The sequence below is a fragment of the Mirounga angustirostris genome, unplaced genomic scaffold (assembly GCF_029215605.1).
Source record: "Mirounga angustirostris isolate CCGP_5_RB_7025 unplaced genomic scaffold, mMirAng1.0.hap1 SCAF_8, whole genome shotgun sequence".
NCBI lineage: Eukaryota > Metazoa > Chordata > Mammalia > Carnivora > Phocidae > Mirounga > Mirounga angustirostris.
In genome coordinates, this window is record NW_026991716.1 from 13,838,865 (window position 1) to 13,910,953 (window position 72,089).

At 39.7% G+C, this 72,089-nt stretch overlaps 1 protein-coding gene and 1 pseudogene across 1 annotated transcript; one reads left to right on the forward strand and one right to left on the reverse strand.

Annotated features, from left to right (window-relative positions):
- Window positions 1-18,781: 18,781 nt before the first annotated feature.
- On the reverse strand, window positions 18,782-20,267 carry RNF182 (ring finger protein 182). The gene has a single exon (XM_045865950.2). The coding sequence runs from the start codon at window positions 20,107-20,109 to the stop codon at window positions 19,366-19,368; it is 744 nt and encodes a 247-aa protein (XP_045721906.1). The 5' UTR covers window positions 20,110-20,267; the 3' UTR covers window positions 18,782-19,365.
- Window positions 20,268-38,117: 17,850 nt separating this feature from the next.
- LOC123836885 (rRNA-processing protein FCF1 homolog) lies at window positions 38,118-38,700 on the forward strand (annotated as a pseudogene).
- The last annotated feature ends 33,389 nt before the right edge of the window (window positions 38,701-72,089 follow it).

Below are 72,089 nucleotides of genomic sequence, written 5' to 3' on the forward strand. Positions count from 1 at the left end.
AACCGACGAATTTTATTAAGCAAACTAGAGGGCTTGATCAAAGCAATAAACACTGAAATCTTGTGAGAAAAAGCACAAGATCCAGAACGAGACAAACCTGGGGTCCAATCCTGGCTTTGTCATTTATGATCTATGTGACCATAGCAAGTTCTCCCACTTCTCTGCATCTAGAGTTCACATCTGTAAAATGGGCAAACTTATTTATACCTTGCAGTGAGTGTTATTGTGCTAAACACTTATAAATAGCAGGTACTCTATAAATGATAACATCATTATTATTAGAAGAAAAAATTGAAAAATTAGGTTGAAGCCAAAATATGGAAGACTTTGACTGTCAGGCTAAAGGAAGCCCTTTACTGATAATAGGAAATCCTTGAAGGTTTACATTTTGCAGATTTTATATATACATAAATATACAAAAACATATATTTATTTTTTAAAAGATTTTATTTATTTATTTGACAGAGCGAGACACGGCGAGAGAGGGAACACAAGCACGGGGAGTGGGAGAGGGAGAAGCAGACTCCCTGTGAGGCAGGGGGCCTGATGTGGGGCTCGATCCCAGGACCCTGGGATCATGACCTGAGCTGAAGGCGGACGCTTAACGGCTGAGCCACCCAAGTGCCCCAAAACATATATTTATTTTAAGTATTAATGCTAGCCAGATTAACATGTCCTCACACTGGAAAGACTATTGACTGCATTTCCTAGTATACAATACAGAATGTCCAGCTGTCAACAGAACTGCCACAATTCACATGCAGAGAAATACAAATGACTCTATATCTATTAAAGAAATTGAATCAATAATGAATAACCTTCCAAAAACAGAAGGCACTGGCTTATATGGTTTTCTGGTTATTCTACCAAACATTTTGAAAAAGAAATTATACCAAATATCCACAATCCCATCCAGAAAATAGAAGCAGAAGGCATACTTCTTCACTCATTCTATGAGGTCAGCACTGTTCTAATATCAAAACCAGATAAAAGGCATTATGAGAAAGAAAAACTACAGACCAATATCTCTCATGAACATAGATGCAAAAATCCTCAACAAAATATTAATAAATCAAATCCAATGATGTGTAAAAATTATATACCACAACCAAGTGGGATTTATTACAAGCATACAAGGTTGGTTCAACAACCTTGAAAAACCAACCAATGTAATCCACCACATCAATGAGCTAAAGAAGAAAAAACATACGATCATATCAACTGATTCTGAAAATGCATTTGACAATATCCAATACCCATTCATGATAAAAACTCAGCAAAGTAGGAAACGGGAGAATTACCTCAAGTTGGTGGGGAGCATCTAAAAACTCTACATAGCATCATACCTAATGTTGAAAGACTGAATACCTTCTCCCAGAAATGGAGAACCATAAATGTAGTCAACTCATCATTGACAAAGGAGCAAAGGCAATTCAATAGAGAAAGTCTTCAACAAATGGGTCTGGAATAAATAGATGTCCACTTACAAAAAAAAAAAAAAAAAAGCCTACCTTAAACCTTTCACAAAAATTAACTTAAAAAGGATCATAGACCTCAATGTAAACCACTGAACTATAACATTTCTTGAAGAAAACAAAGAAGAAAAATCTAGGTGATCTTGGATTTGGTGGTGAGTTTTTAGATACAACACCAAAACCACAATCCGTGAAAGAAACCACTGATAAATTGTGCTTTATTAAAATTAAAAACCTCTGCTCTGAAAAAGACAGTGTTAAGAAAATAAAGAGACAAGCCACAATCTGGGAGAAAATATTTGCAAAACACATGTCTGATAAAGGGCATGTATCCAAAATATACAAAGCAGTTCAAACTTGTGCAGTTCAAAACCATGTTGTTCAAGGGTCAACTGTGATATTGTTGTATTATAAATATCTAAAACAGCCTCTCGGAGGAAGGTGATGGAGGGAAAGATGGTGACATAAGACACTTAGGAAACAAAGCCAGTAAGAATAAAGCAAAAGGGGGCACCTGGGTGGCTCAGTTGGTTAAGCTGCTTTCTCTTGCTTTTGGCTCAGGTCATAATCTCAGGGTCCTGGAATCAAGACCACTGTCAGGCTTCACGCTCAGTAGGAAGTCTGCTTGAGGATTCTCTCTCTCTCTTTCCCTCTGCCCCTCCGCCCCTCATGCTCTCTCTCTCTCTCAAATAAATAAATCTTTAAAAAAAGAAAAGAATAGGGCGCCTGGGTGGCTCAGTTGGTTAAGCGACTGCCTTCGGCTCAGGTCATGATCCTGGAGTCCCTGGATCGAGTCCCGCATCAGGCTCCCTGCTTGGCAGGGAGCCTGCTTCTGCCTCTGACCCTCCCCCCTCTCATGTGCTCTCTCTCTCTCATTCTCTGTCTCAAATAAATAAACAAAATCTTTAAAAAAAAAAAAAAGAAAGAAAAGAATAAAGCAAAAGGAAATGTGCAAAATCAAGGTATGTGGTTAATTGATAAAGTTGTATTCCACGGGGATATGGATTAACAATTCTGATAGTGATATACATGTGTACTGGAACTGACCAATGAAGCCCATAGATGGTGGGTGGTGGTGGCCAGATGTTTCACCTCTGGAATGGGATTTAATTGTTAAGCAAAGGGCGGAGACTAGAATGACCCATGCGGTGATGGATTGACACTGGAGACAATAGTATGAGTTCATGTTTAACTTAATGTATAGATGGTTACATATGAAATATTTATAGATTTGTGTATATACAAAGGTAGCCTAGAAGGGGGCCTAGAAGCTAACGACACCCCAGTCATGATAGCATGGTTCGTGCCTGTAACTCGGTTTCTAGTATCAGTTGCCAGTAAAAAGAACCAGGTTCTCTGGGAAAAGGCTGATGTTAGGACTGGGACAGGAGATATACAAGATGAGCCTGGAACATCCTGTAGGGCCAGGAAGTCAGGAAGTGCTCAAAAGCTAAACCAACCAAAAATCCACAGTGAAGGGGGTATGTCAAAGAGAAACAAGAACCAACTAAAGAATTCCCAATGGCCCCAAATGGAGCAATTTGAGAAACCAAATAAATAAAGTAGCATTGGATTAAAACCCAAATTATAAAATACATATCCACAAGTCCATACTGAAATAAATAAATGATTGAATAAATAAATGAAGAACAGACAAATCTCCCACAAAGAAAAACCTCAAGTAGTTGATGCAGATCCTCCACCCTCAAGGTTCCTGCTCCTGAAGTGTGAGCTGTCCAGAGTAACTTCCTTCCAAACAGGACAATATGGAAAGAAGGAAAAAGAATAACTGTACACCTGAGAAAGCTGACACAGAAATCTCAGCCATGTAATCAAGGTCAGTATCAGCCAGGATAATTCATAGTATGTACCACAATATGATGTGGTGAAATTAGTACTTTCTGTCCATGGTCTTCCACCCAAACGCCCAAAACCCCAAGTCTAATCATGAGGAAAATGTCAGACAATTCAAAATAGCTAAAACTCTGAAAACAGTTGAGGTCTCCTTAACACTACCAATGACCCTCAAACAATGTGGGGGTTAGGAACACCAATCCCCCGTACCAGTAAAAATCTGCATATAGCTTTTGATTCTCCCAAAACTTAAGTTCTAATAGCCTACTGTTGACTAGAAGCCCTATCAAAATATAAACAGCCAGATAACACATATTTTGAAGATTTTATTTACTGATTTATTTGAGAGAGAGAGTGTGTGAGCTGAAGGAGGGTCAGAGGCAGAGGGAGAGAGAGAATCTCAAGCAGACTCTGCATGCTGAGTGCAGAGCCTGACTTGGGGCCCAATCTCACAACCCTGAAATCACGACCTGAGCCAAAATCAAGAGTCAGATACTTAAATGACTGGGCCACCCAGGCACCCCAAAACATATTTTGTATGTTATATGTACTATATACTGTATTCTTACAATAAAGTAAGCTGGAGAAAAGAAAATGTTGTTAAGAAAACCGTAAAGAGGAGGGATGCCTGGCTGGCTCAGAAGGTAGAGCGTGCGACTCTTGATCTCGGGGTCATGAGTTCAAGCTCCACGTTGGGCATGGAGCCTACTTAAAAAAAAAGAAAAGTGGGCGCCTGGGTGGCTCAGTTGGTTAAGCGACTGCCTTCGGCTCAGGTCATGATCCTGGAGTCCCTGGATCGAGTCCCGCATCGGGCTCCCTGCTCGGCAGGGAGTCTGCTTCTCCCTCTGACCCTCCTCCCTCTCATGCTGTCTCTCATTCTCTCTGTCTCAAATAAATAAATAAAATCTTTTAAAAAAAAAGAAAAGAAAAGAAAACCACATGTAAGAGAATATACATTTAGAGTACTGTACCATATGTATCGAAAAACCTCCACTTATAAGTGGACCTGCACAATTCAGACCTGAATGATTTATTCCAGGGTCAACTGTACTTGTCAGTCTCCCTCAAATTGTCAAGGTCATCAAAAACAAAGAAATTCTGAGAAATTGCCACAGCCAGCAGGCACCTCTGGAGACTGACTGCACGAACTTGGATGGGTTCCCGGAAGAGAAAAAGGACATTACGGTAAAACTAAAGAATATTACTGAAGAACTAGGGCAAAAGCAAATAAAGCATGAACTGTAGTTAATAATAATATAGCCATATCGGTTCATTAATTGTAACAAGTATACCATATTAACATTAAATATTAAGAGGGGAAACTGAGCGTAGAGTATTTGGGAATCCTCTCCGTTATCATTTACATTTTTCGGTAATTTTAAAGCTTTTCTAAAATAAAAAAAAAGTTGATTTAAGAAATATTTCATTGGGACGCATGGGTGACTCAGTGGATTAAGCGACTGTCTTCGGCTCAGGTCATTATCTCAGGGTCCTGGGATGGAGTCCTGCATCAGGCTCCTTGCTCAGCAGGGAGTCTGCTTCTTCCTCTGCCTGCCACTCCCCCTGCTTGTGCTCTCTCTCTCTCTCTGACAAATAAATAAAATCTTAAAAAAAAAAAAAGAAAAAATAAATATTTTCTCGGGGCTCCTGGGTGGCTCAGTCAGTTAAGCATTTGCCTTCAGCTCGGGTCATGATCCCCGGGTCTTGGCATCAAGCTCAGAGTCAGGCTCCCTGCTCAGTGGGGAGTCTGCCTCTCCCTCTCCCTCTGCCCCTCCCCACCACCCATGCTCACTCTCTCTCACTCTCTCTCTCTGTCAAATAAATAAATAAAATCTTTAAAAAAAAATTTACTTAATGCTGTTTGGAAGCATGGCAATACACATCTCTCAGAGTCTCCATCCCAAATCAACAAAAAGCTAGGATCTAAGAACGGGAGGTCAGCCAGTCATAGAGAAATAAGGCTAGGAGCTGAAGTGCACTATTTAAGTTATTAACATAATCAACAGAAAAATCACCAAAAGCATAACCAAGAAAACTGGAGAGAGATTAAGTGAAACGTAATATAAGTTAAGTATTTCCCCTCTTAGAGAAGGGAATCAAGTACTGTGTAAGGTAGATACTTTAAAAAAAAAAAATTTTTTTTTAATAGTAAAAAAGGAATACTTCCAGAGAGTAGAGCTGAGTTTAGGGAGAGAAAACTTTTATTTTTCACATGGGAGCGCCTTGCAGTTAGCCGCTAGCTGAAGATAATTGGGACGCTGTGACAACTGGCTGGATTAACGCACCGGAGGCAGTTCGCCCCGACTGTGGCATGTGGTCCGGGCTCCGTAAATCCCAGACAGGCTTGTCTTCGTGGGGCTTCCAGAAATGCATGCTACAGGGGAGGCATCGGGGCTCAGATTCCACAGAGACCTTAATTCACAAGCACAAGGTAACTTAAGAAGCGCAGGAAACAACGTTATTGCTCAGCAGAGTGCATCACTTCACCTTTAGTACCCTGTAACATACAGGGTATTAAAATTCCACAACCAGGTGGGAAGCTGTAATTGGCTGGTGTCAATGTCAATGTCAGATACTTTTAGAGACAACAGACTCCAGTCTCACATTTACCTGCATAATTGAAAACAAATGATGCCTGACAAATGCTTAATCATTTCTGAATTTTATATGAGAACAACGTCGGCATCGTGCAAAATAAGAGTTTGATGAATAACTTGGCCACGGTGAACCTTTGAAAAGAAAAAGACACTTTGCTGATCGGAGATTTTCAGATTATGAGGTCATTAATCATCACAAGTGTTATGTCTCATTTCTGCTAGGGAGTTATTTTATCCCTTTAGGGCCGTAGCATGTTTATTAGACTGAAGTTAAAAAAGAAAATGATTTCTGCTCATAGCGATTCAAATTTTATTAAAAATAATTTCTAAACCAGCAATCATTTTTCCTTCTCTCCATTAAATATAAGAAAGAGGAGGCTTTCAAAAAAACCCAGCCAGGCTGTCCTGCACATTTTCTGCATTCTAATATAGAGAGTAACACCCACTGATGAAGAATCTTCTCTTTGGTGAGATTGCTAGTGAAGATGTGTGTGTCTCCTGTGATTCTGAACTCCAAGTGGATCCACCCAAGCTTCAGGTGGAATCAGCCCATGGCACTACATGTGTTTTTGAAATGTTTGAACCCTCCTTGTGTTGTGTATACATCTCGACCACATTCTAAGAGAAAGTTCTAAAATTTCTAGAACCCGTAAGAGCTCATTTGGAATCACCTCAGCTCACAAATATAGTCAGCATACATTTTACCAAAAGCTGCCCGTAAGCCTGCAGCAGGACCAAGTGGCAGAAGCAGCAAGGAGAAGAAGGAATGTCAAAAAGAAGCAAGTTTGGGGCACCTGGGTGGCTCAGTCGGTTAAGCGCCTGCCTTCGGCTCAGATCATGACCCCGGAGTCCTGGGATTGAGCCCCATATCGGGCTCCTTGCTCAGTGGAGAGTCTGCTTCTCCCTCTCCCTCTGCCTGCAGCTCCCCCTGCTTGTTCTCTCTCTCCGACAATAAATAAAAATCTTTAAAATTAAAAATAAATAAATAATTCAAGAGCATTTCTAGACCAAAGAAATGATTTTCCATGTGGAAAGAGCCTATTGAACACCCAGCACAATGAACGCAAAGAATCTGTGTAACAGTTGTTACACCGTGAAATTTCAGAACAGGACAAAAAGAAGGTCCTAACAGTTTCCACAATGGAAAAAATAAAGATCACATACAAAGACTTGGAGATTAGAATACTATAGAACTTCTCCACAGCAAACTGGGGATTGCAAGGCTCAGAAGGAATGAGGGAGAATGATTTCTTTTTTTTTTCTTTTAATTTAAATTCAAGTTAGTTAACATATAGTGTAGTATTGGTTTCAGGAGTAGAATTCAGTGATTCATCACTTACATACAACACTCAGGGCTCATCCCAACAAGTGCCCGCCTTAATGCCCATCCCCCATCTAGCCCCTCCCCCAACCACCTCCCCTCCCGCAACCCTCAGTTTGTTCTCCTAACTATAGAGTCTCTTGTGGTTTGCCTCCCTCTCTGTTTTTATCTTATTTTATTCTGAGGGAGAATGATTTCTAAACAAGTTGTGAATCAAGCCTACGGCTAGGATTGAGAGATTTTCAAACACACAAGGTCTTAAGATTTTTACCTCTTATGCCTCTTTTTTTTTTTTTTTCCTGCAAGCTGCTCCAACATAAATAAAGCAAGAAAAAGATGGCATGCAATTCAGAAACAGAATTCCCAGGATGAAAGAAAGTCCCTGTAGGCCAGCTGAGCAGAAAACAACTAATCCAGATTGCATGGAGACAATGAAGGGCTCCAGGAGGGCAAACTGGCAGATTAGCTACCATGTTTGATGGGAAGGAAAGGTCTTTCCTGAGTCACAGAGTCTCAGGATGATTCAGTTGTAAGTACAGAGAAATGGAAGTAAATTCTTAAATGAGGCAATTAACTCCAGGGAAAATTAAAATCGGAAAATTAAAATAAGAAAGAACATGGCGGTGGTTGACAGGGGCTGAGGGGTGGGGGAAACAGGGAGTTGGTGTTCAATGGGCACAAAGTTCCAGTTCTAAAGGATGAATAAGTGCTGGAGATCCGCTGTACAACAGGGGGCCTGTAGCTAGCAATTCAGCATCACTAGGAGTAGATCTCATGTCAAGTAAGGAGGTGACCGATATGTTTATTACCTGGAGTGTGGGGATGGTTTCACAGGTATACACACATCTCCAAACTCAGCCAATTGCATTTATTAAATATGTCCAGGGTTTTTTTTTGCATATCAGTTATACTTCAAGAAAAGCTGTTAAAAAAAAAGAAAATGTATTCACAATACACTAGGACCTCAGCTGTGAGCAGTACTACTTAGTCATTCACAATCTAAGCACTGAATATTTATTTTACCAAAACTTGCAATTGAACTATGTTGAGAAGTAAAGAGTGGGAGCGTGTGTGTGTGTGTGTGTGTGTGTGGTGGAGGGCAGATAATAAGAAATGAAATCCTCACTTTCCACAACAGAAAACAATGAGCAAAATCGAAGAAAAAGAAACCAGCAAGGAATTATCATATATGTACAGTTTTCAGGAATATGGAAGTAAAGAGTTAAAAAGATTTTCAAGTAGAAAGTGTTTGCCCTTCAAGGATCAGGAAGGATGGGGCAGGGGCATCTGTTTTTCATTATATGACCTTAGACATTTAGCTTTTGATGCCATGAACATGTTTAACTGATAAAAATAGAAGTTACGGGGCGCCTGGGTGGCTCAGTTGGTTAAGCGACTGCCTTCGGCTCAGGTCATGATCCCGGAGTCCCGGGATCGAGTCCCACATCGGGCTCCCTGCTCGGCAGGGAGTCTGCTTCTCCCTCTAACCCTACCCCCTCTTGCACTCTCTCACTCTCTCTCTCTCAAATAAATTTTAAAAATCTTAAAAAAAAAAATAGAAGTTTCTCAAGTCCCTTTGAGAAAACAGTTTCATTACAGTCACAGTTGTAAAAGCCAAATGTGCGCAATTTGATGTGAGCCAGAGGATGCTGGGCGGGGAGGACATGGGGGATGGGGAGGGAGACGAGAACCAATCATGGGAGTTGAGGTCCAGGCACTGCAGGACCAGCGACTCAGAGGAGCATCTCCCTGGACCGCAGAGTATCCCTACATACCATGCCTCAAAGACCATTGCCACTATCCAGGTAAGGGTGTAAATGAGGGTCGTGCGTATTTACAAAGACTCTCTCCCTGGCCTGTCTTAATCAGGTTCCTCTGAGCCCTCTGCTCAACTCAGCCCCACTTGGGATTTCCTCTCGGGCTTTGTGATGGGGTTTTGGAATATAGGTGAGGTTCAGTGGGGTGGAGTCTAGAGCTGGCGACCAAGAAAGAATTCTTAAGATGTTTTTGGTGCAAAATGGTGGTTTATTAAAGCACGGACACAGGACCCGTGGGCAGAAAGAGCTGCTGTCCCAGGGTTGTGAGGGGTGGCTGATTATATACTATGGGGTTGGGGGAAGTGAGGAAAAGGGAGGTTTCAAAAGGATTTTCATATGTTAAAGACTCACAGGATACTGGAGACCTTGCCGTTGTCAAGTGAAGGTTGTTTTTCCCTCTAGCAAGGCATCAACATGAAGATAGTTGGGAGCTTCCTGGAGGAACATTACATTCTGCCCAATTCAAGTATCTGCCAATGGGCTGCAGGTTATAAGAACATTTAATTGTATCTACATTTCCATCTGGAAGCTATTGATAGAAATGCTTTGTTCTTGTAAATTGCTAAGACTTGTGTAAACTGAGGAAGACTCCTATCTTGCAGGGTTGTGATCTCTATAAGTTAACTCTTTGTTTTTCCTTTCCTTAGCTTTAGGGCAGCCAGGAGTGCCTGAGGAATGTCACATAGATCCCATCTGGAGGGGGGGTTGTGGGGTGTCAGCTTCTGCTTTGTCCTCAGCTTGCCTTCTGTTCCCTCAGCATTTGTAGAATCCATTTTGAACAAGAAAAATCACCTACCCTTGGTGTCTGACCAGCCTTAATATCTTATCACTCTGGCCTGCCTTCAGCAAGAATTATTTTGAGTGGGTCTAACAAGAATCCCCCTTGCCCCTGATGTCTCCTCTTAGTAACTTTCTATCCACTGACCCCCATCCTGCTCCTTGGATAAAAATCCCCACTTGTCCTTGTGGAGCCAGAGTTGAGGTCATTGTCTCTCAGCCACTACAAGACCCCATTCAGTGGGTCCTTCACCCACCTGGTGGCTCCCCACCTCCCCCGCCCCGCTTTATCCATGCTTGAACAAGTGTCATTGAATAATTTTTTCCTTAACAGTTAGAAAAATATTTTTTTCTTTAGGAATATGGAAAGAAAAGATCAATGTGAGAGTCTGCAGATCCTGATGATTTATCACACATGTACTGACCTCTTACCTTAATACCCTCTTCCTTCTCCTAATGATGACAGCTGTCTGCTTGTGTGTGATAAAGCTTAGTGTTGTATGGATAAGTTGGCAGAACTCAATCCACTGCTTTGATCTTTCTTCTCCAGAACAAAGAAGGATGTTGAATAATTCTGATGATCGTCTGCTATCTTCATTACAAATTTTTGCATCTAGACATAACTTCTAAGGAATAAAATAATCTCCATCCCGCTGCATATTTTGTTGTCCATAATTTGATAATGCATATGGAAAAAATAAGTTGACCGATACTGACTATCAGGAAGTGTAGGGTAAAAAGCAAGCTTGGACCTCAAACACATTGCTGGAATGTGGCTCCAGCATTTGTCATGTGACTCCTTCGATCAATTCTCAGGGTGTAAGTCTGTAAAAGAAGGCGGTTGGACTGTGATCTCTAAAATCTTTCCCACCCTAACATTCAAAGATCAAAAACTGAAATCTGGTACATGTTTTTCAAAATTTGGAACATTGGGTTCCATTCCTTGAGAATTAACTGTGGAAGTTTTGTAGGCTCAAAAAATAGCCAGTAGTTCATTATTCTGCTGGGGACCTCCTTCTGCATGTATTTCGATATTTGCCTACATGTAATGTAAAGACATGCTGACGAAGGGCATAGAGCCAGAGTTTCAATGTGTCATTCCATACAGCTCTGATAAGAATATAAATTGCTTAATTTGGAAATAAGCAGTATTATCAACATTTTACTGTCCCCGCTACTGGAAGCCTGTTCCTTTCCTCCTTTGCATTTTGGCGTCCTACTTGGACCCGCTGCCAAATTATGACTTTCTTCTTGACTGTCTTTTTAATTCACACGTTCAGTGATTTACATCTGCAGTCAGATTCCACATGACTGTTTTATCAATTCTCTAGTGAAAGTTTCATACAATGTGCCCCCACAGAACACTAATTCCATGAAATATTAATCGACGTTTGAGAAAAAGTTTGATGGTTTCTTAAGTTTGAGAAAACACTGGATTAAACCATTAAACAGGCTTCTTTCACTGAGTCTTACCCGTGCTTTACTATGCTGATGTTCAGTGAGGATCTTTAAGAGGAAGATGAGACTACACACAGCTCCTGAAACATATACAGCCATGAAGCCCTCTCTTGCTGAGCCATCTACTTGGACATGTTCCACGTCATGCATTTTAGAATTAACTGCTTTAATATGATACTCTTTCCAACGCTGTGATTGTCTTTATATTTTTTCACTAAAGCATGACAAGCATGGACGCTGTCAAAGAGTCAAGGAATATTTGTATTCTATGCATACTAGGTAGTCAAGGATATGGGTTAAATAATGAATCTAAGTGTTTGATCCAAAAATCTGACAAAGTTCCCACTTGGAATATAAAGCTATAGGTAAAGAAGAGGAGTAAGTAATCGGCAGTGTGGTCTTCCTCCCTGACTCCAAGAACAGAAGTTAGTATTCTTAGCCTTCTGGTGTCATTTCACTCTACCTCCCATTCCAACAGCAAGAAAAAGCCCACAAAATTACAGTACATTTTGCTCCCTTTCAACTGGTGGTTAGAGCTCGTCAAATTACAGGCTGGAAATAGTTCTATAATTTTCAAAACTCTAACCAAAGATAGAACTTGTAATAACAACAAATTTAACCATAGAAATACATTGTTCTAGCTAGAACATCTTGAAAAAAAAAAACACCAAACAGAAGCAATGTCAACAACCAGTTCATCATGTAGCTTGGGATAATTTCTGTTGCTTAGTAATGGTGAACACTGTAAAGGAGGAAATAATTATGTCCGAGACAAGCAGCTGAACCCATTATTCTATGAGAAGTCAGAAATATAGTTTGTTAGAGGTCACAAAAATATTTTAAAATAGTCCTTACATAGATAATTACTGATAGCACAAAAGACTAATGTGGTTCTCATTCACAAATCTGTTTCATAAATTGAAGACTTGGGGTGTGTGTGTGTATGTGTGTGTGTCTACACGCACATGCACACATGCAGGAGGTGTGAAGGAGCATGACAGTGAGGAGCACTAGGTTCTTCCATAAGTGGCATTAAAGAAATCAAAGAAAATAAGAAAGAAGGAAGAGTGCAGGAGGTTTTGGCTCAGGACATAACAAAAACAGATGTTCATTTGTTGACTAGAGATGTTATTTAGCATTAAAAATAACATTTCATAGCTAAAGTGTCATTTTAATCCAATTAAAATTCCATGTTAGAAGATAAGCTACTTATCTATAGATATGGAACAACAAAAAGTCTACATTTCTAAACCATCGAGAAAGAATTTGAGATGAAGCCAGCTCTCAGAGTTACCTTGCTGTAGTCCAGTACATATTTATTAGCCAGGGTAACTCATGACTGGCTCAACCAAACTGGAATTGTATTGGCAAGCATTAAGGGGAGATGTTAAGTTTAGAATCATGCAGCACACATTTTACTTAAGAAAAATGCTTATTAAAAGCTTTACAAATATATCTAAAGACTACAGAATTTATTATGTGAGCTGACAGAAGCTCTGCATGTATTCCACTTGCCACTCAAGGGACAGAAAAATCTAAAAATGGGAGGGTGCCTATAGAAAAGTTCCAAAATAATATCATGACTAGGAAAATACAGTGAACTTTATGGAAGAATCCACTGCCTGGAAAGGATTTTAAGAGGGAGAAAATGGTCAGACAATAAACAAGAGGTATTCTGGTCCAACAGGATGACTCTGAATATAAACTGAGGAATGCACTAATTATTAGAAAAACAAGAAAATAAGCTATCTGAAGTGAAGCAGTCAAGAAAATCTGACAAAGACTGAGGCAAAGGAATATGGAGTCTTAAGGGAAATGATAAGTAGTCCCAACACGATTGGAAGATAACCAGAGAGTTGGTTAAGTAACTTAAGCCAGAGAGTCATAATGTGTTTCGGATGAGTAGTTCAATATCCAGGTGGTATTTCGAAGGTTTGAGGCTAGTCAAGCACATTATTTACAATTTTTACAAAATGTTATTTCACAGAAGATTTGGGTTTCTTCCTTCTCTGAGATTACAGAAAGTATCTCAGGAGATAAAAGTTTGTTAGCCCTTTCAGCTTATTCCTTCAATAATTGAGTGATTCTAATGATGCATTCCAACCTTAAGATTCACTGAAGCTTTGGGACGCCTGGGTCGCTCAGTCGGTTAGGCGTCTGCCTTCAGCTCAGGTCATGATCCCAGGGTCCTGGGATCGAGTCCCGCATCAGGCTCCCCGCTCTGCGGGGAGCCTGCTTCTCCCTCTGCCTCTGCCTCTCTATCTCTCATGAATGAATAAATAAAATCTTTAAAAAAAAAAAAAAAAGATTCACTGAAGCTTTAGACAGGTATAGGCTCCTATGAGTCTCCCTCCTCCATAGCACGCCTGCCAACAGGCCACTGGACCAGCCCCTCTTGAAATCCTCCAGTGAACGAGAAGTTACTTCTTACAGAATGACACGTTCCAAATCTTTGGGAAATGAAATAATCGATTCAAGTAAGGAGCATCAAGTAGAAATTGTCAAGGAAGATGATATTTGCATGAGGTCCAATTATCCCCCCACAGATGACTGGGGAAATGAGAGGCCTGGATGTCACCACCTTAATTGACTGATCAGACAGCACTTCGAATAGTGGCGCAGACTTCCAATCATGCCTCCCAATGTGGTGCAGTAACAAGTACAGAGCACCATCTAAGAAAAATTCTTGCCCTAAATCTGAATGCAATCAAAATCCTCTATCTAACTTCCAGTTTACAGGAAATCAAGTGATAAAAGAAGAATTTCTGACCATTTCCTCACCACCATAAGGAAACAGACACCCAGAATGTGAGATATTGTACAAGATAACGGGTCTCGTTTCTTCAAGCAGTCAGCATCACGAGGAAAACAAAGTGGGGTGACTGTTCTGGCATAAAAGAGAGTAAAATACATAATAACCAAATGCAGTGTGCGAATCTTGATTAGTGCCTGGCTTGTGTTTTGTGCTTTGAGCTATAGAAGATATTTTGGGACTAGGAAAATTTAATAAGACTGCATATTAAACAATTAGACAGGTATTTTTGTCTTAGATATCATAATATTTTAGTCAAATTAGAGGAGGTCTCTTATTTTTGGGGGGGGGACCAATATGGCAAAAGGTTAAGTGCCCACTCTAAGAGGTGAGTGTACCAGTGATAATTATGTGATTCTCTGGACTTTTTCTTCATGAGAAAAGCTTGACAAGCCTTTTTTTTCAATAAAGTAATCTTCATCTGCTTCCGTTTGTGTTCATCTAATCATGCTAATTCCACCTCTTAGCTCTTGGCGCCTGTGAGCACACGTCCTCCAATGTCTGCAGCTCTCTTTCCTGGGGCTCAGGCTGCACCAATGCAGTCCCTTTGCCGGTTCCTCTACTCATCATTCAAAGAGCTCAACCTTGACCCTCCGCTCTCTCCCACTCGCTTCCGTTTGCTATTGAAACACGAAAGAGGGGCGCCTGGGTGGCTCAGTCGTTAAGCGTCTGCCTTCGGCTCGGATCATGATCCCAGGGTCCTGGGATCGAGCCCCGCATCGGGCTCCCTGCTCGGCGGGAAGCCTGCTTCTCCCTCTCCCACTCCCTCTGCTTGTGTTCCCTCTCTCGCTGTGTCTCTCTCTGTCAAATAAATAAAATAAAAATCTTAAAAAAAAAAAAAAAAAAAAAAACACGAAAGACTCTCAAACGTAGGCATTCTGGCCAGACCACTGATCTGAGTACAGAGGTAAATGGATCTGAACACTGCCAAAACAAAACAAAACAAAACAAAAACCAAAAAACTTTCTTACCTAAAACACTGAACTTCATAGGAAAACCAAGATCTGAAATGACCTATGAAGTCACAGCACATTCTTCCCTCTTATAAACTTCCCACCATCTCGGTTTAAAGGGAAAATGTTAATATGATGCAAATCTAATAAACTCCTGGCTGATTAAAAATGCTTGTAGAGTGTTCCAGGTAAGTGAATGTCTTCATTAAATCAAGCTTCAACCACTTCTAAAAATACATTACCACACAGTCCAGTATACTCAGTATACACAATGGGCAGGGCATAATTTAACTTCTGATTTTTTTTTAATTCCTAAATTTAAAGCACCTTCAGGTCAAAAACCATAAATATCTGTGTACTGAGCATACTTGAGATTTGGACTATGCCACAAATTTACATGACATAAGCAACTGAGTTGCATCTGCATTGCCTCTAGGACTCACTTGGAATTTATACAAACTTCAACATCCAGTTATCTGCATACATTTAAAAAAAAAAAAATCTTTTACACAAAAGTAAACCTGTCAGGGTAGACCCAATACTAAGCCTCTAGCTCCCCACAGAAGAGTAAAAATTCATAAATTGGTAAGAGGCTGAGAAGTAAACATCTAATGGGCAGAGATGTGGAAAATACACACGACTCAAGTTTCAAGGGCCAATGGTGAAACTTTTTCAGAGATCTTACCTGTACCCAAGCCTTCCATTGGTTTTAAGGAAAGCTCTGGAATAGTAAGTGGTGTTTCTGTGGTGTTTCTAAGGAGTTAAGGCAGGTATTTGCTTTTTGCCAAGAAGAGTGAAAAAAAGAACAAGTCTCAAAAAATGTAGAAACGCAGAGAACTGTGGTTCGCCCTCATTCCATTCAGGTTAAGTCTTTTTCACACCTTCTGTACTCTAGGACTCACAGAGGTGGTCCTTATACTGTGGTATCACTTTCCCTATCAATACAGGATTTCCTTTGGCATCTGCATCTACTGGGATGACATATTAGAACATTTCCTCAAAGTCACGGTGTCTGTTTACAACTAAGCACATGCTCATCACTTGTGTCTCTCTCAGCAGGTAATCATGACTCATCAAAGTTATGACTAGTGCAGGTAATGCCTTTCCTTAACCACATTCCTTGCTCATTTATGCAAAGATTTCAGAAGTGAGTGAAAACCATTACTCTTGATTAACATGTGGTGCCAACTCACTAATTATCATAAACATGTAACCATTACATACTCCCAAGTGATGTCTACTTTGCCTAACAATGGTCATATTTAAAGATCGGGTAATTATAAAAATTTGCCCAGATCACAGAAGGCTAGTGATTCCCCATCTAAAATGGACACCGTTTTTGCTGAATACCTAGGCAGATTCTGGAAAATAAATCAAACAAATTAAAACCAAAAACTTTATTTATAAAGATAAAGACAATGGTTTTGTTTCATCTTCCCAAATTCCCTCCCATTTTGTTTTCGGTTTGGTTTGGTCTTGTTTTTAAGTGTAAGGCCTTTCAGAGGCGGGACCAGTTAGATCAACTTTGTCAGAAAGTTCTGAAATCTTCATGTGTCTGCTAAAGGCACTAGCTTCACCAGAGTTTCTGAAAAGTTCACGTTTGCAATTATCTAACATTAACAGAAATCCAAAGTAATAACTGAATCTCAACCATGAGTCAGAGAAATCAAACTTCTGGTGTCAAAACAATAATTTAATGGACAAACCAAATATTATCACAGTGAATAAAATATTGAAGCAGTGTCCTGTTTTCATTCAACAGCATAAAGAGGGTTTTTTTGCTTTACATTTAAAACTCTTTAAAACCAAATTAATTTACTGGCGACTAAAAAAAAAAAGACTATCACAATATACAAAGAAACACAAATTTAGCACTGCAGACATTATACAAATAAGCAAAATACACAGTACCCACATCCAGAGCTTTCTAGAAATCTCATCATATAACTCACCAATTTATTTGATGTTACATGTCAGACAAAATGAACATTTTTTAAAAACCTTATAAATATATAAATCCAAACCACAAAACACCTCCTAAACATTATGTTTACTCTAAGTACAAACAGATTTTTGGGAACTGCATTCACAATGCTATCTAACCTAGATTTTATGAAATTATAAATGTATTTAGTTATAACTTGGGGCTTCAATCCATTGGACCACACCCCAGTATGGTTTCCCATCGTACTCGCCTTGGGCGTACATATTCTCAAAGTCACGAGTTAGAAGATTAAAATCAAACTACTATTCTAAAAATAAGTGTCAATTCTTCCTGAATAAAGAAATTGGACTGGCCCACTGCAACTGTGTCACACAATAAATGTTTCATCACAAACAGGTCGAAGTCATCTTAGTAATGCCCTTTTCTAATGATAATAAATATTTTAATGTTAATCGTCAGTAATGGGTTTTAAGAACTGAAAAGCTTTTTTTTTTTGGCCCAGTTTCTGTGGACATTCTATTCCCTCAAACCTAAAATCTGCTAAACAATTTCTTCTCCTAAATATATACATTCAACTTCTCCCACGTCATGAAAAGGAGTTCATTAACTCAAGTCACACAGCTTAGGCTTTTATTTGAAATAAATTATGTAAGAACGTGACTCCATGCTAAAATGGACTTTAAAACAAGAGGAAGAGCAACATGTCAAGTTGAGCTCTGTCACCTCCATCTGACTGCCCTGAAGGGTCCTCTCAGCGGCTCTGTGTGTTCCCTGCCCATCGCTTTGGCCAAGTGCAACCCCATTTTGCACAGAAGCCTAAACCATTATGTTCTGGTATAATCCAGCACAGTACAGCGAGAATGCTTGGGTTCTCAGCACTTCAATCTGTGAGCTAGAACATCTCAATAATTATTTCTGGGTTTCCACTGCCACAATTTACCCCAAACTGTTATAGGATTAAGTTAAATAAGTCCCTAGTAGAATTTGAAATACAATGGGGGGGGGGTGGTCGTGGAAATCCTCATATGCCTCTAACAACTAATTGAAGTAGAACCTCATCCAGGATAAGGGGTGGGACTTGTTGAACAAGGTGGTTAATAAAACTCAACTCAACTGTTTGAGGGCAAGACTCAAATGCAGATTTCCATGAACTGTAACTGCTCTATGAGAATTTCAGAGAAGAGGGAGAAGAAAATAAATATGGAGGAAAGGGGCTCAAAGACAAGTAGCCATATTCTGTCATGAAGTTTGCTTTGACGCAAATTCCACAGTATGTTTAATTCTCTTTAGAAATGTGGCAAAACAGGTATTTAATTAAAACCACACAAGGGCTCGAGGCCGAGTTTCCTCTTGGCAAAGGAGCATGTCAGAAGGAAGCAGCACCTCACTGGAGCCCCAGACCACAGACAGTGGCCTTAACTTGCAAGAGAACACCTGAAGAGGATTCAGGGCACAGCCAACAACGGGGTGTGGGAGGGGGTGCGGGAGCAGTGTGGGAAGGGGTGCGGGGAGGGGGGTGCAGAATGGGGGTGTGAGAGGGTGTGGGAGGGGGATGTGGGAGGGGGTGGAGGATGGGGGTGTGAGGGGTGAGGGAGGGGGCTGTGGGAGGGGGGTGGAGGACAGGGGCATGAGGGGGGTCCGGGAGCAGTTGGGAAGGGGTGCAGGGAGGGGGGTGCAGGACGGGGGTGTGAGGGGGTGCTGGAGGGGGTGTGGGAGGTATGTGGAAGGGGGGTGGAGGACCGTGGTGTGGGAAGGGGGTGTGGGAAGGGGGTGCGGGAGGGGGATGCGGGAGGAGGGTGCAGAAGGGGGGCATGAGGGGGTGCAGGAAGGGGGTGCAGAAGGTGTGTGGGAGAGAGATGTGGGAGGGGGATGTGGGAGGGGGAGCAGGGCAGGGACAGGTCACATTTTTCAAGTAGATGTGTCTTGGAACAGCTTTCCTCTTGTGTCCACCCTCCATCATAGATTATCGAGGATTAGAGGAACCAGTTCATCCGTAACCTGCCACAAAGACCCCTACTACAGCCTAACACACCTCTCCCCTGGTGCCTGTCCAGCAGGGTTAAGTGAAATCCCACCCTTTCTGTGGGCAGACTCACAAGAAGAGCTCTGTGAAGGCTTAGCTTACACATTTTTGCATCTTTGCTAACACCTAAGTAGAAAGGAACATTTTTTTATGTCCAGCATACAGGAAAACCAATTGAGTCAAAATTTTGATGAAAAACAGACCACAAACATTTGGCTAATGGCTTTGTTAATGTCATGGACACTAGTCACGGAGAATATAAAATAAATAAATGATAAATTACCTAACTTCAAGGATGGCAATGTGTGTCAAATTTCTTAGTCTGCATATTAATTAAGAAGAAGGTGCCATACAGTCTAGAAATTCGTGACAAACGCACTGGCAAAACCCATACACCATGAGAATAACAAGGCTCGAAGGGACAAGGCTGACAAAGACGACCCCAAGGGTGACTTTCTTAGACACCAGTAAGTAGATCCCTAAGGGTAAGGAGCTGAAGTAGAGCAAACCTAGCAGCCAAACCAACACCCGGATAGATGTCTGGAAGAGTAGAGATGTACAGTTCCACACAGTCCAGTTGTGTGACACGGTGGTAACAGAGTCGAAACTTGCAGGCCTATAAAATTCCACCACGGGAGTGGAGCTCAGAGACGGGGAGCTCTCCCTCTGCACCTCCATGATGGTTATGACCAGGCAGTTGGAGGAAGTGTGAGAAGGACTGACGAGAGACGCCAGCCTCTTGGGGGTCAGCAGCAGCTCGGTAGGGTTTTCGGGCAGGCACTTCTTGCCTTTGCCTCCACAAGTCAAGTTTACCAGGATGTTGTTGTCATCGGGCAGGCTACTAACTTCATCATCTGGCAGGCAGGTCTCAAACCTACAGAAAGGACAGACAATGACGCCTTGCGGGGAGTCCCCAAAGTCGATGATCTTGTAGAGGCATTTGGCACAAACCCTGTGACAACACTCCAGCACTTTGGGTTTCCTCTGCTTCAGATTGTACCGATTGTAACAGATCTTACACTCGAGCTCGTCAGAGACCTGAGCCTCTGCTGTGTTGTCTGGTGGCTGACTGGCCATCTTGAATCAAGTCTACGACCTCCCGCCAGAGGCGACTCACTGAAGAATGACTTCAATTAAGGCGTCCCTCTGAATATCACATCATCCAAATCAGGTGGTGATGCAAAAAGGCAGGACAGGTAGTAACAGAAACCAGAAATCTTCCAGGCATTTTCAGCTTCTACATTCACTCTGTCTCAAACACATATTTTAAAAGGCCACATGAAGGGTCTGCAAAGGAAAAAACAGATTCTAATGTAGTGAACAGTTCACTGAAATGTGCTTCATGGAATTTTCTGAGCTCCAGTCGTTAGAAGCAATAGGTTTAAAGGTTAGAGCCCCGGGACAGGGAAGTGTTGTCTCCATGCTTAGCTTTCTCAATCCACAAACACGATAGTGAAGGAGGAATTAAGATTCCTACTGGTGTAAACACATTCTAGAGCACCATGACTATGACAAAATATAGAGATTTTCTAAGACTAATAACAAATTCTGGCCTCTCTGAAAATGAAATGGGTCACGTATCAGAAACAGATACATTTGCAATCAAATTCCATTCAATATAGACTGATTAATTCAGATTATCAACAGTATAAATACCAGTTATCTAAATGCCCTCAACAGTACTTAGGAATATACAAAAGAAGGAAATCTTAAGGATAAATTCACTTAAGGAAGAATGAAGCAAATGACACCTGACAGCCAAGTCTAACTCTCAAAAAAGAGAACTAAACACACACAACACATGCACAGTCACATCACATCTCCAAGCACAAAGAATCGCGCATGCGTAGCTATCAGGAAGAAGCACTCGATGTTCACCTACTTGCCTACTTCATTTCCTGTAAACTCTCTCTGTAGTGAACAGAAAGCATAATACAGTCAACAGTGCTTACTGTTGGTCCTCAGGTGCTGTCACTGGCTTTGGACCAAAGGCTGAGGGTTGATTCCATGGGCACGGTCAGCCCCCAATTATTAGTACTAATGAAGGGGGCAGCAGTATGGGATATCTCCACATCATCTGTATTTGGCTTTGATGTATGTGACTTTTTGGTAAAAGATTTGTCTTAAATTATGTTTTGCTTGGGAAAATATCAAAATGTATTTGAATTTCTGAGCACACCCCCCAAGCACTGTAGTAGAAGGTTGCCACGGCAGTTCTGAGAAGTAGAGCAAAACTATGCTGGGATCAACTTTGCTGTGGGTCGTCCTGCGTAACAGGGAAGAGGCGGTGGGTGGCTCAACTTGAAATACATGAAATTATGAATAGTTGGCTTGTGAATACATATTACCTTCCTTTTTGTGACTCTGCTAATTTTTTAATTGACTTCATATAATACAAGAATGCATAATGGATAACAGTTGCAAGACATTCCTGGTGGGAAAAGGAAGTTAATCAATAAATAGAATCTCTAGTGCCAACAAAAACATATAAATAGGGTTTACTTTATTTCATTTTTTGAAGTTTTATTTATTTTTTATTTGACAGAGAGAGAGAGAGCAAGCACAAGCAGGGGGAGCAGCAGGGAGAGGGAGAGGGAAAAGCAGACTCCCCGTTGAGCAGGGAGCCCGATGCAGGTGCCCCCAGATAGGGTTTTTTTAAATAGAGTTTACTGGGGCGCCTGGGTGGCTCAGTCATTAAGCGTCTGCCTTCGGTTCAGGTCATGATCCCGGGGTCCTGGGATCGAGCCCCGCATTGGGCTCCCTGCTGAGCAGAGAGTCTGCTTCTCCCTCACCCTCTGCCTGCCGCTCTGCCTACTTGTGCTCTCTGTGTCAAATAAATAAATAAAATCTTAAAAAAATAGAGTTTATTATATATGAATGCATGTATTTCAGAACTGCTATCATAAGGTCAATTTCTGTATATGCACTCTTACACACACACAGAAAGTATACACAGACACAGACATCCACTCTTCTGTGCCTTTTCCTTCCATGTGCCCTGAATGTTTTCTTCATTCCTGATCCTGTTCATGAAACATGCGCCCATATGGTCACAAAATGTGACTGTATCTTGCCCACAATCCTACAAAGCTGGCTCCTTATTCTCCTGTGGGTGAACATCTACCTCCAGGAGGGGAGTCATGGACCAAGAAGGTGTTCTATCCCTGCCACCATTCCCAGTCTTCACTCTCACCGAACGGACCCGGGCCCTGGGCAGGTTACTGCAGATCCACTTCCTGGACAGCTCCCACTCATCAGGCCTCCTGGTCACCACGCGCAGACTGAAGACCCATCCAAACGGAATATTCTGTTCTTTTCTCTCTCTACCCTCCCACTCAGTCTTAATGCCTTCTCAAATCCAGGTATACTGAAACTGATGGTAAGGGCAGAATTCACAGCAGCGATTGCCTCTACTACCATCAAAAGGACTGGTGTATGTGAAGGTGTGTAAAAAAGGAAAAGACAGTATGTAAACATATACATAAAGACATCCGGAAAAGAGACAGTAAAATATTCAGTGAAGATAAATAAGCAAAATTATATCAGAAGCATTGAAAGCTAGAATATGCATCTAGAAACACCAGCAAAAGGCTTATGTGTAGGGGCACCTGGGCGGCTCAGTCGGTTAGGCATCCACTCCTTGTCTTCGGCTCAGGTCGTGACCCTGGGGTTGTGGGATTGAGCCCTAAGTTGAGCTGTATGCTCAGCGGGGAGTCTGCTCGAGATTCCTTCCCTCTGTCCCTCCCCCCATGTGCACACACTCGCATGAATGCTCTCCCTCTCTCTACAATAAATAAATCTTAAAAGAAAAAAAAGACACCTACTTTAATTCTAAGACTAAGCCAGCAAACCCACCCCACCAGCTTGAAATACTTCAAGTCCTGCCTGTGAGAGAGGCACTTCTGGGCAGGACTGGCTGACAGCCTTGAGCTCTGGTGCAGCCCTAGAAATGCAGCCAGCACAAGTGTTTCTTCCTGGAATGCCATGAAACAGCATGGTGATCGTTCCTCTTAGGAAGGCAGGGTACCAACTGCAAGAGTTCTTAAAAAATAAATACTTCATCTGTCTCATTGTGATGCTTAAGGTCCCTCAAAGGATTCAATTAATAACCTAAAATCTGTAACTTCATAGGGTTGCCGTTGAGTCAGAGTTATCAAAAAGCTGTGCGTTCCCACCCTGCCTTCACACCTGACAAAAGCTGTGGACAACAACTGTAATGTGGAGTCAATGAAGCAAGACCCAAAAGAGCACATAGTCAATGATTCCACTTCTGGAAAGCTCAAAAACCAGGCAAATCTAAGCTGTGCAGATGCGAGTTTTGGTGGTGAAACTAAGATGAAAAGCCAGGAAGTTAGTAACATAAATGATTCCACTTCTGGAAAGCTCAAAAACCAGGCAAATCTAAGCTGTGCAGATGCGAGTTTTGGTGGTGAAGCTAAGATGAAAAGCCAGGAAGTTAGTAACATAAAAGTTGGGATCGCTGAGGACTTTGTGGGGGTGGAGCAAGCAGTGTGGGGAGGGCACCAGCTGACAGGCTGACAGCACCCTGCTGCCTGACCTGGACGGTACTCAGGAGGGTTGGGTTTGTGATACACCATTGGGCGATACGTTTTTCTGTGTTATCTACCACAGTAAAACATTTTTTTAAAGTGTTATATATTACAGTAAAAAATAAAAGAAGGGGAGGGAAGAGGAGGGAAAAGAAATCTCTGGCTAAATATTTTAGGTATTTTTTATAGCCCGAATTTTTCTGTCAGTAGATATTTTGGATCAACTTATCATCTTTTCCTCTCTGGTCTATAATTCCTTTTTTTTTTTTTTTTACAAAATAGAAATGTCACTTATTAATCATGTAAATATCCAGGCACTACTGTAAGTCAATATTAAAATGGATGGAATCTCTAATATGAGCGCATCTGGTGCACGCATTCCTTGATGAGAGCAACTCCTAAAAGTCTGTCTCAGCAGGGACAGGGGAAAGAATCTGGCACACTGAAATTGCCTCAAAAATAAATACGTGTGATTACTTGAGATGATGATGGATGTGTTAACTAACGTCATTGTGGCAAACATTTTACAATACATTCAGACAGCAAATCATGTCGTACACCTTAAACTTACACAGTGTTAAGAGTCAATTACATTTCAGTAAAGCTGGGGAAAATACAAAAGGTTTTCTTTTCCTGGAAAAAATACATGTTCAAATATATGAAGTTGATATTCCTTATTCATCACATAACAGGCGTTAATCCTTTTGTGAAACATCTGGGGTAAGACTCTACGCATAAATAATTATCTATTATAAATCTTGGGGATATCGGACAAATGTTTACTTTCCCTGCCCTAAACGTAGGGTACTTACTGCTTGACTCAAATCCACTTCCTCCACTACTTAATTCCTTTCATATTAAAGATGCAAACTTGGCTTATATTTGAAGCAAAGCCCTCCAGTGGACACGTGTTGTTTTTGTCTACCTGGTATCTTTTTCTTCTTTAGACTGAACTGCTCCCCCTTGTGCCACCACGTCTCTGGGGAAGTGTTCCCCACTCACTCAAGCCCTGTGATTGTGCTTGCACTCTCTACCACCCGCTATACCTCCCGTCTCTCCAAAGGTGTGAGTCTGTGACCCAGGCCTGACTCATCACAGGACTCCATCATTCCTGCTCACGGGGACTAGTCAGGGTGGGCAAGTGACTCAGACTGAAGTCAATGCTCTTCCCAAGGACTTTGTTATGTGAAGCCAGGGGAAGGAGGAACATGCCAGGGGCCAAGGGAGGGAGCACAGCCCAGAAAAGCATGTTGGGGCCAAGGGAGGGAGCACAGCCCAGAAAAGCATGTTTCAAGGAACTGTCATGCCATCAAGAGGGAGAATAAGAGAGAATCAAGCCCAAAATAAAAAGAGAAATACAGGAAAGCAGAAAGCAGAGATACAGACAGATACCTGATGATCACTGCCCTGGGCCTGTGTGAAAGGGAATAAATCCCTTTTTTTGCTTATGCTAATTTTTTGGTTGGATTTCTTTTTCTTTCTTTTTTTTTTTTTAAGTTGGATTTCTGCTACTTACTTAAAACACAAAGAGCCCTGGACACAGTTACCGTGTTGTCTTTGATTTGAGAATTTATGTTTTTAGCTAGGTTCCTCTTACTAGTACAGAAATTATAAATAATAAAATTGAATAATGTACTTTAAAAATTTCACTTGTGTGTGTACATGCACATACACATATTCAAATTTAATAAATATGCAAACATCATCATAAATGTCATTATTTATTAGTAGTGTGTGTGTATGTTTATTCGGTTAATGTCTCCTCCACACTCCCTCCACCCATACCAGCCTCTATGCCTCCCTCTTCCCCCAGTAACACTTAGTAACTACCTGGTATGTTTTTTCCACATATATTTCCATGTACACATATTTATCCATGTACATGTAATTATACAGATGCATAGAAGCACAATTTTTCCATTGTTTTCTGACTACTATGTAATACCCAGTTTTCTGCATCTTGCCTTTCCCATACAATAATGGCTCATGGAAAGCTCTCAATTCAACTAATAAGAGCGTTAAATTCCTTTTTTAATGAACGCATATCTCACCATTTGGATATACTGTAATACAGCCAACAATTCCTCTCCTGGCAAACATTCATTTATCCCCGTTTCTCCCTAACACAAACATTACGGAGGAGCACAACCTTGTGACACCCTTACATAAGGGTGTTTTTATTTATTAAGAGATAAGGAGTGGAATTCTTTTTTTTTTTTTAAGACTTTATTTATTTATTTGACAGAGAGAGATAGTGAGAGAGGAAACACAAGCAGGGGGAGTGGGAGAGGGAGAAGCAGGCTTCCCGCAGGGCAGGGAGCCCGATGCGGGGCTCTATCCCAGGACCCTGGGACCATGACCTGAGCCGAAGGAGACGCTTAACGACTGAGCCACCCAGGCGCCCCAAGGAGTGGAATTCTTGAGTCAAACAGATATTACCTCTGACCTACATCGCCAGATTCTGCTCTCCAACAGGAGTATAACACAGACTTCGACCACTAGTAACAGGAGGACTCTTATCCCCCAACAGCAATGGATGTTAGTGGACTATAAATTTTTGCCCATCTGAAGGGTGACAGACCATGATTTGGGTTGGAGAACCTTCTCACATATCGGCCTTCTGTGTTTGCTCCTCTCTTAACTACACCTTCTTATTTGCTTATTTTTCTATTGGATTGCTGAGCTTTTCTGGTCAGTTCGTAAACGTTGTCACAAGACATACTAAACTGTCCTCCGTATTGCAAACACTTCCTCAAATTTTACCATTTATTGGCTTTGCTTAATATCTTTCGAAATGCAGAATATCTTACTCTTTGGACAGTCATATGTTTATCCTTTCTCTTGTAGCTTCTAGGTCTCCAATCTTAATACTGCTTCTAATATGATATGTGTGGTTATTTTCTTACAAAGTTTGTCTTGCTTTATTTTTAACTTGTTTTCAGCTTTATATACGGTATAAGATACAATCTTAATTTTATTTTCTTCCAAATTTGGACATTTATCTTTGGCAAGGAAATAACCCATTTCTTCTGGTTTTTCAAGTTCGTTGCCATAGCGTTGAATACAGTTATCTCTGCTGTCTTTTTTGATTCGTTCCTGCCTCTCTGATTACATGTTTATTCTCGTTTCTGGTCTCGCTAATTTTTTACTCTTTATTTCCTAATCAAACACATAAATCTTTCTATTTTGTTGTTTCAAGGAACTACTGTATGTATTTGTCTTTTACATTATTTTTTGTTTTATTAACTTTGGCTTTTATCTTTATTATTCCCTCTGTCTAATTTATGTTAGTTTTGTCATTCTTTTTTCTCACTTCATAATAAGAGTACCCTTTGTCTTTATTCTTAAATAATGAAAACATCTAAAGCCTGTAAAATTTCCACTAGCTACAGCTTTCACTGTATTCCACAGCTTTTGCAATAAATTGTGCTCCTTTGATTGATTTCTAGATATCTTGTAAATTGACTTTTGTTTTCTCCTTTGATGCTAGGGTTGAAAAGAATGTTTTGAAGTTTCCAAATAGTAAAGGTTCTTTTTACTACCTCCTGTTATTTATTTCGAATATTACTGGATTTGATCAGAGAACAGGATCTATAAAAATCCCTTTTCCTTTGAATTTGCTAAGGTCATCCTTGTGGTCAAGTATATGATCAGGTTTTGTAAGTGACCCAGAAAACGAATATTCTGTACTGAAGGGATCTAAAGTGTCACATATCCATTGAATCCATTTTTATTTATTCAATTTCTCCATCTCAGGGTTCTATACAAGGTTAATACAGGTTGAGACAAGCAAGAGATGTTTATTAAAGTGTCTCACCATAACTATTATTTGCATTTCTAATATTTTTGCTTTATAGATTTAGTGGCTATGTTATTCTATATATAGAGGTTTATTTACCTCCCTCATAAACTATGCCTTTTAAAAAGTATTATGTAATATCTTTCTTTATCCTACTTATGCCTTTAACTTAAATACTACCTGTATAACCCTCATATTGCTAGTTCTTCTGACTCTCTGTCTTTGCCTGGGATCTTTGTCCATCCTTTTATGTTGGCTTTCTATCACTTTGTTTCAAGTGTTTTTTTTATAAACACCAGGTAACTGGGTTTTGCTTATTAACTCAGTCTAACAGTATCAAATGTTTCATCGGGAAAATTCAGTTCGTTTTCATTTTGGCTAAAAATTAGGTGATGGCATCTCTGATTCTAACAAAGCAGCAAATTTCTTTTACCCTGACAGGGAAATGGCAGCTTGGGTATGTATGTGGCTTTCGGGCTGCTGACTTTCTGTCTCCATGGTCTACAGAAGTTACTCTACCATCTCTAGCACACTATGTCATCCATGAGAAATCAGGGACTCGTCTGATACTTCTTAATGGTAGGTAATTTGGGGGCACCTGAGTGGCTCAGTCGGTTAAGCATCTGCCTTCGGCTCAGATCACGATCCCAGGGTCCTGGAATCGAGCCCCGCATCGGGCTCCTTGCTCAGCAAGGGAGCCTGCTTCTCCCTCTCCCTTTGCCCCTGCTCATGTGCGCTCTCTCTCTCTCGCTCACTCTATCTCTCAAATAAATAAATAATTTTTAAAAAATAAATTTAAAAAATGGTAAGTAATTTGTTCTCTATGCCTGGAAGCTTCCAAGATTTTGCTTTTTATTCATAAGAGTACAAGCACTTTCCTAGTATCTACAGAGATTTCTTTTTCCATAAATCTTGGCTGGAACTTAATGAGTCACTTGAATTTATAGACTCAAGTCCTGATTTTTAAGCTCAGAAAATTTGTTTCTTATATTTATTTAATTACTGCCTTTCCTCCATCCGTTTCGTTTCCTCCTTCTGGCTTTCCTGTTAACTCACATGTTCTATTTCCTAGACCCCTTTTCTCTTGTGATTTCCATCCTTTTATATTTTTGTTCTGTGCTTTCAGATTCTTCCACTTGACTGACCAGGCTACTAATTCAAGTCTCGGGAATGATCATCACCTCCTTTAATTCATTCACTGAACCATTTGATTGAAAAATCACACATTTCATCTCGAGGAAGTCTTTTTGTACTGCATTTAAATCTCCTTATGTGTTCTTACTATTTTTTGTCAGGTTGTCATCTGTCTCCAGCTGCTGCTCTATGGCGTTAACCACGTGTTCTCTCTGTTCTCATAGACCGTCTTCTCTTTGGTGGTGGTGCCATTCCTGGCGCCATTACTTCTCTTTGTCCTATCACTGGGGCTCAGGTCTGATTGTTGGAGGACCCATGTGGCTGCACTTCTATAAGGAGTGGGAGCACAGTGGTCTCTATTCCTGAACAGCAACTCCTCCTGTAGCAGTATGACAGTAGGCAGGCACCAGGGCCATGCCAAGACACCAGGAGGGAGGACTTTATGCTCCAGAGTCTCCTCAGACTCTCCCAGCCTCCCAAACAGGAGGACTCAGCCCAAGTGTTCGTTTTCTCCTTGGTCTCTTACGGGACACACACACACACACACACACACACACACAGATACAATGGAGTGAGATTTTCAATCCCTCACCCTCTGTAGATCAAGCTCTATATCATATCCCATGCATTCTGATCCTCCCCCAGGACTCATCAGATGCCCGTCTTTATTGCCAGCCCAGCCAAGTCCAGGAAGAAAGCCCCCACCTGTTCCCTGTCACCCTCAACTTCCACACAGCTCAAGGCTTCACTGCACTGAGTGCTCAGCTGGCTCCAGGAATTGTCTGGGTCAGGAGAGGCAAAGGAGAATTGAGAATGGCAGGATAGTGAGCCATTTTACCTTGCTATCTCCCCAGAATCCTCAACCAACTATAATTCCTGGATTTCTTTTTCAAATACTTACCCAGTTGGGAAATGTGGGAATTTGTGATAAAAGCTTAATTGGGGGAAAACATGGCAGTCCTCATAATGTTTGGTGACTACTATGTAAAGATACTGATATTTATCTGATATTTATCTCTAAGTTCATAACAATTTTTGAAATTCAGTTTTTAAAAAACTTCGTCCTTCTGCATATTCTTTCGTTTTCTTTCTTCTATAGCAAATTGTCTTACCCCAAGAACACATAAACTTGACACCCAAGAGTATCAGAATCCTTTTACTTTTTCTTTGGTTATCTTGCCGAAATAATGCCTCTCAAGTTCTACTTTTTATTTCAGAGACTTGTATTAGCACATACAAGTTATATCAAAAAGCCAGTAGATAAGAATTATTCATATTTTTCTATTTCAGATATTCATATATACTTTTAAAAACTTAAGACTATTTGTGGTCTTTCCTGTTTGGGTCTTAGGTTATTTTGGGTCTTCTTCCCCAACTTTTAGTGATATAACACTTTCATTTCAATTTTAAATTTATTAGTAGACCATTTTACTTAACTATCCTTTGCCCTTCCCCTATCACGTGTAGTAGATTGCACACAAATAGGGTTGTAATAATTCTCCACAGCCCTTTGCAATGTGACTTTTCCTTCATCCCATCAATAGGTGGAGGAATCTGCTTCCCTACCCCTGAAATCTAGGTTGGCCTTTTGACTTGCTTTGACTAACAAAGTTGAGTGACTTTGTGAGAGTTCTGAACCCTGACCTCGGGGTGCCTTGTGGCTTCTGCTCTTGCCTTCTTGGGACACTGGGATGGCCATGTGAAGAAGCCCAGGCTAGTCTCCCTGAAGATGAGAAGCCCAGACAAAAGCCAGCACCAACACCAACATCAGTCATGTGAATGAGACCATCATCGAGCAACCAGCCTCTGTCGAACTGCCAGGGATTATAGCCATGTGAATGACTGACCCCAAGACGGATCAGCCGAAGAATCATCCCTACTGAACCCAGTAGAATATATTGATCCACAGAATCATAAGTAAAATGGCTGTTATATTAAGCCACCATGTTTTGAAGTGGTTTGCTTTACAATAATAGATAACCAACATGTCATGCGAAACTATCCCTTTCTGACCTAATTCAAAACTAATCTCTGTCCGAAGAAATTATTTTCCTCATTTATCATGGCAATCACTCCTACCTTGAAGATTTACTTTCTTACGTACTCTGAAGCTGCCTAACCCTGCAGCTCTGGCAATTTTTGTTTGTGTTAGAAAATTCTTGGTCAAAATACAGTTCTTGTATTTTTTCTATATATAAACTTTTATAATTTTTATTACCATAGTTTCTGGTAATTAGTATATGTGCTGCGGAAGCAAGCACATAGTTTCTGTTAATTAAAAGAATCTCTATAAGAAGCTCAAAAATTTTAGAAACATTGCATAACCTTCCCAACAGTGAAGGGCAATTATAATCCTCATTTAATAGATGTGTGAAGGCCCATAGAAGGTAACCGTTTTCTCCAAGATTCCATAAGTCAAGATAAAGGAAGCTCAAAAAGCAAGCGGTCACTGTGATCTTATTTTTTGGCCTATCCAGGGCTCTAGCCTGTGTATCACTCTACTGTCTGTACGAGTTAATTTTCTATGTCTCAGGGTGAGTTTAGGTTCTTCAAAGTCTTTCTCATACATTTCATTTAGCCTGAATCATGCTCCCAGAGTCCATCAACCATTTTAATTTGGCACCAACAGGACAGGTTATATTTTCTCCCCTTATGAAACAGCAACAACTGCCAGGTTTCAACTCATTTCCTGGATCCTCCTCCCATCCTGGAAAATAAACATTATTAACATTGCTTTCTCCATGATGAGTCAAGGTGTTTTAAAAGGCTCTCTAATAAACAAACAAACAAACAAAAACTGATACAAACTAAGGTATCATCATTTCTATGATCTATGGTTTCTGTTTTTAGAGTTGGTGCTAACGATTTGCTTCTGCCTTTAATTTCTTCTTTTGCAAAAGGAGCCTCGCTCTTCAAACATTGTCATTTCATGAGCATTGCTTTTTATGACAGCCTAAATTCTTTGACTAATAATTCTATCCCCCAACATACAGGAAAGATCTGGGCACTAGAACACCATTCTTCTTTGTGAATGATCAAGGGAGAACATTGGTTGTGGAATTTTTTAAAAAATATATTTATTTAGGGGCACCTGGGTGGCTCAGTCATTGAGCGTCTGCCTTCAGCTCAGGTCATGATCCCAGGGTCCTGGGATCGAGACCCACATCGGGCTCCCTGCTCCATGGGAAGCCTGCTTCTCTCTCTCCCAACCCCCCCCCCCACCCCGCTTGTGTTCCCTCTCTCGCTGTGTCTCTGTCAAATAAATAAATAAAATCTTTAAAAAAATATGTATATATATTTATTTACTTGAGAGACTGAGAGAGGGAAACAAGCAGACTCCCCGATGAGCACAGAGCCTGACATGGGTCTCAATCCCAGGACCCTGAGATCATGACCTGAGCCAAAATCAGGATCTGGACACTTAACCAACTGAGCACCCCAGGCACCCCAAAAACATGGGTTTTTAAGCTCAGCTATTGACAAATAACACCCTTGCCATCTCGCTGATGCCAAACCTCTCATTCACAAAAAACAAATTTTAGTGTCTGTGGTACTTGAATCTCAAATTAAGCTGAAACCATACATGTGGCATCTACCTTTAAGAAAGTCCAGTTTTGGGGCATCTGGGTGGCTCAGTTAAGTGACTGCCTTTGGCTCAGATCATGATCCCGGGGTTCTGGGATTGAGCTCTACCTGGGGCTCCCTGCTCAGTGGGGAGCCCACTTCTCCCTCTCCCTCTACCACTCCCCCTGCTTGTGCTCTCTCTCTCTCAAATAAAAAAAATCTTTTAAAAAAAAAGTCCAGTTTTTTCACCTAGAGATTTGTAACTTGGCTTCCAGTTCAAGTTTGAAAACTCTCATTATCATTAATAATTACGAATCACCAAAATGTTGGTCTCAGCCCCAGTTATAGTTCTCCCTTGAGAAACATTAGCAATATTTGAACTTTCTTATTATAGCATAATAGTCTCAGAGTTCAGGTTTTTGCTATTATGCCTTTTCATTAAAAACAATCTTTTTTGTTCTAATAAAAGGCTATAACTTAGAAAACCCTAAAAGGATAGGCTCAACAGATGGCAAGCACTCATTCTTAAAGGATCAACAGCTGACTCTAAATGACTTTAACCTGCAACACCAATAATCGTTAATGGTTGTTTAGCGGCATACTGAGAATTCCAGAAACTTCCCTCAAAGACTAAAACTCTTATTTTACCCCTCCTCCAAGACCAAGCAATTTAATTTGATAGGTAATCATAATCTATTAGAATACAGCCAAATTAATGATCTAGAATTCCAGGCAATTAATTCTGGATAAGAAGCTATTATTTATATATATGGAGAGATTAATGATGCATTTTTTGATGCTTACAATCTTATGATGCTAGGGTTTTAAACCAATGAATGTCCAGCAACAAGAGGGGAAAATAGGTACTCCTCACCCAATGCATAGTTATCCACATCTGCAACCTCAGTGCCCTGGACGTACAGGAGGATGACCATCACCTTCAGGCAGTCTGAAATGGAAACAGATAGGGATCTGGAATCAGGAGACCTATATTTGCGGGCTGGCTCTGATATTGACTGGTTACGTGATTTTGAGCTAAGGAGATCAAGAACGCTGCCTCACAAGGCTGTCGTGAGGATTCAATGAAATCATACGGGCATAAAGGTTTTGCAAAAATAAGCACTATAGGGCGCCTGGGTGACTCAGTTGGTTGAGCGACTGCCTTCGGCTCAGGTCATGATCCTGGAATCCCCAGATCGAGTCCCACATCGGGCTCCCTGCTCAGCAAGGAGTCTGCTTCTCCCTCTGACCCTCCCCCCTCTCATGTGCTCTCTCTCTCTCTCTCTCAAATAAATAAATAAATAAATAAAAATAAAAAAATAAGCACTATATGGGTGCTATAAGAAATTTAGAAATAATGTATCCATTGATATTTTTAAAGTACTGCAGCCTTCTAATCTGGTCGTACATATAAGACTCCACATTGAATGCAGTACCAAAAGATACACAGGTTTTCTCTCTCTAGATAGAGCGCCCTGCAAGTAAAGCATAATCGTCTGCAATTTTGCAATTCATAATAACCTCCACTACCTGATGAATTAAAAAAGAAATTTCATTATGTTTTTCTTATTTAGTCTATCTACATGAGGCATTAGCAGGTAATGAAGTCTTATAAGTTTAGATTGTTTGCTTTGTACCTTCCTCTTTACTTGGAAGGGGCAAAGATATGATTTAAGAAGATCAAGGGTTATTAGGAATACAGGCTGCAAATTACATTATTAAAAGTGACTGAATCCTTTCCCATTAAACAGATCTCTTTGCTATTAATGCCTTCCTCCATAATTTCCATTGGCCAAGGCTTAATAAAACTCTCTAACCATATCAAGAAAGAATAAAATATCTAAAGAAACTAACGTCGGTGCTTTGTACCATTTCTACAATTTCAAACTTAGGTGGAAGTAGCTTAATTATTGTGATGCCAATTCTGGCAAATGAAACTAATATTACACACACACACACACACACACACACACACACATGCAAATATTCCCTCTTCTTCCAAACCAATGTAACTACCTTTCTTTAGGAAGACAGAAGTAATATATCTACTTGTCAAAAAACAATACAGTTATACTCCGGAAACCATTTTGAAAATCAAAGACTTTTGATATATTTTTATCAGTGTATTAGTAATTGATAGAAAAGTTGTATCAACTGCTATGGAAACTCACTCAAAAGAGCAACAGTTGGATTTAATTCTTGATAGACTCATGATCTAGCTCTCTTTTGTCACTATCTCCTTCATTTAATCATTCAACAAGTATTCTCCTCATGCCTATTTTGTGTCAGGCTAGATGCCAGATGCTGGGGATGCAAAGACAAATAAGATGAGATTTCTGAAAGCAGAAGCTGATTATAAGGATCCTTTTCTGCCCTCATCTTATTTCACCTCTCAAGCACTTTCTCCCCAAAGACCACCCCTTTCCTCCTGAAACCCTCTCTTCTCATTTCTTCAGTGACTGAAGCACTGTTCCAGCTCTCTTCCTGACCGCTCTTTCTCAATGTTCTCTGCCAGTTCCTCTTCTATCAAATCTCTAAATGCTGGAGCATCCTAGCACTTGGACTTGAGCCACTTTTCTTCTGTTTGCAGTCTTTCCCTTGGATTGTCTCATCTACTCCAACAGCTTTAAATACCATCTGACAATTCCCCCCAGTTTTATATCTGCAGCTCATAACTTTCTTCTGGGTTTCAGACTGCCCACTGAACACCACCACTTGTATTCTTATAAATATTTCAAATTTGGGGCACTTGGGTAGTGCAGTCGGTTAAGCATCCAACTCTTGATTTCGCCCAGGTCATGATCTCAGGTCATGAGATCGAGCCCCACGTGGAGCCCACTCAGGATGGAGTCTCCTTGACTTTCTCCCTCTTCCTTTGCCCCTCCCCATCCCCCGCTTTCACACTCTTTCTCTCTCTCCAAAAGAAATAAATTTTTAAAAAATATATTTCAAATTTAACCTAAGTCTAAGACCAGTCTTAGTTTTCATCTCTAACTCCCACCCAACACAGTTTTCCCATCATAACAAATGGCACTACCATTCTCTCAAGTTTTCAGCCAAAATGACTCCAGGAGTCATCTTTGATTCTACACTGTGTCTCATCCTCACATCCAATCTATTAGCAAGTCAACTCAACTCTGCTTCCAAAGCATGCCTCTAATCTTCCACCTTCATCCGACCTTCGACCTTGTCCACTATAAAACTGCCTCCTAACTATTCTTCCCACTTCCAAGCTTGCCCCACTACAAACTGTTTTCCTTGCAATAGCCAAAAGTGAGTTTCCAAACATATCAATTAGATTATATCTATTTCATATTCAATAGTTTTCCGCTAAGTACAGATTAAAATCCAAACTCCATACAGCAAGGCACTATGGTGTGGCCCCTGCCTTCCGTCCAGTCCCACCTTGAACCACTGGCCACACTGCCTTCCTGTCACATAGGCCTTTGTTAAGTTCCATGAATAGTCCAAGCTCTTTCCTGCTTTAGGTTATGTCCTTGATGTGGATTGTCCTTGCCAAGCTCATTCTCCCTTACAGATCTCAACTTCAGTATAAAGTCTTCAAGGAGCACCTCCCTAATTACCTCATTTTTAAAATTCCTTACCATTGGGACCCCTGGGTGGCTCAGTCCATTAAGCGTCTGCCTTTGGCTCAGGTCATGATCCCAGGGTCCTGGGATCGAGTCCCACATCGGGCTCCCTGCTCAGCGGGGAGCCTGCTTCTCCCTCTCTCTCTGCCTGCCACTCTCCCTGCTTGTGCTCTCTCCCTCTCGCTCTCTGACAAATAAATAAATAAAATCTTAAAAAAAAAATTAAAATTCCTTACCATTTATTTTCTATCATAGCACCGTTTTCTTTGTTCGACAACCTTCCACAAGCTCAATTTAACTAATTAATTTGTCTGCCTTCAATCTCCACCACTGGAATGTAATTTCTAAGAATACAAGAGCCGTTAATACGTTGTTTATCACTATAGCACAAGCACCTATCAGAAGCCAGCACAGAGTAACTACTCGCCAAATAAATAAATATATTGAATGATCTCCAAGATTCCTCCATTCTCCATCTATCCATGATAGTATACCACACCCTCCAGAGGATGTGACAAAGTCAGCACTTTGTCTTGATAGTCTTGAATGCTATACATTTTTAACCTAGATTTTTAAGTTATAAATCTAGGGGCGCCTGGGTGGCTCAGTCGGTTGGGCAACTGCCTTCGGCTCTGGTCATGATCTCAGGGTCTTGGGATCGAGCCCCACGTCGGGCTCCCAGCTCCGTGGGAAGCCTGCTTCTCCCTCTCCTACTCCCCCTGCTTGTGTTCCCTCTCTTGCTGTGTCTCTCTTTATCAAATAAATAAATAAAAGCTTTAAAATAAATAAATAAATAAACAATAAATCTAATACCCCATCATTTCCATGAAGAAATATTGAATCTGATCAGCTGAACTTCCCAAAAATCTTTAACTATAAAATATGTATGTCAAAATATTCATAAATCATAGCATCTGGGAAGCCTTTAATATATGTTGAACAAATGAATGAATTCCTTTATCTTCATCACTGAAAATCCGCAGTTCTCATACCTATTTGTCCACTGTCAGCATCGGGTGTAGGCTCAAAGATATGCATTAGTACCATTTATAGGATACAATTCCTTTAGGACTGTTGCTCTGTAAATGTCCAGACAACAACCTGAGAAGGTACATGTTGTCTTTAAGACTATAATTTTCTCTAAATGTATCCTTATATACTTAGTAAAACAGTCATCGTTACTATACCTACATACAGCTTTCTCAAAATTATTATAGCTACAACAAAAGCTAGAAAGATGTTATTTTATAATTACTCTAAAATAAAAACAAAGTGACAAAAATATTTTTCCTTTTCATCTTTCCCCAAAGTGTTTTGCTCACTTCCCATAATTCTAAAGGACCTATCATCTCTTCCCCAGCATTAATAAAAATGTTTAAAATACCTCCTGAAAGGGAATATATTTACAGTTACCAAAGTCCAACAGTGCTCTGACTCAGCAAAATGAGAACAATCCAGTTAATGAAATGCTTCAATTAATAAGGGGCAAAAAGGTTTATAAAGGGGAAAATATCACTTTCTAAATCCTACCACATTTACTATATGTCTTAATTCAAGATTGGCAAGGAGAAGCAGAACTACAGTCAGATTTTATTGCATTTATTTGCCCTGAATGGCGTTTCTCAATAGGCTTTTCAGACTCAATCTTAATGACTGTATCACCCCACCACACGGCTACATAATGCATTACTGATTGACATATACTTGATGGTGAAGATTAGGATACGGTGAAAAGCTGCAATTTTTTTTATTTGATGAAATAAAAGTGATAGTTGTACAGGAAAAGAAGCACACCGTTAGGGAAGATAGTTTTATACTTATTGCATATTAAGGTTAAGCAACTGTGTTGTGTGACAGACATATTAAACACTCATATTCTCAAAAGGCAAACCTGGGGGGCGCCTGGGTGGCTCAGTTGGTTGAGCGACTGCCTTCGGCTCAGGTCATGATCCTGGAGTCCCGGGATCGAGTCCCGCATCGGGCTCCCTGCTTGGCGGGGAGTCTGCTTCTCCCTCTGACCCTCCCCCCTCTCATGTGCTCTCTCTCTCTCTCATTCTGTCTCAAATAAATAAATAAAATCTTAAAAAAAAATAATAAAAAAAAAAAAAAAAGGCAAACCTGGAAGAGCATGGCTTTCTTTTTTATCAGCCCAGAAAATAATTGGCTTAGGGAAGCTTTTAAGTTATGAAAAAAATAAATTCCTCTTTATTTTATGGTTGAGAGAAAAATACAGCTCAGCTGCTGGCATCCCTGAAGGTGGTCAGAATGAGTCTGGAAAATCTTCACGGAAAGGAGGGAAATGTGTAGTGGGCCAAGATATGTTAAATACAGAGTAATGTCATAGAGTAGTCTAAAGCAAAGGACAGCCAGCAGAGACTGGGCCAACGCAGACAGGATGTAATGGAAGCAGAAAATAAATAGCTATTAACAACAAGAGTGCAGTGTGAAATGAGGAAGCAGAAGAAAGCAAGGATGTATGCAACCATGAAGTGAATGCTTAGTCTCAGAGATGAGAGGCTTAGAGAAGGATAGATTAAGACCCCTAAAAAGAAAGATCACAGTGCACTCAGGGAAAGAGAAGTCCCCCAACATCCTTCCTACCTATTCTTCCAATAAAACACACAGCGGGGCCCACCTTACCACATCCTGGCTGATACTAACTTTATCAACCTTTCCAATAAAGCCAAACTCAATTTACAATAGTCAAAGATGGACTGTCTGTATGCCAAGTGTATCCCTTATATAACTGACTATGTAATGGCTGAAATTGAGAAATTGGGGCAAAAGTATCGTGTGGCTCTAAGGATTGTCAAGGATCCAAGATTTGAATGATTACCATGCACACACAAAGGAAGCAGGTGACTGCTTAGTATAGAGAGTAACTCAACACAAGTGTTATACTGTGGCCACAGTTGACTGGGATCTTAAGGGAAGGATCCGGAAGATCCCTGGAGTTCCCATCATGGACATTTCTAACCATAGGTACAACACTGAGCAGATGCCAGTTGATTATGGAGCCCCTCAGTTCTAATTCTTTTTTTTTTTTTTAAGATTTTATTTATTTATTTGAGACAGAGAGAATGAGAGAGAGAGAGAGAACACATGAGAGGGGGGAGGGTCAGAGGGAGAAGCAGACCCCCCGCCGAGCAGGGAGCCCGATGCGGGACTCGATCCCGGGACTCCAGGATCATGACCTGAGCCGAAGGCAGTCGCTTAACCAACTGAGCCACCCAGGCGCCCCCCTCAGTTCTAATTCTTAATAGAGTTCCTCTGCCTTCTTTTACCAACTTTTCCCGTTACCAATTCTTACAGCAATATGCTATATCATGAATTATTATTCCACTTATTCATTTGTTTTGTTATGAGCTGAGTATGGTTAAATACACTCACTTTCTGATGTTGTTTTGAAATTGATATTTTGTATCATTTTAAAATTGTTGCATCTTTTTATAAATCAGATGACTGCCACAAATAAAATTAAATTAAATTAAAATAAATAACTCCTGAGAGATAACTTTCAGAAAGCTTTAAACCCATCTTCAAATCAAGAAATCAATCCCATTTGCAACTGCACCAAAAATATTAAGAGACCTAGGAATAAGTCTAACTAGAGAGGTAAAAGATCTGTACTCTGAAAACTATAGAACACTTACGAAAGAAATTGAAGATACAAAGAAATGGAAAAACATTAAATGCTCATGGATTAGAAGAACAAATATTGTTAAAATGTCTCTACTACCCAAAGCAATCTACACACTTAATGCAAGCCCTATCAAAATACCACCCGCATTTTTCACAGATCAATAACAAGCTTAAAATTTGTATGGAACCACAAAAGACCCCAAATAGCCAAAGCAATCTTGAAAAAGAAGAACAAAATTGGCGGCGTCACAATTCCAGACTTCAAGTTATATTACAAAGCTGTAGTCATCAAGACAACATGGTACTGGCACAAAAATAGACACATAGATCAATGGAACAGAATAGACAACTCAGGTATAGACCCACAACTATATGGTCAACTAATCTTTGACAAAGTAGGAAAGAATATCCAATGGAAAAAAGACAGTCTTTTCAACAAATAGTGTTGGGAAAACCGGACAGCAACATGCAGAAGAATGAAACTAGACCACTTTCTTACACCATACACAAGAATAAGCTCAAAATGGATGAGAGACCAAACTGTGACAAAGGAAACCATCAATATCCTAGAGAAAAACACAGAAAGAACCTGTGTTCTAAGACCTCGGCCATAGCAACTTCTTACTAGACATGTCGCCAGAGGCAAGGGAAACAAAAGCAAAAATGAACCACTGGGACTTCATCAAGATAAAAGGCTTCTGCACAGTGAAAGAAACAATCAACAAAACTAAAAGGCAGCCTATGGAATGGGAGAAGATATATGCAAACGACATATCTGATAGTTAGTATCCAAAACATATAAAGAACTCATCGAACTCAACACCCCAAAAATAAATAATCCAGTTAAGAAATGGGCAGAAGACAGGAATAGATACTTTTCCAAAAAAGACATCGCGATGGCCAACAGACATATGAAAAGATGCTCAACATCACCCATCATTAGGGAAATTCAAATCAAAACCACAAGGAGATACCACCTCACACCTGTCAGAATGGCTAAAATTAAAACACAAGAAACAAGAGGTGTTGGCAAGGATGCGGAGAAAGGGGAACCCTCTTGCATTGTTGGTGGGAATGCAAACTGGTGCAGCCACTCTGGAGCAGAGTATGGAGGTTCCCCAAAAAGTTAAAAATAGAACTACCCTGCGATTCAGCAATTGCACTACTAGGTATTTACCCAAAGAAGACAAAAATATTAATTCAAAGGGATACATGCACCCCGATGTTCATAGCAGCATTCTCAACTATAGCCAAACTATGGAGAGATCCCAAATGTCCATCAAATGATGAATGAATAAATAAGATGCTGTGTGTATATATATAATGAATACTAGTCAGCCATCAAAAAGAATGAAATCTTGCCATTTGCAACAACATGGATAGAGCTAGAGAATATTATGCTAAGTGAAATAAGCCAGTCAGAGAAAAACAAATACCATATGATACCACTCATATGTGGAATTTAAGAAAAAAAAAAACAGAAGAACATATGGGAGGGTGGTAAGGAGAGAAGGAAATAAACCATAAGAGACTCTTAACAATAGAGAACAAACTGAGGGTTGAAGGAGGTGGGTAGGGGCTGGGCTAGCTGGGGGATGGGGATGAAGGATGACACTCGTTATGATGAGCACTGGGTGTCGTATGTAAGTGATGAATCAATGAATTCTACTCCAGAAACCAATTTTGCACTGTATGTTAACCACCTAAAATATAAATTAAAAAAAAAAAAACACAAAAATAAAATAAACCCATCTTCAAAATCTTTTCACTGATCAACCAGCAGCCAGGGGCTCCATGAGTGACATAAGTATATTTAAAAGGTATCTCAAGAACATGAGGTGCTCCCTTCCCTTGGATTTTATTTTTATGTGTTAGAAAAAGTCAAAGTTGAAACATCTTATATTCCACAACAAATACAGAAATAGAAACATCAGAGCTCAGGATGAGATGCAGAGTTCCAAAAGTCATCTGCATGTGGGGAGTAACTGAAATCATGAAAATAAGACGGGCAAACCCATGAGCTTCCCAAGGAAGTTAGAGTAACTTAGAAAGACAAATGCTGAGGATATATAAACAAGATCTGGGAACACTGTTAACGGGCTGGGAAAAGAGAAGAGAGGAAAAGAATCATCAAGAAGATGAGAAGGGGAAAAAAAAGGTCATCTGTAAATCCAAAGGAAAGAAAGGGTGAAGGGAAGTGTCAAAGCAGCAAGCCTGCCAACTGGACAAACAATTAGAGGAGTCCACACACGACCATAAACATCTAAGGAGATGGGTCTGGGGTGAAAGTTTGGCCAGGGCAGAGAGAAAAAACACAGGCGATGCATTTGAAGAGCTGAAGTAACGGAGAAAAGAAGCGAGGAAGAACATTATCAGAGCCAACTGAGCTAAGTGAAATATGGCTGATGGATCAGGAGAGAGTTTTTTGGTATGCACCAAAACTCGAGCTCTTCAAATATGCCCGTTTTTTCCCAACTTGGCACTAATGAGAAAACATACGGCATGAAATCTAATGTCACATTGTAGGCTAATGAAATAAGGCTGCATTCTGAACTTTTAAATGTCAGTCTGGCTCCACACCAGGTGACCTCGTCATGCTAAAAGCAAGTCTATTAACCGAGCTCAAAATGCGTAAAACTGCGCGAAAGAATCCAACTTCTGAGTTTAACAGACAGCAAATGTTTTCCTTACCTAACTAAACTGCAAAGGGCAGCGGCCTGGGCGGGACGGCGGCGGAAAGAGGCCCCTGCCTTGTTGGCTAATAAGCCTCAGTCAGGGCCGCGCTGCGGCAGAAGGAACCACGAGCCCAATCTTGCCGAGAAAGAAGGCCTATTTACTTAGCCGGAGCTTCAGCCTGAGGCACAGGCTTCAAGCTTCCCACACCTCTGGAGGGAGGCTCAGCAAACCCAGGGGACAGAAGCCGGGAGACACCATCCTGGCGCAGCCCTGGGGCCTTCCAACAGCTAGGACTGTAGCCCCACAGGGCTGTATATACTTGCATACTTAGGAGCTGCTGCGTGAGGGTCTGGCTCCCAGTCGGCCTGGAACTAGGTGTTAAACAAGATTCGTCCCCTTGATCACGGGCAGATCTGGGCACATCCGCATCAGTGAGGCCACTCAGGCCGTTTAGACAGTCACAAAGGTTTGAAAGACAGCCAGGAGCTGCGGCAGGTTTGAACAAGAAGGATCATCCCCTACAGAAGGCCAGTCCTTCAGGACTGGGAGAGGCAGCTAGCTGTTAGACCTAATACACAGAAACAAACACAGAGAGTCAAGCAAAATGAAGAAATAGAGAAACATGTTCTGAACTAAAGAACAAGACAAAACCTCAGAAAAAGACCTTAATGATACAGAGATTAAAAAATCTACCTGATAATTCAAAATGATGGTCCATAAAGATGCTCGCTGAACTTGGGAGAAGAATGCATGAACACAATGAGAACTTCAACAAAAAGACAGAAAACATAGAAAAGTACCAAATGGAGGCCACAGAGCTGAAGAACACAGTAAATGAACCGAAAAATACACTAAAGGGGTTCAACAGAAGGCTGGACGAGGCAGAAAGATGGATCAGTGCATGCTGGAGGATAAAGCAATGGAATTCACCCACACAGAGCAACAAAAAGAAAAAAGAATTTTTAAAAATGAAGATAACTTAAGGGATCTCTGCAACAACATCAGGTGGAATAACAGTCACATATCGGCGTCCCAGGAAAAGAAAAGAAAAAGGGACAGAAAACTTATTTGAAGAAATAAAATCTCACTGGAAAAGGTAAATATATAGTAAAGGTAGTATATTAATCATGTATAAAGTCACTACACAGGTTAAAAGACAAAAGTAGTATAATTAACTAAAACTACGATAATTAGTTAAGGGTTCCATAAAATAAAAAGATGTGAAAAATGACATCAAAAGCACGGTGGGGGGAGTAAAAGGTAGAGTTTGCGGTGTTCAAATTTCAGTTGAACTCAAAGCAGACTGTTATATGCCTAGGAAGTTTTAATAAGTGAACTTTACCGTAAACCACAAAGCAAAAACTTATAGTAAATACACAAAAGAAAAAATGGGGAAGAGATTGAAATGTAATAGTAAAGGAAGTCATCAAACTACAAGGGAAGAGAGAAGAAAGGAACAGAGAGGAACTACACAAACAGCCAGAAAACAATTAACAAAATGGCAATAAGCATATACCTATCAATAATTATTTTACATAACTATTTTAAATAATAAAAATGGACTAAATTCTCCAACCAAAAAACATGGAGCAGCTAAATGAATAATAAAACTAGATCCATCTGCCTACGAGAGACTCACTTCAGAAGTAAGGACACACAAAGACTGAAAGTGAAGGCATAAAAAAAAAATACCCCACGCAAATGGAAATAAAATGAACCCTAGTATAACTACACTCATATCAGACAAAATGAACTTTAAAACAAAGACTGTAACAAAAGACAAAGAAGGGCACTACATAATGTTAAAGGGATCAATCCAACAAGAAGATATAACATTTATAAATATATATGCACCCAAACATAGAAGTACCAAAATATATAAAACAAATATTAAAAGGTAACACAGTAATATTAGGAAATTTTAACACCATACTTACATCAATGGGTAGATCATCCAGACATAAAATCAGTAAGGAAACTATGGCTTTGAATGACATATTAGACCAGATGGACTTAACAGATATATACAGAACATTCATCCAAAAGCAGAAGAATGCACATTCTTCTCAAATGCACATGGGACATTCTCCAGGATAGATCACATGTTAGACCACATTATAAGTCTCAGTAAATTCAAGAAGATTGAAATCAGATCAAGCATCTTTTCTCATCACAATGGTATGAACCTAGAAATCAACTGCAAGAAGAAATCTGGGAAAACTACAAATATGTGGAGATTAACCAACATTTTATAGAACAACAACTAGGTCATAGAAGAAATCAAAGGAGAAATCAAAAAATACCTAGAGACAAATGAAAAAGAAATACAACATACCAAAATTGATGGGATACTACAAAAGTGGTTCTCAGCGGGAAGTTCATAGCAATACAAGCCTGCCTCAAGAGACAACAGAAATCTCAATGAAAAATTTACCTTTACACCTAAAAAATAACTTAAAAAATAAGAAAAGATAATGCTCAAAGTTAGTAAAAAGGAGGAAATAAAGAAAGAAAGAAAGATCAAAACAGAAATAAATTAAATAGAGACTAAAAAAAATAGATAAGATCACTGCAGCTAAGAACTGGTTCTTTGAAAAGATTAACAAAATTAACAAACCTTTAGCTACACTCACCGAGAAAAAAATAGGATTCAAATAAATAAAATGAGAAATGAAAAAGATGTTACAACTCATACCACAGAAATACGGATCACATAAGAGACCTGTGAACAATTAGACGCCAGCAAATCAAACAGCCTAAAAGAAATAAGTAAATTCCTAGAAATTTATAATCTTCCAAGACTAATTCATGAAGAAACAGAAAATCTGAATAGGCCAATTACTAGTAAGGAGATTGAATCAATAATCAAAAAACAAAAGTCCAAGGCCAGATGGTTCCAATAATGAACTCTATTAAACATTCAAAGATTTAATACCTATCCTTCTCAAACTCTTCCAAAAAACTGATGAGGAGGGAAAGCTTCCAAACTCATTTTATGAGGTCAGCATACCAAAACCAGACAAGGGTACCACCCACACACACACACACACACAATTACAGGTCAATATCCCTAATGAACATACATGCAAAAATTCTCAACAAAATACTAGCAAACTGAACTCAACAATACATTAATAGATCATATGCCATAATCAAGTGGGATTCACTCCAGCAAAGCAAGGTCAACACCTGTAAATCAATGTGATATGCCACATTAACAAAATGAAAGATAAATATCACATAATCATCTCAATAGATACAGAAAAAACACTTGACAAAGTTCAACACTGATTTACAATAAAAACTCTCAACAAAGTGCGTACGGAAGGAACATGCCTAAGGCCATATATGACAAAACACAGCTAGTATCACGATACTGAAAAGCTGAAAGCTTTTCCTCTAAGATTATGAACTAAACAAGCCATTATCCCCACTGTTATTCACCATGGCGTTCAAAGTCCCAGCCACAATTAAGAAAAAGAAATAAAAGGCATACAAATTGTAAAGGAAGAAGTAAAAGTGTCACTATTTGTAGTGATGACATGGCACTATAGATAGAAAGCTAGAGATGCCATCAAAAAAACTGTGAGAATAAATCAATTCAGTAAGGTTGCAGGATACAAAATTAATATACCAATATGTATTGCATATCTATACACCAATAATGAACTATCAGAAAATGAAATCAAGAAAACAATCCCATTTACAATCACACCAAAAAGAATAGAGAGCCCATAAATAAACCTGCGCTTATATGGACAATTAATTTATGACAAAGAAGGCAAGAATATACAATATGTAAAGGACAGTGTCTTCAACAAATGACATTAGGAAAACCAGACCACTACATGCAAAAGAATGAAACTGGGCTACTATGTTATACCATATAAAAATCAGCTCAAAATAGATTAAAGACAGGAATATAAGACCTGAAACCATAAAATTCCTAGAATAAAACCTAGGCAGCAAGCTCCTTGACATTGGTCTTATGATGTTTTTCTGAAGACCTGACCCCAAAGGCAAGAAAAAGGCAAGCAAACATAAATGAGACTACATCAAACTAAAAAACTTCCACATGGTGAAGGAAACCATCAACAAAATGAAAAGGCAACCTACTGAATGAGAGAAGATATTTGCAAATCATGTATCTGATAAGGGGTTAATATCCAAAATATATAAAAAAAAACTCATATGACCTAATAACAAAAATAAAACAAAAAAGCCCGAAGAATCCAATTTAAAAATGGGCAGAAGATCTGAATAGAAATTTTTCCAAAGAAGACATACAGATAGGTAACAGACACATGAAAAGATGCTCAATATCACCAATCATCAGGGAAATGCAAATCAAAACCACAATAAGATGTCACCTCACACCTGTCAAAATGGCTAGTATCATAAAGACAAGAAATACCAAGTGCTGGCGAGGATGTGGAGAATATGGAATCCTTCTGCACTGTTGGTGGGAATGTAAATTGGTGCAGCCATTATGGAAAACAGTATGGAGGTTCTTCAAAAAATTAAAAATAGAGCTACCATATGATCCAGCAATTCCACTGCCGGATATCTAGCTGAAAAAAAAATGGAACACTAATTCAAAAAGATGCATGCATTCCTATTTTCACTGTAGCATTATTTACAATAGCCAAGATATAGAAACAATCTATGTGCCTATCCATGGATGAATGAATAAAGATGTGAGATATATATAGAGAGAGAGATAGAGATAGTGGAATACTACTCAGCCGTAAAAAAGAATGATATCTTACCATCTGTAACACCATGGATGGACCTTAAGGGGATTTGCTAAGTAAAATAAGACAGACAAAAAACTACATGATTTCACTTATATTGGAATCTAAAAAATAAAAACAAATAAAACAAAACAAAACCCAGACTCATAGATACAGAGATAGGTGGCTGCCAGAGGGGAAAGGTATTGAGGATAGGAGTGAATTGGGTGAAGGGGACTAAGAAGTACAAACTTTCAGTTATGGAATAAATAAGTCATGGGATGTAATGGACAGCATGGGGAATACAGTCAACAACACTGTATTAACCTGTAAGGTGACAGACGGTAACAAGACTTGTTATAGTGACAATTTTTGCAATGGACACAAATATCAAATCACTCTGTTGTACACCTGAAACTAATATAATATTTATGTCAATTATATTGCAATTAAAAAAAAAAAACCCTACAACTGAGACTTTCTGGCCCGGAGCTAACAGTTTCTCCAAAGTTCCATAGGACGGCAATGTGACTACCAAGAGACACCAGCAATAGGGTTCTCCTGGGTGTCTAGAGGGCAGTCTAGGAAGACTGAAATATCAAATACGCTTAATATCCATAATTTCATGATGATACTTAAACCAAAATGATCACCTCTGAAGATGCTGAGACACCAACTCCTTATTCTGAAAATAGATTAAAGGGAAAGACTCAAGCCTTTATCCTGCCTTTCCTTTACAAACAGTTCCTTAGAGTAATCAATAATTGATGAGGTGAAATTCTTTACAGAGGCACTTCAACTAACAAACAAAGAATGATAGAATTATTACATCATTTTGCAACCCCTAATGAAATAATTGGTTGTAGGTCAGGAGTTGGCAAATAATGGCTAGCGGGCCAAATCTAAGATGGTAAATAAAGTTTCATAGGAACACAGCCATGCCCATAATTTACATTTGCCTAAAGCTGCGGGCCCACTGCAATGACAGAGACCATATGGTCTGCAAAGCTGAAAATAGTCACTACCCAGCCCTTTACAGAAAAAGTCTGCTAATGCCTGATCTTGACGATAATTATCAATGGTTGCTAAAACCATTAGGCAAGATGCAGATGAGAACATTTATAAGGGAGGGCTCAGGCTGACAACACCTGTGCTCACTGGTCAAACTTCACCTCACAAAGGTGGGGCACAAGGTATTATGTATCCCCGATGCCATGCATTAGAAAGCACATACCCCACCTCTGAAGTCTTCTTGCCAAAAAATTAAAAATCTGATCAAACCTCTGGTTCTAATTACCAGTTTACAGGAAATACAGCAAATAGAAAAATAAATTACACCATGGGGATACAATTAGTAAAAATTCATACTGTGGGAAATTCTACAGGCAAAGGATCTGGCTTCTTCAATAAATAAATTGCAAGGAAGAGTAAAAGGTGAACCTAAAGATTAAGAAGTCCTAAGAGATCTGAACCAACAAATATATGGTCAATTAATCTTTGACAAAGCAGGAAAGAATACCCAAAGGAAAAAAGTCTCTTCAACAAATAGTGTTGGGAAAACCAGACAGCAACATGCAGAAGAATGAAACTGGACCACTTTCTTACACCCTACACAAAAATAGATGCAAAATGGATTAAAGACCCTAAACGTGAGACATGAAACCATAAAAATCCTAGAGGAAAACACAGGCCATAGGACATCAGCCGTAGCAACTTCTTTCTAGATAGGTATCCTGCTGCAAGGGAAATAAAAGCAAAAATAAACTATTGGGACTTCATCAAAATAAAAAGCTTGTGCACAGTGAAGGAAAAAATCAACAAAACTAAAAGGCAGCCTACGGAATGGGAGAAGATATTTGTAAATGACGTATCTGATAAAGCATTAGTATCCAAAACATATAAAGAACTTAATAAAACTCAACACCCAAAAAACAAATAATCCAATTAAAAAATGAGAAGACATGAATAGACATTTTTCCAAAGAAGACATACAGGTGGCCAACAGACACATGAAAATATGCTCAACATCACTCATCATCAGGGAAATCTCAATCCAAACCACAATGAAATACCACCTCACACCTGTCAGAATGGCTAAAATCACCAACACAAGAAACAACAGGTGTTGGTGAGGATGTGGTGAAAGAGGAATCTACGTGCACTGCTGGAGGGAATGCAAACTGGTGCAGCCACTCTGGAACCACTATGCAGTTTCCTTAAAAAGTTAAAAATAGAACTACCCTACGATCCAGCAACTGTACTACTAGGAATTTACCCAAAGAAGACAAAAATACTAATTCAAAGGGATACATGCCCCCTGATGTTTACAGCAGCATTATCTACAATAGCCAAGATATGGAAATAGCCCATGGGGCCATCAACTGATGAATGGACAAAGAAGAGGTGGTATCTGTATATAATGGAATATTACTCAGCCATCAAAAAGAATGAAATCTTGCCATTTGCAACAACATGGATGGAGCCAGACAGTATAATGCTAAGTGAAATAAGCCAGTCAGAGAAAGATAAATACCATATGATTTCACTCATATGTGGAATTGAAGAAACAAAACAAACACACAATGGGAAAAAAGGAGAGAGAGATGCAAACCAAGAACCAGACCCTTCACTACAGAGAACACACTGATGGTCACCAGAGGGGAGGTGGGGGGGGGGGGGGGAATGGGCTAAGCAGGTGATGGGGATTAAGGAGGGCACTTGTGATTCGCATCAGGTGTTCTACGGAAGTGTCGAATCACTATATTGTACACCTGAAACCAGTATTACACTCTATGTTAACTAACTGGAATTTAAATAAAAACTTAAAAGAGGGGCACCTGGGTGGCTCAGTCAGTTAAGCGTCTGCCTTCCGCTAAGGTCACGATCTCAGGGTCGTGGGATCGAGCCCCGAGTCAGGCTCCCTGCTCAGCCGGGAGCCTGCTTCTCCCTCTGCCTCTGCCCCTCCCTGCAGCTTGTTCTCTCTCTCGCTCTCACTCTCTTTCTCCAATAAATAAAATCTTTATAAAAAAAAAAAGCTTAAAAGAAAAAAAAAAGTCCTAAGAGATTTATCAACTAAATCATGTGCAGTCCTTATTTGGATTCTGATTCTCCCATACCAACTGGACAAAAAATTTACAAGACAATGGAAAATCTGAATACTAATCTGATATTTGATAGCAATAAGAACTACTGCGTTGCTTCCTGGTGTGTTAACAGAGTTGTGATTAGACTCTTTAAAAAGGCAAGTCTCTTTACTGTTTTAAAGACACATACAAAAAAAAAGAAGAAGAAAAAGATAGTAGGAGGGGAAGAATGAAGCGGGGGAAATCAGAGGGGGAGACGAACCATGAGAGACAATGGACTCTGAAAAACAGACTGAGGGTTCTAGAGAGGACGGGGGTGGGAGGATGGGTTAGCCTGGTGGTGGGTATTGAGGAGGGCACGTTCTGCATGGAGCACTGAGTGTTATGCACAAACAATGAATCATGGAACACTACATCAAAAACTAATGATGTAATGTATGGTGATTAACATAATAATAAAAAAGTCAAAAAAATAAAAAATAAAGACACATACTAATGTAGTCACAGATGAAATAATATGGCATCTGGGCTTTGTGTAAAACAATCCAGTAGGGAGGGGGCAGATAAATGAAGCGAGATTGGCCATATGTTGATCGTTGTTAAGGATGAGTAATTAGTAAAAAGGGATTCATTCTGAGGTGCCTGGGTGGCTCAGTCGTTAAGCATCTGCCTTCGGCTCAGGTCATGATCCCGGGGTCCTGGGATCGAGCCCCGCATCGGGCTCTCTGCCCCGCAGGAAGCCTGCTTCTCCCTCTCCCACTCCCCCTGCTTGTGTTCCCTCTCTCACTGTGTCTCTCTCTGTCAAATAAATAAATAAAATCTTTAAAAAAAAAAAAAGATTCATTCTGCCATGTTTTCTACTTTTGAGTATGTTTCAACTTTTGCATAATAAACAGATAAATTAATACAATTAACAAAGCTCTCTGTCTTTACTTCCAACATATGTGTTCATGGATGTTTTGTTTCTCCCTCTGTCCATCCACCATGTAGATCTGTTCATACCAAATATTTATTGAATACTTACTCTATCATGGCCCCTGTGTTAGGTTCCGGCAACGGTCTTACCTTCAAGGGATCTAGAATGCAGAGGTGGAACCCAGTAAGAAACTCAGCTATTATATGACTGAGGATAAATTCTACAAGAGAAGGACCCAAAGTATGCTAGGGGAACAAAGCAAAGGAGGAAGGAGCTACAGGTTTCTGTGTTCCTCATTCCTACCTCTTAATACTATTTTGTAATAGTTAGTCTATCCTGATTTTCCAGTTTCTTCTCCTAAGGAATAGACTGCCTTTCTGAGTGCCCTGACTTACCAGAGGTTTCGAATCCCTATTCCATGACTCCATGAAAGCGAAAGACTGGATTCTACCTCCACCTCATTCCCTGTAGGCCCTTAATATCTGTGGTGATGGACTCTCACAACCCCAAACTCCTATCTCTGCTCACTGCTGTCCTAACTCAGTCATGCTCACTGGTCATTAACAACCATACACACACATACACACTCACACCCAATGCAGTGCTAACCCCTCTTTTCACATCTTCACTAGTAACTCACCTGTCCACTGTGTGACTGAATGGTATGAAGAGTCCCCCAAGGTTTCCACATCCGGGGATCCACTGGTATCACCAGAACGAAAGGAACACCAAAGGGGCAGAGGAAAAAGTGGGATTACATCAAACTGAAAAGCTTCCACACAGCAAAGAAACAACAGAGTGTGAAAGGCATTTGAATGGGAGACAATGTTGGCCAACCATGTATCTGATAAGGAGCTAATATGCAAAATATATTAGGAACTCCTACGACTCAATAGCAAAAAACTAATAACCTAAAAAAAATAAACTAAGGATTTGAATAGACACATTCCCAAAGAAGACAACGGGTATGCGAAAAAATGTTCAGTGCTACTAATCAAGGAAAAGCAAATCCAAGCCACAATATCACTTCACACCTGTCAGGTTGCTAATATCAAAAATGAGAAAATATCAAGTGTTGACAGGATGTAAAGAAATTGGCATCCCTGCATACTGCTGGAAGGAATGCAAAATGGTGCAGCCACTATGAAAAACATGACGGAGGCTCCTCAGAAAGTTAAAAATAGAACTAGCTGGGTGGCACAGTCAGTCAAACATTTGACTCTTGGTTTCAGTTCAGGTCATGATCTCAGGGTCGTGAAATCGAGCCCCGCATGGGGCTCCACGCTCACCACAGAGTCTGCTTGGGATTCCCTTTCTCCCTGTCTTTCTGCCCCTCCTGCTCATGGGCTTGCATGCTCTCTCTCTCTCTCAAATAAATAAATAACCTTAAAAAAAAAAACAAACCCAGAACTACCATATTATCCAGCAATCCCGCTTCTGGGAATTCATCCAGAATTGAAATCAAGATCTTGAAGAGATATTAGCACCCTCTGTTCACTGCAGTACTATTCACAGTAGCCAAGATAGAGAAACAACCCAAATGTGTATCAACAGATGAATGGATAAAGAGGCATATAGAGAGAGAGAGTAGAATACTATTCAGCCATCAAAAAAAGGAAATTCTACCATTTTCAACAACATGGATGAACCTTCAGGACATTCTACGAAGTGAAATAAACCACATTATAGTAAGTGAAATAAACCAATCACAGAAAGGCAATTCTGCATGATTCCACTTATATGAAGTCTCTAAATAGTCAAATTCGTAGAATCAGAGTGGAATAGTAGGGAGAGGGAAATGAGGAGTTACTAATCAAGAGGCATATGTTAGATAAGCAAGTAAGTTCTAGAGATCTGAACAACACCGAACCTATAGTCAACAATATGGCATTGTACACTTAAAAAATCGTGAAGAGGGTGGAACTCGTGGTAAGTGTTCTTACTACAATTTTTCTAAAGCGTTACTTCAACGCGCGCACACACACACACAAAGCAGAGGAAAACTATCAGGATGAAATTCAGGCACAGCAATGACAGAGGGAAAACAACAAGGGGAAAAAAAACCCCAATTTACTGTTTAATACCCCAAACAGCATAAATTAATGTTTTGACAGAAGTAAGAGAAGTGGTATTACTTCAATCTTTGAAAATTTTAAGACACTGTAATGGACATATTTAGGCAAAAATTTGTAAAGGTTTTTTAGATCTGTGTTGTCTTGTTATCACGGTCATATCGCTCTCACTTTACTTTTGCCAAAACTGTAGTGGGGGCGGGGGGGGGGTCGCTCAAAAGAGACTTAGGGGATTCGGGCAGAACTGTCTGACATGAGAGCTCTCCTAAGTCACCTGATGGGGCTGCCGGGAAACAGCTGAGTCACTGTCCCCTCCACGGACAGGCGATTTCGCCCCCTGAGGTTATTTTCTATGAGAATGCAGTGGCCACAGTGTGGCAGTTTGACCTTGGATAAATACATCCTGTGATAATGACATCTTAGGGTAAATCCCCAAATGGGGCCACAATAATTTTTGGTTAAGCCAATCCCAGCTTTCTCTAATGAGCAAGCTCTGGGATCTTGAGGAAATCACTTGGGGAAATCACTTAACCTTTTTTGGGTCATGGCTTTTTCATCTGAGGAATTAAGATTCTGGGCTGGATGGCTATAGAGACCCTCTTATTCCAGCACTACTGGGATCTGTGATTAGGAACAGCTTTTCCATACGTATTGGGGTGTTAGCAGTAATTCCAATGACTACTGAGAGCATTTATATCTCGGTAAAGCAAAGCACTACTAACCCTCTTACTTTCTCACTCAATGTTTATCAAGCCTTGCTAAATTTTCTTCTGAGGATCTGGTACACAGTAAAGAGCTTATCAGTGCTGTTATTAATGTAAGTTGTTTCTAAGAAAAGCAAGTTGCTATATAATACTAAAATACACGTTAATAAGCAGGTATTATAATGTATTGGCACTCTGAAGTCAAATGACTCTGGGTCTGAACACCAACTCCAGCAATCACTGACGAGATGACCTTGATCATGCTACGTAAAAGGTCTGAGCCTCTGTCTCGTGATTTAATGTGGAGATAGTACGGACTTCACAGGGTTATTAGAAGGATTAGGTAAAAATAACAGATGTCATGTGCCTGGCTAAAACAAACATCAGTTCATTCTCCCCTAGCTAGTACCGGACATTAAATTCTAGGTATCCCTGATTTATACCTCATTTTCAGTTTCATCTTACATTTCCATTCATAAAACACCCTTGTTGCCATGTGTTATTGACAAAGACTCAAGCTTTGTTCAGGCTCCTCTGAGCCCTCTCCTCAATCAGGCTTCAACCTTGGTCTAGGAAAACTGCAACCTTCAGCACGAATGATTTCATCCTCCACCCTAAGAGACTGAAACAATCACTAGCATAGTTTCTATCAGCCCAAGGCCATGCTCCTAGAATGAGAACCTCGGGTCCCTAAACCATCTGCCTGAGAAAGCTCACAGCTGCCAGAGAATTTACCGTTTGTTCTGGCGAAAGCCTGACGATAGGCCACTGACCTCCCTTTTCTGAGAGCGCTTACTTTAAAAAGCTTGCACCTGTAAATCCCCATACTGCCCTTTTTGAGATGTTAATCTCCTACCACCCGAAATGTCTCCTTAAGTACCGAGATGCCACCTCTTTGAAATGCAAGCATCCAGGGAAGTACCTCTCCTGCCCCCCCCATTTCTGTGGAAGGGTAACAGCCTAACTAGGATGGGCACCTTGCTCCAATTTGCAAAACTACTTCCTGTCCTAAAGAGATGAGAAATTCGTTCCTCCTCCAGATGAGGGCCAGTGAACAAACCCCAATGGCCTAACCAGACAGACCAAACCCTCTTAAAGACGTTTTGGTACCTTTCCTTATGCACACCCCGGGATGGAAAAGGCTTCTCCCCTTTTGTACACTGAAGTCCCTCTCCCCTACTGCAGTAGGACAGACTAAAATCTGTCCCTGCCATTTTTAACAGGTGTCTGGTACGAAATTTTTCTTGGACATGATTTACCAAGCCAGTGTTTATGGAATACCTCCCACAGGCCAGGTACCATATGTCTAACAATGAGCACGATGCTGTCCCCTTACTCACAGGGCTCACAATCTACTGCAGGGACAGAAATATAGGCAAGATACAGCAGTTTCGAGGCAGGGAGAGAAGTGAGGGCAGTGCACCCTTCTCCTGCCCTCTCCATATCCATTTATCTCATAGTATAACTTACTGCCTGTAAAACGTTCTATTTCTGGGTCTCCACCAAGGAACCATGGACTTGTTTTTTGGAGAATTAGACTAATCCTAAGGATTTCAAAAAAAGAGAACAGGGAAAGGATTTTCATATGTTCCTAGAAAGTTGCTGATTTATCTTTTTTTATTCTCCAGGGTACTATACATATCCATAAATTTAATACCTTGAACAACAAAAACAACAAAATTTATTTTAAAATGTTATAGCCTCAACTTTTGAGCTTTATTAATTCAAAATCAATGGCTATCAAAAACACATCCTTAAGATCATTAGAGTCCATCATAATAGTGGTTGTTTACTATAGGGGTATACAGAAAAACAGCACCTAACGTATTTAGGTTATTAATTTAGAGTTAATAATCAAAGTTTATCCAGCCCCATACGAGAGTAACACTGGTATATCAGAGTAGGTAAATGTAACTTCTGTGGACTTAGTAACTTTTTTGAAAACTTTTTTTTTGGAGCAATTTAAGGTTCATAGCGAAATTGAGCGGAAGGTATAGAAATGTCCCATATACTCCCTGCCTCTATACATGCATAGACCCCACATGATCAACATCCCCCGCCAGAGTGGTATAATTGACACAATTAATGAATCTTACCTAATAATTTTTTTTAAGATTTTATTTATTTGTTTGACAGAGAGAGAGACAGCGAGAGAGGGAACACAAGCAGGGGGAGTGGGAGAGGGATAAGCAGGCTTCCTGCGGAGCAGGGAGCCCGATGCGGAGCCCGATGCGGGGCTCGATCCCAGGACCATGACCTGAGCCAAAAGCAGACACTTAACGATCGAGCCACCCAGGAGCCCCTTACCTAATAATTTTTAAAAGCTATTATCAAGAATGATTTTTACCTTTATAATGTAATGAAAAGTATTAAATCCTAAAGAAACTAGAATTAAAAATTAAGCATTCTATGTCATTTCACTAAAGAACTAAAAAAAAAAATTGACATTAATGAGTTAAGCTAAATATTTGTGCTCTCCTAATAATAAATTCAAATAAAGTTGGTCTTAATATTCCACAAATTACAAACAAAGATCTACACTAAAAGTCATTATCAAGAGGCGCCTGGGTGGGGCAGTAGGTTGAGCATCTGTATTCAACTCAGGTCATGATCCCAGTGTCCTGGGATGGAGCTCCCTGCTCAGCGGGGAGCCTGCTTCTCCCTCCCCTACCCCCCTGCTTGTGTTCCCTCTCTCGCTCTCTGTCAAACAAATAAATAAAATCTTTTAAAAAATTATTAGGTATCCTTTTATGCAAAAAATGTTTAGTCTCTTAGCTATTAATCAACAGTTCCCTAGTTCAAAATTTACAAGATAATTTTTTAACTTTTCTGCCTACTCTTTGTATCTCGAAGAGATACTCTTTGATGATTCTAAGGAAAGACCCTAATCTAGAGAAAAAAATTGCAATGGTCACATGTCTTTGTCAACCTATGCCCAATAAAGTAATGATGCTAAAGAATGCCTTTGGAGATCCACTTCCATAAAGGAAGTTGTTTAGATCAGACCAATCCTCCATGAAGAACCGCTGAATAAAATTTACAAAAACAAAAAACTATTCAAGTTTTCCAACAGCAACCAAAGCAACCAGGACTTGGCAGAGCGAGACCCTGGAGAAAAGAGAAATGCACTGAGCTGAGCCTGACCTTCTCTGCCACTTTTGATCATCAAGGCATTTGCCAATTTCTTTGCACACTCAGGGGCCAGGAGGCCAGGAAGAAAGCAGCCCTTCAAAAATTCTGGCTTACTGAGCTATGCTCAGAAATAAAGGTTCAGGTTTACCAAAGGAGATGGGACTGGAGGAGCCAAGATCCCCCCAAAAAGGGAAGCGCAAAGAACCAAGACCGACATTGAACGTAACATTTCCCTTCAAGTTTCCAAAATTGCTTAACAGGAGAAGCCAAAAAATCAGAGAGAAAGTGGCACGCATGAAGTTAAAACACTAAGCAGAGTTTTTGGTAGCTTTGTAGGGTCCGGGAAAAAGAAAGTGGAGCTCGGGGTCACCAAAGAGGAGGGCCCCAGTAAACACCTCAGGTTTGCCATTGGGATCTCTAAAAGGCTATGCCCTCAGAATGAAGGAAAGCCAAGAGCAAAATATCCCTCAAAGGGAATAAAACTCGGAATGAGATTTTTTTCAATTCCTGACTAAATAAAAATAGGCTACTCCCACCCTGTCTTCCAGAAGAAAAATAACACCATCCGGGGTTTCCACAATGTTTTCAAATACACTATCTGACGTTCTATCCCAAACATCACCCGTGTTAGAGGACAAGAACAAATGCCTAAAACCCGGGGTGGGAGGGGGACAAGAGAAGGTGACCCACTGGTGATTCAAATACTGAAGTTCTCGGATATGGACATGAAAAGAACTATGAGGAATATGTTCAAGAAAACAGATGACAAGTGAAGAATTTCACCAGAGAACTGTAATCTGTTTTAAATGGGAAAAAGAAAGTAAGAATCAAATAAAGACTGTAAATCTCCAAGATACAGTAACTGGAACAGACTCACGTGGGCAGGATGGAGTGAGGAGGCTGATACATCCTCTCCCCACAAAGCAACTATAAAGCTGCTCAAAACTGTCAAAGACAATCATTTCAGCACTCTGGAAATTTCAGCACACAACAAACTGAGAAGCATTCACCCATGAAAACAAGTGACCTTCGTTGAAATTACCGTACATGCTGTAGCACTCTTGCCTGGGGCCCCTCCCCTCACCCGGCACCCTCTTCAGTGTGGTAGTTCAGCCAGGGCATACCCAACTATGACACACAGTAGCTTCACGGCTACTGTCAAGGGCACTCACTTGATAGGAAACTGCTATTTAAAGGGTGCCCCATTTTAGGGGCGCCTGGGTGGCTCAGTCATTAAGCATCTGCCTTCGGCTCAGGTCATGATCCCCGGGTCCTGGGATGGAGCCCCACATCGGGCTCCCTGCTCCGCGGGAAGCCTGCTTCTCCCTCTCCCACTCCCCCTGCTTGTGTTCCCTCTCTCGCTGTCTCTCTCTCTGTCAAATAAATAAATAAAATCTTAAAAAAAAAAAAAAAAGAACATTAGACCTAAAATCAGCAATGATAGCCAAAACATAAATAAAACTATCAACTAACTTAACCTAACTGATATTAGTAGAAAACTCTATTCAGTGACTACAGAATACACATTCTTTTCAAGCACACATGGAACATTCTCCAGGATAAAACACAGGCTGGTCCACTAAAACAAGTCTCAAGAAATTAAAAATTAAAATCAACAAAGTATATGCCCTGATCACGATGGAACTATATTTGAGATCCACAACAAAAATAAATAAGGAAAAATCCCAAATACTTGCAAATTAAACAACTACACCTGGATCAAAGAAATCAAAAGAACTATAAAAATATTTTGAGCTAAATGAAAATGAAAGCACAACATATCAAGCTGGATGGGATATCCTGAAAGCAAAGCTTAGACTTATGGCTACAAATGTCTATATCAGAGTAGAAGAAAGGTCTTTTTTTTTTAAGATTTTACTTATTTATTTGTCAGAGAGAGAGAGCACAAGCAGGGGGAACAGCAAAGGGAGAAGCAGGCTCCCTGCTGAGCAAGGAGCCTGATGTGGGACTTGATCCCAGGACCCCGGGATCATGACCTGAGCCAAAGGCAGACGCTTAACCAACTGAGCCACCAGGCGTCCCAGAAGAAAGATCTTAATAACCTAAGCTTCCACCTCAAGAAACTAGATAAAAATAAACCACCCAAAGCAAATGGAAGGAAGGAAATAACAAAGATTAGAAAGAAAATCAATGAACCAGAAAACAGAAAATAATAGTAAAAACCATTGAAACTAAATGTTGGTTTGTAAAGAAGAAATAAACAAAATTGACAAGCCACCAAAGTTAAACTTACTTAAACTATCCTAGTAAAACAGAAGACATAAATTATCAAGTTATCAAAATAAATAGAGAAAATCACTACTGACCCTATAGAAATTAAAAGGCTTATAAGGAATATTAAAAACACCTACATGTTCATAGACCAATACAAGGGAAAAAAAATTGAATTGGTAAATTAAAATCCTCTCACAAAGAATAGCCCCAGCCCAGACGGCTTCACTGGTGAACTCTACCAAAAATTTAAAGCTGAAACAAAGTCCACTCCTCACAAACTCATTCAGAAAATAAAGGAAAGAACACATTCCAATTCATTCTATAAGGCCAGTAATGCCTTGATTCCAAAGCCAGATAAGGATATCACAAGAAAACTATAGTGCAATATACCTCATTAATATAGACATAAAAATCTGCTTAAAAAGTACTAGCAGGCTGAATTCAACAATACAGGAAAAGACAGCTAAGACAAGTGAGATTTAATCCTGAAAGCAAAGTTTGTTTAAAATTCAAAAACCAATTAATGTAATAAATTATATTTGTAAATACAATATTAATAAGAGAAAAATTAATAAATATCAGTAAAGGGGAAAAAACACATGATCATCTCAATACAGGCAGAAAAATTTTTAACAAAATCAAACACTCATTTATAATTGTTTAAAACTCTCAAACTAAGTATAGAAAGGGTTTCCTCAACCTAACAAAAGGGCATCTATAAAAACAAAAAAACTACACTTAACACCTTACATAATATTGTAAGACTGAATGCTTTCACCCTTAAGTTCAAGAACAAAGCAAGGATGTCTGCTTTTGCCACTAAATAAGATGAGGTTGTCCCCTTTTGCTACAGTATTATAATAGAAATTCTGGGTTCTACAATAAGAAGAAAGGAAGTAGAGAAGGAAGAAAAGAAGGAAAAGAAGGAAGAAGTTAAAAAAAGGAGGAAAGAAAGGCATTCCGATTTGAAAGGAAAAAAAAAACAGAACTTTTTTTTTTTTTAATTTTTTATTTATTTGCAAGAGAGAGAATGAGAGACAGAGAGCATGAGAGGGAGGAGGGTCAGAGGGAGGAGCAGACTCCCCGCTGAACAGGGAGCCGGACGCGGGACTCGAATCCGGGACTCCAGGATCATGACCTGAGCCGAAGGCAGTCGCCCAACCAACTGAGCCACCCAGGTGCCCAGAACTTTTTTATTTGTAGATTATGTGGTCCTATATGTAGAATATAATATAGAATCCACAAACAATTCCTGAAACTAATAAGTGAATTTGGCAAGACTGCAATACACAAGAACAAACAAAAGAATCAATTATATTTCTTCCTATCAGCTATAAACCAGCTAATATGCTACATACTAGCAACAATCTAAAAATGAAATTAACAAAACAACTTCATTCATAATAGAATCAAAAACAATAAAATACTTAGGAATAATTTTAACAAAAGGAGTGCAGGACATACACACTGAAAACTACACAACATTATGGAAGGAAATTGAATAACTCAGTAAATGGAGACATTCCATATTCATGAATTGAAAGACTCATTGTTGTTAAGACAGAAATTCTCCTCAAATTGAGCTACAGATTCAAAACAATCTCTAACAAAATCCCAGTAGGTGGGGGTGTTTTGGTTTTTTGTTTTAGAAATTGGCAAACTTAAAATGTGTATAGGAATTCGTAAGACTTCAAATAACCAAAAAATTTTGTAAGGAAAAAAAAAAAGCTGGAAGATGACTTATACAATTTGATTTCAAAATTTGATCTAAGTCCACAGTGTGATACAGGGTAAGGACAGATGATAGACAGATGATAGATAGTACAGAATTAAAAGTTCAGAAACAAACCCTTACATTTACTAGCAGTTGACAAGGATGCTAATCCAATGAGGAAATTATAGTCTTTTCAGCAAATGGTGCTGGTAAAAGATTAGACATCTACATGCAAAAAGATAAACAGACCATTACCTCACACCAAATGCAAAAAATTAATTCAAAATGGATCATAAACCTTAACCATAATAAAACTGCAATCTTCTGGAAGAAAATCTAGAAAATCACCGTATCTCATAAAAATCTGGAAAACCTCAGATTAGGCAAAAGTTCTTAGGTACAACAAAAGCATGTCGTAGAGGACAACATTAATAAATTGGACTTCATCAAAATTAAAATCTTTTTGCACTTCAAAAGAAGGCACCATTAAGAAAATGACAACACTAGTCACAGATTTGGGGAAAATAGTTGTAAATCATATATCTGATAAAAGGCCTGTATATAGAATATATAAAATACTCTTACAAATCAATAAGAAGACAATGCAATTTTAAAAACGGGCAAGAGAACTGAACAGACATTTCACCAAACAAAACTTACAAGTGGCTGATAAGCCCATAAAAAGGTGCTCAACATCATTAATCATTAGGAAAATACAAATTAAATCACAAATTAAACTCAATACATCCACTATAATGATGGTGATCAATAACTACTGGAAGAAACAGTGAAGAAACTGAAACCATCATACACCGCAGGAATATTAAATGTTACAGCCACTTTGGAAAACAGTTCATTAGTTCCCTAAAAAGTTAAACATACATACACCATATGATCCAGAAATTCTACTCTACTTCTCTTACCCAAGAGGAAAGGAAAGCATAGGTTTACACAAAGACTGACATGAATTGTCATGGCAGCATTATTCGGAACAGCCAGTAACTGGAAACAACCAAAATTTTCATTAACCGATGAATGGATAAACAGACCAAAGTATACCCATACAATATAAATCTACTCAGCAATAAAAAGGAATAAAATACCAATCAATGCATGTTACAATATGGACAAGACTTTTAAGTTTCAAGAACATTATGCTAAGTGAAAGAAGCCAGATACAAAGACTATATTTGTATGATTCAATTTATATTAATTGCATAGAAAAGGCAAATTTATAGAAACAGTGGTTGCCACACAGCAAAGGAAACATTCAACAAAACTAAATGGCAGCCTACAGAATGGGAGAAGATATTTGCAAATGACATATCTGATAAAGGGTTAGTATCCAATACCTACAAAGAACTTATCAAATTCAACACCCAAAAAAACAAATAACCCAGTGAAGAAATGGACAGACGATATGAATAGATACTTTTCCAAAAAAGGTATTCAGATGGCTAACAGACACATGAAACAATGCTCAACATCATGGATCATCAGGGAAATACAAATCAAAACCACAAGGAGATACCACCTCACACCTGTCAGAATGGCTAAAATTAACAACACAGGAAACAACAGGTGTTGGCAAGGATGCAGAGAAAGGGGAAACCTCTTGCACTGTTGGTGGGAATGCAAACTAGTGCAGCCACTGTGGAGAACAGTATGGAGGTTCCTCAAAATGTTAAAAACAGAACCACCCTACGATACAGCAATTGCACTACTAGGTAGTTACCCAAAGGATACAAAAATACACATTCAAAGGGGCACATGCAACCTGATGTTTATAGCAGCATTATCAACAGTAGCCAAATTATGAAAAGAGCCCAAATGTCCATCAACTGATGAATGGATAAAGAAGATGTGACATATATATATAATGGAATATTACTCAGTCATCAAAAAGAACAAAATCTTGCCATTTGCAATGACACAGATAGAGCTAGAGTGTATTATGCTAAGTGAAATAAGTCAGTCAGAGAAGGTCAAATACCATATGATTTCACTCACTGTGGAATTTAAGAAAGAAAACAGATGAACATATGGGATGGGGGTAAAGAAAAAAAGGAGAGAGGGAAACAAGCCATAAGAGACTCTTAACCATAGAGAACAAACTGAGGGTTGATGGAAGGAGGTGGGTGGGGGATGAACTAGCTGGGTGATGGGGATGAAGGAGAGCATTTTTTATGATGAGCTCTGGGTGTTGTATGTAAGTGATGAATCACTGAATTCTACTCCTGAAACCAATATTGCACTGTATATTAACTACCTAAAACTTAAATTTAAAAAATAAATAAATAAAAATAAAATAAAACCCTATTAAGCAAATTTAATTAAAAGCTTGTACAAAATACCATCTTTTTTTTAACTAAATGTAAAATTAAACATTTTTAATTTTAGATTTTAGATTAATTTTAATTTTAGAAAGGAAACAGTGGTTGCCTGGGGTTAGGGCTAGGAGCAGAGATTGCAAATGGGCTCAAGAGAATTTTGGGGGTGGACAAAGTTTTCTAAAACTCAATTTGGTAATGGCTGTAGAACTCTATAAATTAAACTCACATCATTTCAATCGTACACTTACAAAGAGTGAATTTTACGGCATGTAAATTATACCTCAGTAAAGCTATAACAATAAAAACCCAATAGATTTTTTAAGAGCAGTTTAAACATTAAGAGAAAGCATTAGTGTATTAGAAGATAGATTAGAAAAATTTCCAAATTAAAGCAAAGAGGGAAAAACAGACAATGGAAAACACAGAAAACAGTTTGAATCAAATCAGACATAGTGAAGAGGTCTACTATACATAAAACTGCACTTTCAGGAAAAGAGGAGAGAGACTGGACCAGAAGAAGTAATATCTAATGAGATAATTGTCAAAAATATTCTAACACTGATTTAAGAGGCTCTATGATCTTCAAGCAGGATAACTAGTAAGAAAAACATGCCTAGGCACATTATAATAGAACTCCTTAATATCAAAGAAATAGAAAACAAAATTTAAAACAGAGAAGAAAGCGCATCATCTTCAAAGGACAAGGAGACTGACAGCTGATTTCTTAAACAAAAACAATAGAAGACAGAGGATGATAAAATTATATCTTTAAAGCACTGGAAAAAAAAACCTGACAACCTAGAATTCTACATGCAACAAAAATACACTCCCAGAATTAAGACAAAATTTTAAGTTTCAAACAAAAATACAAAGAAATGCTAAAGAGGGGTCTTCCAGCAGAAGAAAAATAATCCCAGAGGGAAACAGACTTACTTACATGAAGGAATAAAAAGAAATAGTAAATACAAATAGATATTAACTGCCCAAAACATCAATAACAGTATATTGTGTGGTTTTATTCATACATGAAATTAAAATAAATGACAGTAACAGTAGAGAAAGGAACAGGGGCTAAAGTATTCTTAGAATCCTGCATGGTGAGGGAAGTAGTTAAGTGCTGAGAGTAAATTCCTAAGTGAGGATGGATGATTCTACAGATAACTATTAAGACTATTAAGACTAAGAAGTCAGTGTAGCAAAATCCTTGGAATCCAAGTGTATTTTATATACACCGGCAACATAAAATTGGGAGGCGAAACTTTGAAGATGTCATTTGCAACAACAACAAAAAGAATCAACCTAATGAAAGATGCTACAGAGAGAACTTGAAAACATTACTTTGAAGAATTAAAGACAACCTAATTAGATAGAGAACTATACTGTGTTCATTGATTAGAAGACTCAATATTGTTAAGATGTCAACTCTCCCAAACTGATCTGCAGATTCAATGCAATTCCAATCAAAATCTCAGCCAGTGCCTTTGTGAAAATTGATAGGGTGAGTCTAGAATTTATATGTAAATGCTAAACACCAAGAAAAGGCCAAAAGGAAATCAAGAAGAAAATCAAAATTGAAACACTTACACTACCTGGTCTTAGGACTACAATAATTTAAGGTATTTTGTTAGACAAATAGCCCAATAGAACAGAATACAGAGAGTCCAGAAACAGATTCACAAACACAATTACTTGATTTAGGATAAATGTGCCATTGTAATTTAGTGGAGAAAGAATGATCTTTACAATAAGTAATGCTGGGTCAACAGGATAACTACATAGATAAAAATCATCTTGACCCCTACCTCACGCCACACACAAAATACAATGCCAAGAGGGTTATAGATCTAAATGTGAAAAGTAACACAGTAAGACTTCTTGAGAGCCCAGGTGAATATCTTCACGACCTTGAGGCAAGCAAAAACTTCTCAAGACACAAAAAGCATAAATCTAAAGGAAAGATTTATAAATTGGAATTCATTCAAATTAAAATTTTCTGTTCACCAAAGGCACAACATTACAAGATTAAAAAGCAAGCCCACAGGAGAACTTCACTTACTGGGAAAGTACAAATGAAAACCACAATGAGCTATCACTTTCTTTTTTTAATAAAGATTTTATTTATTTATTTGACAGAGAAACACAGCGAGAGAAGGAACACAAGCAGGGGGGTGGGAGAGGGAGAAGCAAGCTTCCCGCCGAGCAGGGAGCCCGATGTGGGGCTCGATCTCAGGACCCCAGGACCGTGACCTGAGCCGAAGGCAGACGCTTAACGGCTGAGCCACCCAGGCGCCCCTGATCTATCACTTTTTACCCACCGCTATGACTTAGGATACCAAGTGTGAGCAAGAATGATAAACTGGAACTTTCATACACTGATGTTGGGAATGTGAACTGGTACAACCACTTCAGGCAAATGTTTCGCAGTATCAGGGGTAACTCATATACATAACCCCTGATCCATCGCAATTCTAGGTATACACTCCACAGAAATGCCCACACACACACGTATGAGACTGTTCATGGCAGAACTCTTTGTAACTGAGAAAAACCGGAAATGATCTAAATGGCTATGAACAGTAAATGGATGAAAAAAAAAATGTGGAATATACAATAATAAAATACCATCATGTGGGAGAAGAAAAACCAAATATTACTACATCCAGCAGCATGGGTGAACATCACAAAGAAATGCTTAGTGACCCAAAAAAGTACATATTGCATGATTCCATTTGTATAAAGTTTTACAATAGGCAAAACTAATCAGTAGTGATAGAATTCAGACTAGTGGTCACCTTGCAGGCGCAGGTAATGACTGAAAGCAAGCAACGAACAGATTCTAGGATAATGATAATATTTTATGTTTTGATGTGAGTAGTGATTACAAAGGTGGCTTACTTTTAGGAAATGCAAAGCGCTATAACCTTAGGACTTGTGCACTCTTCTGTACCTGCAAGTTAATCTTCAATGACAAAGTTTACTTAAAAATAAAAATGATGCTGGGGTGCCTGGGTGGCTCAGTAGGTTAAGCATCCAACTCCTGAGATCACCGCAGGTCTCAATCCCAGGGTCGTGAGTTCAAGCCCTACATTGGGCTTCCAGCATGAAGCCTACCTGCCTGCCTACTTATTTACTTACTTACTAAATAAATAAATGAATAAATAAAGAAAAATGATGCTTCCTTATATCTTTACACGATATATATAACATAAAACAGGTAAAAGAATGCTGTGATTTTGAAAAGTCTACACGCAGCCCCAGGGAGATTTTTCTAGAACTCAAATCTGATCATTTACTCCCCTGCTGAAAAGAGTTTAAGATCTTCCTAATCTGGCCTCGCTGGGGTCATCCTTCATTCAGCATAGATACTAACTATTGCCAAATCATGTTTGAATGCCTCTCCTACATGCTTGCCCAGGCATCATATACCCTTCACCTCACGCTCTGGTATAATGACCAGTCACTGTTAGTTGCAGCAAGGTGTTCACTTTTGGGTCATGAGGGCCCAGCACAGAGCCTTACACGTGGTGGATATTCAATAAGTACTTACTGAAAAAATGTAGTAAAGTCAGCAGAATCCTTAATGCACTTACCAAAGAAATTCCTCCTTTCTACAACCCAAGAGTTTTACATGGGCTGTCTAAATTTTTCTCCTCTTTTAAGCTGACTTTGGCAGAAAAAAAATCTATCATTTATAGACCAATCAACCATGACCTAGAGGTTAATAATCAAACCATTTAAATTTACTGCAGAACAAAGAATGATTGAATCTCAGTCCAGATATAAATTAGAGCTCTAAAATGCTTTAAGCTCTTCCTAATTATGTGTCCCACTGTCTGAGTAAAATTGTTTAAAGGTTTCAAACTCTTCCATCATTGTCTATAGAGACAGGAGAAGAGAAAACATTTCATCTGTTATGTTGCTAGCTCTATACCAACACTGCATAAATCAGTACCATGGCTCATTTCAAATGCCCCATTATAGTAAGCGAGGATGGTCTTAAATAAATCACAGGCCTATGTCTGATTTTTTCTAATTAAATGTTTTAAAACATCTTTGGTATATACTCAATGTAAGATACCCAGAGTAACATTTGTACTCATAAATTAGCACAATGAAGAGATCGTAACAACCTCAGTTTTAGTGACATCATATGGTTATAACTCACACGCTATCATTTTTGACAACCAAATGTTCTCATAGATTCCTTGTGAAAACACCTTCCACTCACTAACATGTAGCCTGTCACAGATCCACTATCAGAGTAAGAGTCAAGGGCTGGAAACTCTAATCTGAATATCTGAATAAAGACCTGCATATTATGACTTCACCGATTCTTTTTCCTGCTAGCTGTAATAATTTCCTTGGCCATGATGCATACTTCAATTTTATATGCATAATATCAGAAAAGCACTGAATAGTTATGTCAACATATTATTCATTGTTTCTCATAATCCTTATCTAGTTACTCAAGTACTAGGTCACTGAGATATGCTACCAGGCTCTGGACTAAACACTGAAAATACAACTTTAAGGAAAAAAAAGGAAAAATTGCCTCTTTCCTCATGGAGCTTATAGTCTCACCGGGACTACTGCAATAGGTTCCTAATAATTCTGCCTGTTACCAGTCTTGTTCACCCATGATCCAACCTCTACGTGCAAGAATATTTCTAAAAGTAAACCAAATTTTTCCCATTTCCCCAACTGCTACCCCCACAAAAAGTCCTACAATTGTTTCCCATGGCACATAGAATAAAACCCAGTCCTTGCCACAAATTACAAAACCTTGAGCAATCTGACCACTCCTTCCCTCTCTGACATCATCTCATACCATTCTCCTGGCTTCTCTCTACCTCAGGGCCTTTGCACTTGTTCCTTCTGTCTGACATTGCTCTGCTCCTGAAAAAGGCTCCCTTTGTCACTCAGATCACAGCTTAAACGTTATCTTGCCTCCTAATCCAACGTAGCACCTACTCACTTAGTTTAATTATCTGTGTTGTATTTGTCCCTTCGGCTCAGGTCATGATCTCAGGGTCCTGGGATCAAGCCCTGCATCCGGCTTCCTGTTCAGCAGGGAGTCTGCCCCTCCCCCTGCTTGTGTTCTCGCTCTCTCTCAAATAAATAAATAAAATCTTTTTTAAAAATCGCTAAAGGGCACCTGGGTGGCTCAGTTGGTTAAGCGACTGCCTTTGGCTCAGGTCATGATCCTGGAGTCCCGGGATCGAGTCCCGCATCGGGCTCCCTGCTCAGCAGGGAGTCTGCTTCTCCCTCTGACCCTCCCGACCCTCCCCCTCTCATGATCTCACTCTGTCTCTCTCTCTCAAATAAATAAATAAAATCTTTTAAAAAAAATCGCTAAAGAATTATTTCATAATAATAAAATCAAGTAAGGCATAAAAACGTATTCAATTAGTAACAATTTTATTTTCTTAAAGGTTTTATTTATTTGAGAGAGAGTACGAGCCGGACGGGGAGGAGCAGAGGGAGAGGGAGGAGCAGACTCCCTGCTGAGCAGGGAGCCCAATGTGGGGCTCAATCCCAGGACTCTGGGATCATGACCTGAGCCGAAGGCAGATGCTTAATGACTGAGCCACCCAGTTGCCCCCAATTAGTAATAATTTTAGAAAAGGAGCTACTATATCATATTTAACTTAAATCCCACCATTTAATTATATCTGTTCTTATTTTTCTATCCTGATTTCAATAGATTGCTCCATCTAAAAAAAAAAAAAACTGCTACATGAAAAATGTTTTATAATGCACATCAATTGATGGAAATTTATTTGTCGATTTAGTTTAATAAGAAATCCTTATTCTATTCATTAAAATATTACTGATGCTATAGTATGACATCTTAATATGTTACACTAGTAAATGTTCTTCTGGGTTTGTTTGTTTGTTTTTAAGATTTTACTTTATTTATTCGTCAGAGAGAGAGAGCACAAGCAGCAGGAGCAGGAGAAGGAGAGGGAGAAGCAAGCCCCCCACTGAGCAGGGAGCCTGACTCGGGGCTCAATCCCAGGACCCTGGGATCATGACCTGAGCCGAAGGCAGATGCTTAACCATCTGAGACACCCAGGTGCCCCGGAATTATTTTTTTAAAGAAATGATTTAAAATGATCTTCAAGTACTAGTCTTCATCTCTTAAGGGAAAAAGGCATAAATGAGAGGTCATGGGATGGAGGGAAAAGACGCCAAATAGCGTCGGGCTACCTTTATTAAGTGCTTTTTATCTGTCATCCGTGTGGTGTACCTCACACGCGTCCATCCATCCATCACCTGTCCTTACAACAACCCTACAAGGTGATGGCACCACGCCCCCCTCGCAGTTCAGGTCCCCCAGCTCCTGGGCTCTTGCTGGTACTGTGCAAATACGTTCTCTTATAAAACCAAAAGCTTACAGCTAAGTACAGGATTGACAGCTTCAGAACTGTGCGAACAGGAGTCGTAACAGACAGGGTTGTTTACCGTGCTCCTTAAATTTAATTTCATACTGTCACCATCTGTCCGTCGGAAGAACTTCCTACCTTATCCCAACAAACTTACTTGTTCCCCAAAGAATCCAGGTTCTCCAAATTATTCAATCTCGGCCCTCGCTTCAGAGGTAGAGTTAAATCTGATTACTTCCTACCCACAGACTGGTACCATTTGCAAGATGCGAAGGGCAAAGCCAGGGTTCCAGCCCGGATCTGACTACCAGGAAGCCCGGGTTCTTGGCGTCCTTGCCCGGGAAGCACCATACACCAATGAATACCTCTTGATTTCATTTCCATCTTTTAGCTCCTAAGAGCTGACTTAATGATATGCACTAAGTCTATTCGCTTCTTCAGAGGCATGGGTACAAGCTCAAAAAGAAAACGTTCATAAGTGACAGAGATTCATCAGATACAACAAATGGCAGAATTTCTTAAATCCCAGGGAATGGGGAAGTGTTTTGTAGTTTCTCTAGTCCTGTCCATTTGTCACTGATTAAATGAAAAGCTTTGCTGAAGCCCAACTCTGCAACCCCTCCCCCCAAAAATACACTTAACTTCAGTTAAAAAAAAAAAAAAAGATAAATCAGAGAACTGTTAGACTGACTTGATTTTGCAGCCTCCAGCTCTCGGGATGCCCTGTCTTTTAAAATGATTATTATAATTAGTATTTGAACATCTACAAGCAAACTGCTCATTTAAGCTTATAGAGCAGTGGGCTTTCCGTGTTTTCCTTTTATTTTTTAGCCCTCCAATTGCACATAAGAAATTCTAATTCATGTTAACATTAGCAAGGGTTCAAAAATTGTCTCCAAATGGTTTATATTCACTTTTACAAAGCCTCTGAGAAGAGAAGAAAACTATACAGTACATTTTTTTAAGACTTCAACAAAACAATTAAAATATAAAGATACTATTAAAAGCTCTCCACCAATTTGAAAAAGTCTCTGCCATGGAAATGTTCATGACTCAGTGATTATAGAGGTCTCAAGTTTCACCAAATCAATAATTCGGATCTGTTTACTAGAATAGAGGATGGTATTTTCTGTGCTCTTCTCTGGGATCACTTACTAAGCTACAGAGACAATCATTTGACCACACCAAGCAGAGAGAGGCTTGACTATGGAACTCTAAAACTCTCCTACAATATTCCAGGGTTTTCCTAAAACTGGTCCCCCCTGCTGGAAAATTATTTTATTCATTCAAAAAGTGTTTATTGAGCACTTACTGTGTTCCAGACATCATTCTAAAGGCTAAGAATACAGTAGCAAAAAATAAAAAATAAATTTTTTAATTAAAAAAGAGCCACAGTCTTTAGGGAATTTTACACAATGGAAGAGTAGGACAAACAGATATATACTTTTTGTTTATTTACATGATGTGCCAGGTGGTAACAGTGCTGTGGGAAAGAACAGATAATGGGGAGAGAGAGTACTGGAGACAAAAGTCACAATTTTGCGCAGCATGCTTTCGGGAAGGCCACTCTGGTAACATCAGGGTACAGACCCAAAAGAAACAAGGGAGTAAGGCACACACTATTTGGAGAAAGAGTAGTCCCAGCAAAGCGGACAGCAGGGCTAAGGTCCGGCAACCCGAGCAGGCTCGGTAAGTTCAAAGATCAAGGCTTCTAACTTCATCCAGACCTCCGGCATCCTAGGACAAGGACCTCTCCCTACCTGACAGAGAACATGTTGCTCTGACCCTCTGGGGCGTCCACCCTGGGGTATACGACACGTACAGAGTGATCCTTCATTTCATAAAATAAAATAAATTCAGGGGATAGATGATAAGTCCATTTAATTTTGTTTCTAATTCTAAAAATTGATGCAGAGAAAGCGTTCACCACTCCTTCTGCCCCGAAACCCTGCCCTGTGTCTGCAGCGATAAGCATAAGCCAGGGTGTATTGTGCTTGGTTTTCTCCGGAGAACTCCCTCCTTCCTCCAATGGACCACACGCTCCGTTCTGAACCTGCCAGGCCAGGCAGTCCTCCAGGGCCTCTCTTCCCAAAGCACCGGGCAGCGAAGAGCATCTTCATGGCAGCAGGAAATGGTCTTTGCCCATAATTAGCAAAGCAATCCTCGTCGATTTCAGATTGTGATTTATTAACATGAATCATGTTTTTAAATGTACCAACTCTATGCAACCCCGGATTAGCTATTTATTAGCATCTTATAGATGGGGAAACAAGAAGTGACTGCGAAAATCAAAAGAGACTGCTCGTGTAGCATACTTTATAGATTACCTGGCACCAAGTAAGTGCTCAATAAATGGTAGCTACTACACTATTTTATTTTTTTTTTATTCTTATGTTAATCCCCATACATTACAACATTAGTTTTAGATGAAGTGTTCCATGATTCATTGTTTGTGCATAACACCCAGTGCTCCATGCAGAATGTGCCCTCCTCAATACCCACCACCAGGCTAACCCATCCTCCCACCCCCCTCCCCTCTAGAACCCTGTTTGTTTTTCAGAGTCCATCGTCTCTCATCGTTCGTCTACCCCTCCGATTTCCCCTGCTTCATTCTTCCCCTCCTGCTACCTTCTTCTTCTTCTTCTTCTTTTTTTTCTTAACATATATTGCATTGTTTCAGAGGTACAGATCTGAGATTCAACAGTCTTGCACAATTCACAGCGCTTACCAGAGCACATACCCTCCCCAGTGTCTATCACCCAGTCACCCCATCCCTCCCACCCCACCCCCCACT

Bases quoted from the DNA above. Each gene is read 5' to 3' on its own strand.
- RNF182 (XM_045865950.2), bottom strand. From the start codon at position 20,109: ATGGCCAGTCAGCCACCAGACAACACAGCAGAGGCTCAGGTCTCTGAC.